This window comes from Episyrphus balteatus, chromosome 2, assembly GCF_945859705.1.
Source record: "Episyrphus balteatus chromosome 2, idEpiBalt1.1, whole genome shotgun sequence".
Taxonomy (NCBI): Eukaryota; Metazoa; Arthropoda; class Insecta; order Diptera; family Syrphidae; genus Episyrphus; species Episyrphus balteatus.
Genome location: NC_079135.1, coordinates 48,686,112 through 48,754,600, shown reverse-complemented (window position 1 = coordinate 48,754,600; position 68,489 = coordinate 48,686,112). Strand labels below are relative to the sequence as shown.

General features: G+C 34.6%; 15 protein-coding genes across 16 annotated transcripts; 6 read left to right on the top strand and 9 right to left on the bottom strand.

The window, feature by feature from the left end:
* Positions 1–11,832: 11,832 nt before the first annotated feature.
* On the bottom strand, positions 11,833–12,216 carry LOC129912407 (larval cuticle protein 65Ag1-like). Its single transcript, XM_055990623.1, has 2 exons — positions 12,101–12,216; positions 11,833–12,031 (listed from the first exon to the last, which is right to left on the bottom strand). Exons 1-2 carry the CDS (start codon positions 12,214–12,216, stop codon positions 11,833–11,835), a joined length of 315 nt encoding a protein of 104 aa, XP_055846598.1.
* Positions 12,217–17,394: 5,178 nt separating this feature from the next.
* LOC129909427 (larval cuticle protein 65Ag1-like) lies at positions 17,395–17,792 on the bottom strand. Its single transcript, XM_055986513.1, has 2 exons — positions 17,665–17,792; positions 17,395–17,593 (listed from the first exon to the last, which is right to left on the bottom strand). The coding sequence occupies exons 1-2, from the start codon at positions 17,790–17,792 to the stop codon at positions 17,395–17,397; spliced, it is 327 nt and encodes a 108-aa protein (XP_055842488.1).
* A 2,851-nt stretch (positions 17,793–20,643) lies between these two features.
* Positions 20,644–21,041, bottom strand: LOC129909426 (larval cuticle protein 65Ag1-like). The gene is made up of 2 exons (XM_055986512.1): positions 20,911–21,041; positions 20,644–20,842 (listed from the first exon to the last, which is right to left on the bottom strand). The coding sequence occupies exons 1-2, from the start codon at positions 21,039–21,041 to the stop codon at positions 20,644–20,646; spliced, it is 330 nt and encodes a 109-aa protein (XP_055842487.1).
* Positions 21,042–22,776: 1,735 nt separating this feature from the next.
* On the top strand, positions 22,777–23,253 carry LOC129912406 (larval cuticle protein 65Ag1-like). Its single transcript, XM_055990622.1, has 2 exons — positions 22,777–22,951; positions 23,024–23,253. The coding sequence occupies exons 1-2, from the start codon at positions 22,827–22,829 to the stop codon at positions 23,220–23,222; spliced, it is 324 nt and encodes a 107-aa protein (XP_055846597.1). The 5' UTR covers positions 22,777–22,826; the 3' UTR covers positions 23,223–23,253.
* Positions 23,254–25,830: 2,577 nt separating this feature from the next.
* On the top strand, positions 25,831–26,405 carry LOC129909425 (larval cuticle protein 65Ag1-like). The gene is made up of 2 exons (XM_055986511.1): positions 25,831–26,134; positions 26,207–26,405. Exons 1-2 carry the CDS (start codon positions 26,010–26,012, stop codon positions 26,403–26,405), a joined length of 324 nt encoding a protein of 107 aa, XP_055842486.1. The 5' UTR covers positions 25,831–26,009.
* Positions 26,406–29,375: 2,970 nt separating this feature from the next.
* On the bottom strand, positions 29,376–29,737 carry LOC129909424 (larval cuticle protein 65Ag1-like). Its single transcript, XM_055986510.1, has 2 exons — positions 29,637–29,737; positions 29,376–29,574 (listed from the first exon to the last, which is right to left on the bottom strand). The coding sequence occupies exons 1-2, from the start codon at positions 29,735–29,737 to the stop codon at positions 29,376–29,378; spliced, it is 300 nt and encodes a 99-aa protein (XP_055842485.1).
* A 912-nt stretch (positions 29,738–30,649) lies between these two features.
* On the bottom strand, positions 30,650–31,249 carry LOC129912405 (larval cuticle protein 65Ag1-like). Its single transcript, XM_055990621.1, has 2 exons — positions 30,949–31,249; positions 30,650–30,876 (listed from the first exon to the last, which is right to left on the bottom strand). The coding sequence occupies exons 1-2, from the start codon at positions 31,071–31,073 to the stop codon at positions 30,678–30,680; spliced, it is 324 nt and encodes a 107-aa protein (XP_055846596.1). The 5' UTR covers positions 31,074–31,249; the 3' UTR covers positions 30,650–30,677.
* Positions 31,250–33,445: 2,196 nt separating this feature from the next.
* On the bottom strand, positions 33,446–34,542 carry LOC129912404 (larval cuticle protein 65Ag1-like). The gene is made up of 3 exons (XM_055990620.1): positions 34,444–34,542; positions 33,804–33,961; positions 33,446–33,730 (listed from the first exon to the last, which is right to left on the bottom strand). The coding sequence occupies exons 2-3, from the start codon at positions 33,926–33,928 to the stop codon at positions 33,532–33,534; spliced, it is 324 nt and encodes a 107-aa protein (XP_055846595.1). The 5' UTR covers positions 33,929–33,961; positions 34,444–34,542; the 3' UTR covers positions 33,446–33,531.
* Positions 34,543–36,449: 1,907 nt separating this feature from the next.
* Positions 36,450–36,965, bottom strand: LOC129912403 (larval cuticle protein 65Ag1-like). Its single transcript, XM_055990619.1, has 2 exons — positions 36,808–36,965; positions 36,450–36,729 (listed from the first exon to the last, which is right to left on the bottom strand). The coding sequence occupies exons 1-2, from the start codon at positions 36,930–36,932 to the stop codon at positions 36,531–36,533; spliced, it is 324 nt and encodes a 107-aa protein (XP_055846594.1). The 5' UTR covers positions 36,933–36,965; the 3' UTR covers positions 36,450–36,530.
* An 857-nt stretch (positions 36,966–37,822) lies between these two features.
* On the top strand, positions 37,823–39,374 carry LOC129912397 (larval cuticle protein 65Ag1-like). 2 transcript variants are annotated; one of them, XM_055990613.1, is made up of 3 exons: positions 37,823–37,929; positions 38,865–39,023; positions 39,093–39,374. In XM_055990613.1, exons 2-3 carry the CDS (start codon positions 38,899–38,901, stop codon positions 39,289–39,291), a joined length of 324 nt encoding a protein of 107 aa, XP_055846588.1. In that variant the 5' UTR covers positions 37,823–37,929; positions 38,865–38,898; the 3' UTR covers positions 39,292–39,374. The 2 variants fall into 2 exon arrangements, with proteins under 2 accessions (XP_055846588.1, XP_055846587.1); XM_055990612.1 differs by lacking the exon at positions 37,823–37,929 and having other exon boundaries at positions 38,616–39,023.
* Positions 39,375–41,437: 2,063 nt separating this feature from the next.
* On the bottom strand, positions 41,438–41,953 carry LOC129912400 (larval cuticle protein 65Ag1-like). The gene is made up of 2 exons (XM_055990615.1): positions 41,775–41,953; positions 41,438–41,705 (listed from the first exon to the last, which is right to left on the bottom strand). Exons 1-2 carry the CDS (start codon positions 41,888–41,890, stop codon positions 41,507–41,509), a joined length of 315 nt encoding a protein of 104 aa, XP_055846590.1. The 5' UTR covers positions 41,891–41,953; the 3' UTR covers positions 41,438–41,506.
* A 4,504-nt stretch (positions 41,954–46,457) lies between these two features.
* LOC129912401 (flexible cuticle protein 12-like) lies at positions 46,458–47,074 on the top strand. Its single transcript, XM_055990617.1, has 2 exons — positions 46,458–46,761; positions 46,836–47,074. The coding sequence occupies exons 1-2, from the start codon at positions 46,634–46,636 to the stop codon at positions 47,002–47,004; spliced, it is 297 nt and encodes a 98-aa protein (XP_055846592.1). The 5' UTR covers positions 46,458–46,633; the 3' UTR covers positions 47,005–47,074.
* Positions 47,075–56,715: 9,641 nt separating this feature from the next.
* LOC129912402 (endocuticle structural glycoprotein SgAbd-5-like) lies at positions 56,716–57,083 on the top strand. Its single transcript, XM_055990618.1, has 2 exons — positions 56,716–56,846; positions 56,914–57,083. Exons 1-2 carry the CDS (start codon positions 56,719–56,721, stop codon positions 57,080–57,082), a joined length of 297 nt encoding a protein of 98 aa, XP_055846593.1. The 5' UTR covers positions 56,716–56,718; the 3' UTR covers position 57,083.
* A 5,221-nt stretch (positions 57,084–62,304) lies between these two features.
* LOC129912390 (cuticle protein CP14.6-like) lies at positions 62,305–63,160 on the top strand. Its single transcript, XM_055990604.1, has 2 exons — positions 62,305–62,764; positions 62,839–63,160. Exons 1-2 carry the CDS (start codon positions 62,628–62,630, stop codon positions 63,041–63,043), a joined length of 342 nt encoding a protein of 113 aa, XP_055846579.1. The 5' UTR covers positions 62,305–62,627; the 3' UTR covers positions 63,044–63,160.
* A 1,526-nt stretch (positions 63,161–64,686) lies between these two features.
* On the bottom strand, positions 64,687–65,167 carry LOC129912399 (flexible cuticle protein 12-like). The gene is made up of 2 exons (XM_055990614.1): positions 65,019–65,167; positions 64,687–64,946 (listed from the first exon to the last, which is right to left on the bottom strand). Exons 1-2 carry the CDS (start codon positions 65,141–65,143, stop codon positions 64,751–64,753), a joined length of 321 nt encoding a protein of 106 aa, XP_055846589.1. The 5' UTR covers positions 65,144–65,167; the 3' UTR covers positions 64,687–64,750.
* Between the last annotated feature and the right edge of the window lie 3,322 nt (positions 65,168–68,489).

Genomic DNA, 68,489 nt, shown 5'->3' with positions numbered 1-68,489 from the left:
GGACATGCTCGGGACATCTTCGGGACATGCTCGGGACATCTTCGGGACATCTTCGGGACATGCTCGGACATCTTCGGGACATGCTCGGGACATCTTCGGGACATCTTCGGGACATGCTCGGACATCTTCGGGACATGCTCGGGACATGCTCGGGACATCTTCGGGACAACTTCTGGACATCTTCGGGACATGCTCGGGACATCTTCGGGACATGCTCGGGACATCTTCGGGACATGCTCGGGACATGCTCGGGACATCTTCGGGACTTCTTCAGGACATGCTCGGGACATCTTCTGGACATGCTCGGGACACCTTCATGACATCTTCGGGACATCTTCGGGACATCTTCGGGACATCTTCGCGACATCTTCAGGACATCTTCGGGCCATGCTCGGGACATCTTCGGGACATGCTCGGGACATCTTCGGGACATGCTCGGGACATCTTCGGGACTTCTTCGGGGCATCTTCGGGACATCTTCGGGACATGCTCGTTACATCTTCGGGACATCTACGGGACATCTTCGGTACCTCTTTGGGACATCTTCGGGACACCTTCGGGACATGCTCGGGACATCTTCGGCACATCTTCGGGACATCTTCGGGACATCTTCGGGACACCTTCGGGACATGCTCGGGACATCTTCGGGACATGCTCGGGACATCTTCGGGACATCTTCGGGACATGCTCGGGACATCTTCGGGACATGCTCGGGACATCTTCGGGACATCTTCGGTACCTCTTCGGGACATCTTCGGGACATCTTCGGGACATCTTCGGGACACCTTCGGGACATGCTCGGCACAGCTTCGGGACATCTTCGGGACATCTTCGGGACATCTTCGGGACATCTTCGGGACAACTTCGGGACTTGCTCGGGACATCTTCGGAACATGCTCGGGACATGCTCGGGAAATCTTCGGGACATGCTCGGGACATCTTCAGGACATGCTCGGGACATCTTCGGGACATACTCGGGACATCTTCGGGACATCTTCGGGACATCTTCGGGACATCTTCGGGACATGCTCGGGACATCTTCGGGACATCTTCGGGACATGCTCGGGACATCTTCGGGACATGCTCGGGACATCTTCGGGACATCTTCGGGACATCTTCGGGACATGCTCGGACATCTTCGGGACATGCTCGGGACATCTTCGGGACATCTTCGGGACATGCTCGGACATCTTCGGGACATGCTCGGGACATGCTCGGGACATCTTCGGGACATGCTCGGGACATCTTCGGGACATCTTCGGTACCTCTTCGGGACATCTTCGGGACATCTTCGGGACATCTTCGGGACACCTTCGGGACATGCTCGGCACAGCTTCGGGACATCTTCGGGACATCTTCGGGACATGCTCGGGACATCTTCGGGACATGCTCGGGACATCTTCGGGACATCTTCGGTACCTCTTCGGGACATCTTCGGGACATCTTCGGGACATCTTCGGGACACCTTCGGGACATGCTCGGCACAGCTTCGGGACATCTTCGGGACATCTTCGGGACATCTTCGGGACATCTTCGGGACAACTTCGGGACTTGCTCGGGACATCTTCGGAACATGCTCGGGACATGCTCGGGAAATCTTCGGGACATGCTCGGGACATCTTCAGGACATGCTCGGGACATCTTCGGGACATACTCGGGACATCTTCGGGACATCTTCGGGACATCTTCGGGACATCTTCGGGACATGCTCGGGACATCTTCGGGACATCTTCGGGACATGCTCGGGACATCTTCGGGACATGCTCGGGACATCTTCGGGACATCTTCGGGACATCTTCGGGACATGCTCGGACATCTTCGGGACATCTTCGGGACATGCTCGGGACATCTTCGGGACATCTTCGGGACATGCTCGGGACATCTTCGGGACATGCTCGGGACATCTTCGGGACATCTTCGCGACATCTTCAGGACATCTTCGGGCCATGCTCGGGACATCTTCGGGACATGCTCGGGACATCTTCGGGACATGCTCGGGACATCTTCGGGACTTCTTCGGGGCATCTTCGGGACATCTTCGGGACATGCTCGTTACATCTTCGGGACATCTACGGGACATCTTCGGTACCTCTTTGGGACATCTTCGGGACACCTTCGGGACATGCTCGGGACATCTTCGGCACATCTTCGGGACATCTTCGGGACATCTTCGGGACACCTTCGGGACATGCTCGGGACATCTTCGGGACATGCTCGGGACATCTTCGGGACATCTTCGGGACATGCTCGGGACATCTTCGGGACATGCTCGGGACATCTTCGGGACATCTTCGGTACCTCTTCGGGACATCTTCGGGACATCTTCGGGACATCTTCGGGACACCTTCGGGACATGCTCGGCACAGCTTCGGGACATCTTCGGGACATCTTCGGGACATCTTCGGGACATCTTCGGGACAACTTCGGGACTTGCTCGGGACATCTTCGGAACATGCTCGGGACATGCTCGGGAAATCTTCGGGACATGCTCGGGACATCTTCAGGACATGCTCGGGACATCTTCGGGACATACTCGGGACATCTTCGGGACATCTTCGGGACATCTTCGGGACATCTTCGGGACATGCTCGGGACATCTTCGGGACATCTTCGGGACATGCTCGGGACATCTTCGGGACATGCTCGGGACATCTTCGGGACATCTTCGGGACATCTTCGGGACATGCTCGGAACATCTTCGGGACATCTTCGGGACTTCTTCAGGACATGCTCGGGACATCTTCGGGACATGCTCGGGACACCTTCATGACATCTTCGGGACATCTTCGGGACATCTTCGGGACATCTTCGCGACATCTTCAGGACATCTTCGGGCCATGCTCGGGACATCTTCGGGACATGCTCGGGACATCTTCGGGACATGCTCGGGACATCTTCGGGACTTCTTCGGGGCATCTTCGGGACATCTTCGGGACATGCTCGTTACATCTTCGGGACATCTACGGGACATCTTCGGTACCTCTTTGGGACATCTTCGGGACACCTTCGGGACATGCTCGGGACATCTTCGGCACATCTTCGGGACATCTTCGGGACATCTTCGGGACACCTTCGGGACATGCTCGGGACATCTTCGGGACATGCTCGGGACATCTTCGGGACATCTTCGGGACATGCTCGGGACATCTTCGGGACATGCTCGGGACATCTTCGGGACATCTTCGGTACCTCTTCGGGACATCTTCGGGACATCTTCGGGACATCTTCGGGACATCTTCGGGACACCTTCGGGACATGCTCGGCACAGCTTCGGGACATCTTCGGGACATCTTCGGGACAACTTCGGGACTTGCTCGGGACATCTTCGGAACATGCTCGGGACATGCTCGGGAAATCTTCGATACATGCTCGGGACATCTTCGGGACATGCTCGGGACATCTTCGGGACATACTCGGGACATCTTCGGGAAATCTTCGGGACATGCTCGGGACATCTTCGGACATGCTCGGGACATCTTCGGGACATCTTCGGGACATGCTCGGGACATCTTCGGGACATGCTCGGGACATCTTCGGGACATCTTCGGGAAATGCTCGGGACATAATGGGACATGATCGGGACATCTTCGGGACATGCTCGGGACACCTTGGGGACATCTTCGGGAAATCTTCGGGACATGCTCGGGATATCTTCGGGACATGCTCGGACATCTTCGGGACATGCTCGGGACATCTTCGGGACATCTTCGGGACATGCTCGGAACATCTTCGGGACATCTTCGGGACTTCTTCAGGACATGCTCGGACATCTTCGGGACATGCTCGGGACATCTTCGGGACATCTTCGGGACATGCTCGGAACATCTGCGGGACATCTTCGGTACCTCTTCGGGACATATTCGGGACACCTTCGGGACATGCTCGGGACATCTTCGGGACATCTTCGGGACATCTTCGGGACATCTTCGGGACTTCTTCGGGACATCTTCGGGACACCTTCGGGACATGCTCGAGACATCTTCGGGACATGCTCGGGACATCTTCGGGACATCTTCGGGACATGTTCGGGACATCTTCGGGACATGCTCAGGACACCTTGGGGACATCTTCGGGAAATCTTCAGGACATGCTCGGGACATCTTCGGGACATGCTCGGACATCTTCGGGACATCTTCGGGACATGCTCGGAACATCTTCGGGACATCTTCGGGACTTCTTCAGGACATGCTCGGGACATCTTTGGGACATCTTCAGGACATCTTCGGGACATCTTCGGGACATCTTCATTACATCTTCGGGCCATGCTCGGGACATCTTCGGGACATGCTCGGGACATCTTCGGGACATGCTCGGGACATCTTCGAGACATCTTTGGGACATCTTCGGGATATCTTCGGGACATGCTCGGGACATCTTCGGGACATCTACGGGACATCTTCGGTACCTCTTCGGGACATCTTCGGGACACCTTCGGGACATGCTCGGGACATCTTCGTGACATCTTCGGGACATGCTCGGGACATCTTCGGGACATCTTCGGGACATCTTCGGGAAATGCTCGGGACATCTTCGGGACATGATCGGGACATCTTCGGGACATGCTCGGGACATCTTCGGGACATGCTCGGGACATCTTCGGGACATCTTCGGGACATGCTCGGGACATCTTCGGGACATGCTCGGGACATCTTCGGGACATGCTCGGGACATCTTCGGGACATCTTCGGGACACGTTCGGGATATCTTCGGGACATGCTCGGGACACCTTGGGGACATCTTCGGGACTTCTTCGGGACATGCTTGGGACATCTTCGGCACATCTTCGGGACATGCTCGGACATCTTCGGGACATGCTCGGGACATCTTCGGGACATGCTCGGACATCTTCGGGACATGCTCGGGACATCTTCGGGACATCTTCGGGACATGCTCGGAACATCTTCGGGACATCTTCGGGACTTCTTCAGGACATGCTCGGACATCTTCGGGACATGCTCGGGACATCTTCGGGACATCTTCGGGACATGCTCGGAACATCTGCGGGACATCTTCGGTACCTCTTCGGGACATATTCGGGACACCTTCGGGACATGCTCGGGACATCTTCGGGACATCTTCGGGACATCTTCGGGACATCTTCGGGACATCTTCGGGACATCTTCGGGACATCTTCAGGACATGCTCGGGACACCTTGGGGACATCTTCGGGAAATCTTCGGGACATGCTCGGGACATCTTCGGGACACGCTCGGACATCTTCGGGACATCTTCGGGACATCTTCGGGACATGCTCGGAACATCTTCGGGACATCTTCGGGACTTCTTCAGGACATGCTCGGGACATCTTTGGGACATGCTCGGGACACCTTCGGGACATCTTCGGGACATCTTCGGGACATGTTCGGGACATCTTCGGGACATGCTCGGGACACCTTGGGGACATCTTCGGGAAATCTTCGGGACATGCTCGGGACATCTTCGGGACATGCTCGGACATCTTCGGGACATCTTCGGGACATCTTCGGGACATCTTCGGGCCATGCTCGGGACATCTTCGGGACATGCTCGGGACATCTTCGGGACATGCTCGGGACATCTTCGGGACATCTTCGGGACATCTTCGGGATATCTTCGGGACATGCTCGGACATCTTCGGGACATGATCGGGACATCTTCGGGACATGTTCGGGACATCTTCGGGACATGCTCGGGACATCTTCGGGAGATCTTCGGGACATGCTCGGGACATCTTCGGGACATCTTCGGGATTCCTTCGGGACATCTTCGGGAAATGCTCGGGACATCTTCGGGACATGATCGGGACATCTTCGGGACATGCTCGGGACATCTTCGGGACATGCTCGGGACATCTTCGGGACATCTTCGGGACACGTTCGGGATATCTTCGGGACATGCTCGGGACACCTTGGGGACATCTTCGGGACTTCTTCGGGACATGCTCGGGACATCTTCGGGACATCTTCGGGACATGCTCGGACATCTTCGGGACATGCTCGGGACATCTTCGGGACATCTTCGGGACATGCTCGGGACACCTTCGGGACATGCTCGGGACATCTTCGGGACATCTTCGGGACATCTTCGGGACATCTTCGGGACATGCTCGGAACACCTTCGGGACATCTTCGGGACATCTTCGGGACTTCTTCAGGACATGCTCGGGACATCTTCGGGACATGCTCGGGACACCTTCGGGACATCTTCGGGACATCTTCGGGACATCTTCGGGACATCTTCGGGACATCTTCAGGACATCTTCGGGCCATGCTCGGGACATCTTAGGGACATGCTCGGGACATCTTCGGGGCATCTTCGGGACATCTTCGGGACATCTTCGGGACATCTTCGGGACATCTTCGGGACTTCTTCGGGACATGCTCGGGACATCTTCGGCACATCTTCGGGACATGCTCGGACATCTTCGGGACATGATCGGGACATCTTCGGGACATGCTCGGGACATCTTCGGGACATGCTCGGGACATCTTCGGGACATCTTCGGGACACGTTCGGGATATCTTCGGGACATGCTCGGGACACCTTGGGGACATCTTCGGGACTTCTTCGGGACATGCTCGGGACATCTTCGGGACATCTTCGGGACATGCTCGGACATCTTCGGGACATGCTCGGGACATCTTCGGGACATCTTCGGGACATGCTCGGGACACCTTCGGGACATGCTCGGGACATCTTCGGGACATCTTCGGGACATCTTCGGGACATCTTCGGGACATGCTCGGAACACCTTCGGGACATCTTCGGGACATCTTCGGGACTTCTTCAGGACATGCTCGGGACATCTTCGGGACATGCTCGGGACACCTTCGGGACATCTTCGGGACATCTTCGGGACATCTTCGGGACATTTTCGGGACATCTTCGGGACATCTTCAGGACATCTTCGGGCCATGCTCGGGACATCTTAGGGACATGCTCGGGACATCTTCGGGGCATCTTCGGGACATCTTCGGGACATCTTCGGGACATGCTCGGGACGTCTTCGGGAGATCTTCGGGACATCTTCGGGACTTCTTCGGGACATGCTCGGGACATCTTTGGGACATCTTCGGGACATGCTGTGGACATCTTCGGGACATGCTCGGGACATCTTCGGAAGATCTTCGGGACATCTTCGGGACTTCTTCGAGACATCTTCGGGACATCTGCGGGACATCTTCGGGACATCTTCGGGACATGCTCGGGACATCTTCGGGACATCTTTGGGACATCTTCGGGACATGCTCGGGACATGCTCGGGACATCTTCGGGACATCTTCGGGACATCTTCAGGACTTCTTCGGGACATGCTCATGACATCTTTGGGACATCTTCGGGACATCTGCGGGACATCTTCGGGACATGCTCGGGACATCTTCTGGACTTCCTCAAGACATCTTCGGGACATCTTCGGGACATGCTAGGGACATCTTCGGGACATGCTCGGGACATCTTCGGGACATCTTCGGGACATGCTCGGGACATCTTCGGGACATGCTCGGGACATCTTCCGGAAATCTTCGGGACATGCTCGGGACATCTTTGGAACACGCTCGGGACATCTTCGGGACATCTTCGGGACATCTTCGGGACATGCTCGGGACATCTTCAGGACATCTTCGGGACATCTTCGGGACATCTTTGGGACATGTTAGGGACATCTTCGGGACATGCTCGGGACATCTTCGGTACATCTTTGGGACATGCTATGGACATCTTCGGGACAACTTCGGGACATGCTCGGGACATCTTCGGGACATGCTCGGGACATCTTCGGGACATCTTAGGGACATGCTCGGGCCATCTTCGGGACATCGTCTGGACATCTTCGGGACATGCTCGGGACATCTTCGGGACATCTTTGGGGAAATGCTCGGGACATGCTCGGGATATGCTCGGGACATGCTCGGGACATCTTCGGGACATCTTCGAGACATCTTCGGGACATCTTCGGGACATCTTCGGGACATGCTCGGGACATCTTCGGGACTTCTTCGGGACATCTTCGGGACATGATCGGGGCATCTTCGGGACATGCTCGGGACATCTTCGGGACATGCTCGGGACATGCTCGGGACATCTTCGGGACATCTTCGGGACTTCTTCGGGACATCTTCGGGACATGATCGGGGCATCTTCGGGACATGCTCGGGACATCTTCGGGACATGCTCGGGACATGCTCGGGACATCTTCGGGACAACTTCTGGACATCTTCGGGACATGCTCGGGACATCTTCGGGACATGCTCGGGACATCTTCGGGACATGCTCGGGACATGCTCGGGACATCTTCGGGACTTCTTCGGGACATCTTCGGGACATGCTCGGGACATCTTCGGGACATGCTCGGGACATCTTCGGGACATCTTCGAGACATCTTCGGGACATCTTCGAGACATCTTCGGGACATGCTCGGGACATCTTCGGGACATCTTCGAGACATCTTCGGGACATCTTAGAGACATCTTCGGGACATCTTCGGGACATCTTCGGGAAATGCTCGGGACATCTTCGGGACATGCTCGGGACATCTTCGGGACATGCTCGGGACATGCTCGGGACATCTTCGGGACTTCTTCGGGACATCTTCGGGACATGCTCGGGACATCTTCGGGACATGCTCGGGACATGCTCGGGACATGCTCGGGACATCTTCGGGACATCTTCGAGACATCTTCGGGACATCTTCGGGACATCTTCGGGACATGCTCGGGACATCTTCGGGATATCTTCGAGACATCTTCGGGACATCTTCGAGACATCTTCAGGACATGCGCGGGACATCTTCGGGACATCTTAGAGACATCTTCGGGACATCTTCGGGACATCTTCGGGACATCTTCGGGAAATGCTCGGGACATCTTCGGGACATGCTCGGGACATCTTCGGGACATGCTCGGGACATGCTCGGGACATGCTCGGGACATCTTCGGGACATCTTCGAGACATCTTTGGGACATCTTCGGGACATCTTCGGGACATGCTCGGGACATCTTCGGGACATCTTCGAGACATCTTCGGGACATCTTCGAGACATCTTCGGGACATGCTCGGGACATCTTCCGGACATCTTAGAGACATCTTCGGGACATCTTCGGGACATCATCGGGAAATGCTCGGGACATCTTCGGGACATGATCGGGACATCTTCGGGACATGCTCGGGACATCTTCGGGACTTCTTCGGGACATCTTCGGGACATGCTCGGGACATCTTCGGGACATGCTCGGGACATGCTCGGGACATGCTCGGGACATCTTCGGGACATCTTCGAGACATCTTTGGGACATCTTCGGGACATCTTCGGGACATGCTCGGGACATCTTCGGGACATCTTCGAGACATCTTCGGGACATCTTCGAGACATCTTCGGGACATGCTCGGGACATCTTCGGGACATCTTAGAGACATCTTCGGGACATCTTCGGGACATCATCGGGAAATGCTCGGGACATCTTCGGGACATGATCGGGACATCTTCGGGACATGCTCGGGACATCTTCGGGACATCTTCGGGACATCTTCGGGACATGCTCGGGACATCTTCGGGACATGCTCGGGACATCTTCGGGACATGCTCGGGACACCTTGGGGACATTCGGGACATGCTCGGGACATCTTCGGGACATCTTCGGGACATGCTCGGACATCTTCGGGACATGCTCGGGACATCTTCGGGACATCTTCGAGACATCTTCGGGACATCTTCGAGACATCTTCGGGACATGCTCGGGACATCTTCGGGACATCTTAGAGACATCTTCGGGACATCTTCGGGACATCATCGGGAAATGCTCGGGACATCTTCGGGACATGATCGGGACATCTTCGGGACATGCTCGGGACATCTTCGGGACATCTTCGGGACATCTTCGGGACATGCTCGGGATATCTTCGGGACATGCTCGGGACACCTTGGGGACATCTTCGGGACATGCTCGGGACATCTTCGGGACATGCTCGGACATCTTCGGGACATGCTCGGAACATCTTCGGGACATCTTCGGGACATGCTCGGGACATCTTCGGGACATGCTCGGGACATCTTCGGGACATCTTCGGGACATCTTCGGGACATCTTCGGGACATTTTCGGGACACCTTCGGGACATCTTCGGGAAATCTTCGGGACATCTTCGGGACATCTTCCGGACATCTTCGGGAAATGCTCGGGACATCTTCGGGACATGCTCGGGACATCTTCGGGACATCTTCGTGACATCTTCGGGACATCTTCGTGACATCTTCGGGACATCTTCGGGACATGCTCGGGACATCTTCGGGACATCTTCGGGACATCTTCGGGACATCTTCGGGACATTTGCGGGACATCTTCGGGACATGCTCGGGACATCTTCGGGACATCTTTGGGACATCTTCGGGACATCTTCGGGACATGCTCTGTACATCTTAGGGACATCTTCGGGACATGCTCGGGACATCATCGGGACATCTTCGCTACACGCTCGTGACGTGTTCGGGACATGTTCGGGACACGTTCGGGACATGTTCGGGACACGTTCGGGACACGTTCGGGAAACGTTCGCGACACGTTTGGGACACGTTCGGGACACATTCGGGGCACGTTCGGTACACGTTCAGGACTTATTTGGGACACGTTCCGGACACGTTCAGGTCACGTTCGGGACACATTAGGGACACGTTCTTGCGGTTTTGCATTATTTTTCTAAAGCTTTTTGGTGTTTCTTACAGTTGTTAGCTATTCATACTCATTCATAGATGCTTAAATTTTTATTTTCGAATCTTGATTAAATTTTGCTACTTGGCTACTCATGTTACCTTTATCCAGTACACACATACAAATTCTTTTTTGCAGATGATTATAAAGAAGGGTAACCTTTAGTGGGCTAGTGCTACTTCGATAATCATAGGTATCGCTATTTTGAGAACACTGTTGTTTGAATCGAAAGTAGGTGAAGTTTTTAAATTGAATCTGTGGTTATATGGCATTATAAAAATGCCTTCAAGTTTTAAATCCATTATCGTTGTTGTTAAACAAACCAAAGAGACAGTTTAACTCAGCTAAATTCTGTTGATAATTTTTATGAGACCTAAAATTTAGTTCGATCTGCGTAACTAGGCTCTACCAAATTACACTGGTCAACAATGTTTTTGGCACAAAAGCCAAAATATACTTTTTTGGGATGCTGAACTCGTGTCCAAAGTCAGAAAAGTTTGATTGGCCTCCTTTCTTCAGATATTACAATTATAAAATTGCAAAAACTGTCATTTTGACTGTTTTCAAGGTTATGTTTTTGTGTGAGGTAATTCATTCTAACTGTGCCAATTTTCTTCTTCCAAAAACTCTTTAAATCAGTGTTTTAAACTTTAGTTTATGTTAAGTTTGTTTTTGGCCTATTTACTTAAACTTAAGATATCTCGAGAAGTAAAAGAGACATAGAAAAGATTTAAACAGTTTTTGAAATATGTATTTAATTACCTCACACAAAAATATTAAACTCAAAAACAACCAAAATTACTTTTTTTCTGATTTCAGATTCAAGTTCAGCACTCCAAAAACATTCAGAAAAGTATATTTTGGTTTTTGTGGGAAAAAAAGTTCAATTTTGTTGACCAGTGTCAAACTAAGAAATTTCACGAGATCTTACAACGGAAAGATTATGTTTCTATTTTAAATAAAACATTTAAACATCACCCATTACCTATTACCCATTAAAAGAATGAAAAAAAAAAAAGAACAAATTTCTTAAAAAAGATTCATTTATTGTACTAAGACTAGATAACAGGTCTAATTTTTGATTACTCCCTCATTGACTAATATGAAGATTACAAATAATAGACATACTGATCACAAAAAGCCAATAAAAGATTAAGCTTTTGGTTCAACAGGCAAATGAGCACCTTGTGGTTGGAAACCGTTCCTATCGGCGATGTATGTGACAGTGTAGACGACACCATCTTCACCGACGTAACTGTATTGACCCTTGACTGAGATAGCTTCATCTTCAGCTCCAAGGTTTTCAATATGACCTTCTTCGCTGGCAGACTTTCCATCGCTGGTTTCAACACTGTTTTTGAGACAGAACAATAAAACTTTAATAATATTCCACAAAGACCAAAAGTTTAAGATTACTTACGCGTATTTATAGCTTTCGGGTCCTACATCGGCATCCTGACGGGTGACAACAGCATCCTGTGGTGGAGCGGCCAAAGCCAAACCGAGAAGAGCAACGAAAACAATAACGAATTTCATGTTGAGTTTGTTTTTGTGGTTGGATGCTAGCTAGAGTAAACCAAAGACTTGAATGACTTGCAATGGGCCATTCCTCATCATTTTATATTCGGCAAGAATAAAATAGACAATAATGCAAATTGCTAATAAGGAATTAATTATTTTATGTTTGTTCGCTGATCTAACCGGTTAACATAACCTTACTCGTATTCGTATCATAAGCATGCAACGCATATCAAATTTTTGCGAATAGAAACATCTTCTATTTTTTAAAGTCGCAAATTTTATACATTTATACATGCATGTGCGTTAAGATAATTCATTTAAGATTAATCAAAATGCTTGTTTTATATTTTATTACTTATTTATGTATATTATGTATATCAGAAGTCTTTGAAGTCTAACTGACACTCCTATAAAACTAGGTTGTATGGTTTTAAAATTTCTTAAGTTTCTTTTTATGAGTAATGTTATGTTAATTTTTTTTATTTTAATATTAGATATTATTATGTTGTCGTATCGTCTTGCATTTAAAAAATGTAATCAGAGAGTCAAAGGCAACAGGATACAACTTATTTCAGTTATTTAACGCTATTAAAAGCGCTTGAATATATACATTTTGGACTCGACTGCCATGCGTGTTATTGTAATCACTGTGGTGCAATTCCACGGTATTTGACCACTAGGTAATATTCAAAAAACGAAATAGAAAGTATAAGAAACTAAATGATGGCAATTAAATACTTATGTTTTTAATTTTAATAATTTCATATTAGTTTTATTTTCTTATATATAAAAATGAGTTCGCTAAGTGTGTGTGGCCGATAAACTCGAGTTTGGCTGGTCCGATTTTGGTAATTTTTTGTTTGTTTGAAAGGTATTAATATGTAGATGGTTTGTATAAAAAAAAAAATAATACCTTTTCTCCCACTTTCACATAGCTGTCAATTTAAACGAGTGAAAAAACACTCTTGCTTTTTAAAAAGTTTAACTAAGCTTTATTTGTAAAAAAATATATTAAGACAGGCTTTCAAAATAATAATTATCGTTTATAGTCTGTGATGCCTGTCAACGTTTGAATTTGCTTGAAGCAGACACTCATTGGGACTCAACGCTTCCTGGTGCATCTGTTTTGTCTTCGCCACATCATATTGTTCTCAGTAAATATAATCACATCTTATCCTTCAAATCCACTCGAACTTTAGATTAGGATTAGATGTGATTAGGATTAAATACACCGAATGCGCTGTGTGACATTAAATCCACATTTGGATTACACAAATGAAAAAATGTATAATCAAGTTGTGATCTTTATTTAGGGCACGTGTTTTGTTTGATGATTGCGAATAAAGCATTAGCACAATTAGGATTGGTTGCTCCAAATCGTGAAGAGCAAGATGTTCTTGATCAAGAAATACTACGCGGAAGGCAATACAATTGCGTTGAATTAAGAATATTTGTGCAAATTAATTCCCGAAGTATGACACTATTATGCAAGGTTTCATCAATCAGAGTTGTGGTTTGTATTTCTTAGATGCACCCGATGGAACGGGAAAAACATTTTTGATATCATTACTTTTAGCATAAATACGATCTGAAAATAAAATAGCATTGGCTCTGGAAATTGCAGCCATGTTATTAGATGGTGGCCGTACAGCACACTCGGTTCTTAAATTGCCTTTGAATATGCAGGTTAATGAAACACCTACAGTACCTTGCCATATTATTAGGGCCAAGCGAAAAAATACAATTTTTTGGTTCATGTTGCTGAATTTTCAAAGTTTTTGTCGAAATATCTTGAATTTTATTTGTCCCATTCACTTGAACTTATCATGTAGATACGGATTGACTTAAAAAAAGTCAAAGAATTCATACTTTTTGATACAAAATAACGTACAATAGGAGATAAGCTCTAAAAGACGTTTCCTATGGAATTCACGCCCGGATAATTACCAGACCGGTCCAATACTTAATTTTTTTGTACCGAGGAATAACGTGACATGCTTAACTTTAATGGCAAGGATCGCATTTCGCATAAACATAGAAGCTCTGATCGTCTGGATAGTACGTAATTTTCTTAGATTTGGAGTAGTTTTTTTTCGTATAAGACCAGACAAGTACGTTTATCAAATAAAAAAACATCCTCTGATCATTATTGGCTGTGCTGCTATTTCAGGGAAAGGAAAACGCCATAGCTCCAGACCAAAACAAAAGTAGCTTGGGAACGTTTTGATTTTACGATTTCAAAATAGGCTCGAGACTCGAAGCATCTATATCTATGCAAGACTGGGTCCTTGCCATAAAGTTAAGAATGTCACGTTATTCCTCGATATACAAATTCAAGTATTGGACCGGTCTGATAATTCTCCCGGCATGAATTCCATAGGAAACTTCTTTTGGAGCTTATCCCCTTATGTACGTTATTTTGTATCAAAAAGTATGAATTCTTTGACTTTTTTTTAAGGCAATCCGTATCTACATGATAAGGGCAGGTAAATGGGATAAAAAAAATTAAAGACATTTCGACAAAAACTTTAAAAATTCAGCAGCATGAACCAAAAAATTATATTTTTTCGCTTGCTTTCATTTGTGATAGGGTCAACCGATTTGTAGGCAAAACATTGTGCATTTATATAGTTTAAAATTGTTGCATTGATTTCAGAAACATTTTTATTTGTAACAGCCATTATTGCACGTTCACTCAGCCAAGTATGATTTTTGTAATTTGTCTTTATACTGGGAAAAACACTGAATCAATTCATTTTTTGAATTTACATTGAAAAAATTGTTTTGAAGTGTAATTCGGCCTTCCGAATTAAGTGCCGCTATTCCATTAACAATGTCCAATAACTGCATAAATTACAATAAATTGGTTAATATTCATTACAATAAACCAGTTTTTTCGGTTTAAATGTATTTTCAAACAGGTTCTATTTTTTTTTAAAGTACACTCAGCGAAGCGGGTGGGGGTTAGCTAGTTTTATATAAAATCTAGAATTTTTAAAAATGATGAGTTTTTAAGTAAAAGATGGGAAAAATTAACACTCTTAAAAAATTTTCAAAACAAGCATTATTTTTGCCTGTGGATGTTCATTTGTATCCAAAATTAAGGAAGTTTGTTCAACAAATCTCGAGTCAATTACCTATTTTGATTCTGACTCTAATAAATAACACTGGTTTACAAAATTAAACTTTTTTTTTGTTGCCGGAACCAAAATATACTTTTCTGAAGGTTTTCGGTGTGCTAAACTCGAATCTGAAGTCAAAAAAAAATTAATCAGCTCCCGTTTTTTAAATATTACCGTTAGAAAATGCAGTACTTCGGACCTTATTCTTTTATATAAGGAACATTTTTTGAGCATATTTAGTAACGGTTTTCATAAGTACTATTTACCACCTTTTTAAATCTGTTTAAATCTTTCCGATATCTTTTTTACTGCCCGAGATATCCTAAGTTGTTTGGTATTTTTACTTAAGTTTGAGATATCTCGGGCTATATAAAAGATATTGAAAAGATTTAAACAGGTGTCGAAAGATGGAAAACAGTTCTTATAGAAACCGTTACTAAATATGCTCAAACAATTTTCTTTATACAAAATAATAAGGTCCGAAGAATTCAAAAAAACGTATTTTTGCATTTTCTAACGGTAATATCTCAAAAAACGGGAGCTGATTAGTTGTTTCTGACTTCGGATTCGAGTTCAGCACACCAAAAACCTTCAGAAAAGTATTATTAAATATTTGATATTTGAACTTATTGATTTTTTCTATAATGTTTATAAATATATGTTGTTTAAGTACGTTTTTTTCCTACAATGTCACACCCATTACAAGTTTACAAGAATATGTCACACTCGATTAATTTTAAAATGGTTATAAAATACAATTTTTTATAAATTTCTCTCAAATATATACTGGAAACGTAATAAAATCTAAATATTGAATACGATATTCACGACTTTTCATCTACATTATGGCTTCTAGAAGTCACCGAAGCAGTTGATTAACAATAAGGCGTTCAGAATAACTATGGAATAAGTTCATTTGAAATGTATGAAATGTTCATTTGAAATGTATAAGTTCATTTGAAATGTATGTATGAAAGAAATTAAAAAAACAAAAATGATTTACGCACCAATAACTTTATATACCCTAACTTATTTTTTTTTTAATTGAATCTTTACAAAAAAAATTAGATTGCATACTTTTTTCTGAGCTCAAATTCCCTTTTTTTTACATTTGGCGGATCAATTTTAAATTCTTTCTCATAGTTTAATAATTTTAAGCTACTTAAACTCTTACAACAAGTTTATCGGACCTAGTCGTGCACTTTATTTAATGATTTTTTCTACACTGAATGAGGTATGTATCCGAATTAACAAAATAAAAAGGGAACTATATTACCTCAGACGAACAGGATGAAGAGGCAGTTAATCAGCTGGAAACTGTTGAAAACTAAACGCAATGTTATTTATTTAATCTATTAGAATCAACTTTAACGAGCTCCCGGGGCTTAACTTGGTAATGAAAAAAGCCAACAATGTTTTCCATCGCATGAGAAGAATAGAAGTAAGGAATAATCTCTAAGACAACCATGAACAAACTTAAAATTTTAAAGAAATTTTATCAAAATTCAACTAGTATTTTCAAAGACAAAAATTAAAAAAAAAAGCTTTTGACATTTTCTCGATATTTTTGAGGAAAAAAAAAATGTAAAAAAACATTTAAATTACAGGATTGATCTACAACTTTTTCTGATAAGAATTGTACTTTTATCTAAAATCGTTGAAAACACCGTTTTTTTTTGTCGCACTCTTGGCTCCCCTACCAACTTCCGGTCGTCTGCTGCGATTAAATCGATTTTCCCCTTATCCATTCTTATACCACTAATTCTTATTTTCCTCATCACACATTTTTTGGTAAAAATGTTTTTCTTTTTCAAAAATTATTTCTACTGGTCTAACAGTGAGAAGAACTACTTGCTGTTATTACGATTTATAACAATAGCAACTCTAAATAATTGATTTAAAGAAAATTTTGTACAAACGTTTTTTTTTTTTTTTTTGAAAAAAATATTTTATATTTCACTAAGACTAGACAACAAGTCTTATCATTGGTTGTTCTCTCAGATGCTGATATGAAGGTCACAATAAATAGACAGAAAAGGCAGGATATTTGATCACACGAATTCAATACAGCTTACAATTTAGGTTCAACTGGCAAATGAGCGCCTTGGGGTTGGAAACCGTTCTTGTCAGCAATGTAGGTGACTTGGTAGGTGACACCATCGTCACCGATGTAGCTGAATTGACCCTTAACTGAGATAGATTCATCTTCCTTGCCAAGGTTTTCAATGTGACCTTCTTCGCTAGCAGACTTGCCATCGCTGGTTTCAACACTATTTTTTGAAAGAGATACAATGAATGAATAACAATTGTTCAAAGCGACAAGAACTTAAAATATACTTACTTGTATTGGTAGCTTTCGGGTCCTACATCGGCATCCTGACGAGTGACTACAGCTTCCTTAGATGCTGATTGTGGTGGAGCGGCCAAAGCCAAACCGAAAAGTGCAACGAAAACAATTACGAATTTCATGTTGAGTTTTTGTTTGTGATTGGATGCTAACTGAAGAAAACCAAAGACTTGAGTGACTTGCAATGGGCCATCCCATCTTTTTATATTCGGTAACAATAAAAAAGATAAATGCAAATCGTTGATGAGAAATTAAAATAATATGATTGGAACCCCAATTGAACCGGTTAAGCATATTTTTTGCAAATAGTAACAAGTTTTATAAATGGATAGAAATGTAGTTCATTGACTGATCTAAATAATTATTATATCTACATATTTAAGATTTATGCATAGCAGAGGTTTGAACTTTGAAGTTTCAAGACTCTGAAATTCCTTATATTTAACCAAATCATTTTGTATGACCAACGTTTTTGCGATCTTCTCACAAAAACAAAACCACATATGTATATCTATTCCTATCCAATCAAAATTTTACAAGATTAAGGGCCGGTTTGTTCACAGTCGATAATCGTTTAATCAAGGATTATTCCATACAAAAATCCTTGATTAAAAGGTAATCGAGTGTGAAAAAATCGGCCCTAAATAACACCCATTTTCGCTTTACTCATTTAGTTCTGACCAATGAGAAAAATGTTAATCTCTTGTTTGTGTTTCCATAATTCCATATCGTTCCTTGCAATTGTTGCCAACCCAAAAATCACATGTCATAGCTTAACATAACTTTAGAATTCGTAACTCTTGTTTTTCGTAACTTCGGTTTCGCGTAACTTTGACGCTCGTAACTCTGTCGCCCGTAACTCTGGTATTCGTAACTTCGTCGGTTTCCCGTTGATTTCAATGAAAACATTTTTCTTCCTAAGCCACTATTTGATCAAACAAAAAAGTGTCAAGAATGGATCCCAAAGGTTTGTTAGAACTCTTATAAATGTAGTTCTATTAATGTTATCGCCAAGATAAAGGTCTTAAAATTTAGGAAAAATCATAAAGATTCAGGTTCTGTAATTCAAAAAGTTGAATCTTTAAAAAAAATTAAAATATGGATGCTGACTACAAGGTAACCATTTTTCAAAACCTAAAACCTTTAAGAAGGAAAAATGTGTCGAAGTTGCACTTAGTTGCACTTATTTCTTACAGATTCAATTAGATAAGGGTTTAACCTTTAGAAAACATTAAATTTTATCACAAATTGTATAACTTATCTCCTTACCAACACAGAAATTTACTTTTTTTACGATTAATTTATATTTATCTTTTTTATTTATAAAGTATAGGTAATACAACATTTAGATACAACATCTAGTAGACAGTTTCGTATCTCCTTATCAATATTCCATAAAAACTTTTTTTCTAAATGCACTTAAAAAAAAAGTACTTACTTAAGCACAGTCGCTAAGTTACAAAAAAAAATAATTTTATCTTTGGGCTGAAAAAATTGAACTCTAGACCGCTGCTGTTAGTCATCAATTTTAAAAATAAAAGAAAATGCTAAGCAAGTTATCTACTTTTAGTAGGATGTTGATTTTTTACATTTGGATCAGTTTAAAATTTCGTGTTTTGTCCGCCTAAAATGACTAAATACCCCTATGTGCAGCGTGTAAGTTGGGTCGAGACAAGAAAAAAATCGTATGGGAGGGGTGGTCTATTCCCCCTCGTTTAGCGGGAAGGGGCAATTAAAAAAAAATGTACTTAATTTGGAAAAAAAGTCAAGAGTTATACCTACAATATTGTGCCAATATTGTAAAGCCAAAAACCTAGGTTTTTCAAAAATTTTAAATCAAGCCATTTTATTGCATAGTTTTTGAAAAATTAATTTTCAAAATCAAAATTTTGAAAAAAAAAAATTAAAACCAATTCTTTTCAAAAGTTTATGTATTTAAGTACCTACTAATTCAATTTTTAATATTCGATGCTCTTATTTGTTTTTAAACAAAAACAGAAAACTGGATCCAAAAAAACTTGTCATTTTAGAGAAATTAACAAAAAAACAAAAATACTTTTTTCTAAAAGAAACCCCTTTATTTTTTGTTTTAACGTGACTGGACTTGTAGATAAATTAATTTATAAATCATTAACCATTCGTTCCTTAATGTGCATTTTGACCAAAAACAAGCTAAAACCAACCCTAGCTTATGGCACATGATTTTAGAGTAGTTTTGGATGCTGCATCTCATGGAACTAAGACAATCGAACTTCCCTGAAAAAAGTTTTGGCCTTAAAAACACTTTATAGGTTGAAAAATAAGAATCGTCATAACAAGTCAGTTCCGGGGATGGTTTTTTGAAAAAAAATTTCATATTTGTTATCTACTATTGATGGCCTTTCAAGCCATGTAGGTCTCATTGGTATCGATCGATGCTGGGTTTTTCTCCATATATTTTTGGGCATTCTCTATTGTTTTACATTTTTTTCGAATAATCATTTGAAACAAAATTGTTTTTTCCTTAAGTGCATACTTACGGAAATAAAATTTGGTAATACTTTGTAAGTAGTTCAGGTTTGTTTTTACTTAATCAGGAAGTAAATTATTAGGTATTGGTGTCAATTTTGACCTGTGTGCGAGTGGAGGTAGGTAAATTACAAACATACATATCTCTTAAGAACTGTCACAGACATAGACTAGATTTATTTGTTATTAAGACTAATACAAGATAAAACTTAAAACTTATCGCACTAATGTAGTATTAACAAATTGGGGCTACATAAAATATCTATGTCGTTGATGCTCTTTATAACCACATAAAAAATTTCAAGCACAAAAAAGGATTCAAAACAATTTTTTTTGTAAAAAAAATTTATTTTATTATTTCTTTAAAACTAGGCAACAACATTGGTAGTTCTCTTAGTGGCTGATTTGAATTTCGCAATAAATAGAACAATAAAAGTAGGATAAACAGATCACAAGAAGTCAAGTTTACAATTTTGGTTCAACTGGCAAATGAGCACCTTGGGGTTGGAAACCGTTCTTGTCGGCAATGTAGGTGACTTGGTAGGTGACACCATCGTCACCGATGTAGCTGAATTGACCCTTCACTGAGATGGATTCATCTTCCTTGCCAAGGTTTTCAATGTGACCTTCTTCGCTGGCAGACTTGCCATCGCTGGTTTCAACACTATTTTTTAAATAGAAAACAATAAATTAATAATAATTCAGAGTGAATAAAAACTAAAGATTACTTACGCGTATTGGTAGCTTTCGGGTCCTACATCGGCATCCTGACGGGTGACTACAGCTTCCTTTGATGCTGATTGTGATGGTGGAGCGGCTAAAGCCAAACCGAAAAGTGCAACGAAAACAATGACGAATTTCATGTTGAGTTTTTGTTTGTGGTTGGATGCTAGCTAGAGTAAACCAAAGACTTGAATGATTTGCATTTGGTAATCCATTTCTATTTATATTCCGCAATGGTTAAATGGTCAAATGCAAAAAGTCTATGAAAAATTCAGTATATTTTATTAAGAAGCATAGTGAACTAGTTAAGTTAACCTTACTCTTTTGCATGCACGCATAATTTTTGCGAGAAAAGAAACATCTTTTATTCAGTGCCAAATTTTAAGTAAATATATGCAAAATGATCATTTTAAATTGATCCAAATGCTTGTTATTTTATGATTCACTTATGTATATTAGGAATTTGAAATTTGACGACATTCCTTATCAAACTAGTTTATTTATTTTGAGAGCTTCTTTAAACATTAAGTGGGTTATGTTTTGTGTTTTTATATTTGTTTGTTGGGTTTTTATTTATTAAATTGAAAAAATGTTTTTTTTTTCTTGTTATTTTCACGTATTGGTACTTTTCATATCAAATTAATTTTTATTAGATTTCTTAAAAACAAACTTCATTTGAATTGGTTGGTTCACCTAAAAAAAAACACTGTGTCTGTTGCCCAACGTAAGCCCAGGATAGCCCAACTTTTTTTCTTTATTAAACCATTTTTTTTTTTTTTTTTCAAATGATATATTTCAGAAACCGTAAAAATTATATTTTTTTCCTGTGAAAAAATGGTAAGTTTAAAACCGTGGTTCGTTTAACCCAACATTTTTTTTTGTTAGCCCACCCTAGTTCAAAAATTATTTCAAATTAAACACCTCTTGTTTTTTTTTTCAGTGTAAAAATTGTACTTTTTCTCAATCAACCATGGTAATTCCAAAAAATTACGCATTTTTCGATGACTTCAAAATGGTCAGGTCATCCATCATAAATCTAAATTTTTTATTGTAATTGGTTTCCTGTCGAAAAAAATCAAAACCAACATTACAATGATGGAGAATTCCAAAAAAGTGGGTCTCGCAATTCCGTCCGTGCGTCTGTGCGTCTGTACCTCCATCTGTACATATTTCAACAGGCTAAACACGCGGATGGATTTTCTTCAAATTTGGTACAGATAATTTTTATGGAATTCTGAAAGTTGGTTTTTTTGTTTATTTTTATATCTCGCTTAGTGTACCTCCTAAACAAATTTTTCAATTTAAACCAAATAACTCGAAAAGGGCTCTAACAATTTTAATTAAACTTTGCAGAATGCAGACATAACATTCAAAGCTATGGCAATAAAACTGCATTTTTATTTTTTCCAAAAAAAGTCAAATCATTTTTTTTTTCATATAAAAAAAAATTGTCCTAAATGTCGGCTCTGCCCCAACCTCAACAAAATTTATATAGAGGCAGCTCGTAAAATCTATGAGTAAACTTACACAAAAGTACTTTGAACTGCAAGAGCAAGTACGTGCGACCCCAGTCGTGCATTTTATTTTAAATTCTGTTTCAAATATATTGCATTCTCAAAATGTCTAAACAAAGTTCAATGAAACTTTAAAATCATATTTGGATCAATTAAAGTGAATTATTTTAATCATACTCGTATATTTAAATAATAGTTTCAAAAGAAGAGATGTGTTTTTATTTGCAAAAATTATGCGTGCATATTAAATGCATACTAGGAGTTTATCTAGCTTAACAGGTTCCCATTTGCCAATTTGCATTTGACTATTGTATTCTTGGCGATTATAAAATGAAACGGATCACCAGTTGCAAGTCATTCAAGTCTTTTGTTATCTCAAGCTAACATCCAACCCCAATCAACAATCTCAAAATGAAATTCGTCATTGTTTTCGTCGCTCTTTTCGGTTTGGCTTTGGCTGCTCCACCACAAGAATACAAGGATGCTGTTGTCACCCGTCAGGATGCTGATGTAGGACCCGAAAGCTACCAATACGCGTAAGTAATCATAAACTTTATATTAATTTTAAATTAATATTATTAATTATTGTTTTCTTTTTTAAAAAATAGTGTTGAAAGCAGTGATGGCAAGTCTGCTAGTGAAGAAGGTCACATTGAAAACCTTGGCAAGGAAGACGAAGCTATCGCAGTCAAGGGTCAATACAGCTATGTCGGACCCGATGGTGTCACCTACACTGTCACCTACATTGCCGACAAGAACGGTTTCCAACCCCAAGGTGCTCATTTGCCAGTTGAACCAAAATTGTAAGCTGTATTGACTTTGTGTGATCTGTTTATCCTGCCTTTGTGTCTATTTATTGTGAATTTCATATCAGCCACTGAGAGAATTAAAAATGATAAGGCTTGTTATCTAGTCTTAGTGAAATAAAAAAAATCTACGGAAAAAACATTTTATTTTCTTTGAACTTTATACAGGGTGCAGATAAGCATTTTATATTAGATTCAGCTTATATTTATTTTCTTAAAAAAAGTCTTCAAATACCTCTAAGTTTGACCGTCTTGTATTCAAAAATATATTTTCAAAGTCTAAGTCGTTCTTTGGACTGTGGACGTACAAAGGAAAGGCAGGTTAAGATCAAAATCCCGAAAACTGAAAAACCAAAACCCGAAAATCTAGAATCCAGTAAGCCCAGAATCCCGAAACCCAATTGACCGAAAGGGATTCTGAATCAAGCTCTGAAATGAGTGCCTGTTTTTGCTGATGATAATGTCAGCTATAATTCACCTCTTATGTGTTTTGTTTCAAATTAGAGTTGGAAAATGGCAGAAGCCTTGCGTTTGAGAGCAAAATATTTTTCCATCAGCTCGATTCCTCTTTTGCAAGAGATTGCTTCATCCTTCAAGCCTTTTCACCATCTGATGGCAAAATCCTTGAAAAGCAATGGCATTTCTAAAAGAGCATCTTTTGCTGATATATTTTTTTGACCTTTTTGAAAATTTTCCAACTTTTGGCCATCTGCTACGGCATCGAATCTTTTCGACAATTTGGATACCCAAGCCAAATTTTGAACTTGACGCTGCAATATTTGGAGAACTTCTTCCTCATTTTGGTTTTGGACATCATCAGCAGCTGCCGCAGACCTCGATTTGTTGTCGTTGCTTTTGCCCTGTAGTTGGTACGCTAGTTTGTAATACCTTCAGAAAACTTAAACAAGCTCGGGTAGCAACAGTAAGGTCACCTCGAGGACCTCCTGGCTACCTGTTGTTGACCGTTCCGGAACTTATGTAATATGAAGGTGTCAATGCTGTAAGATTATGCTTCCCATCGATAGTGAAACAGGTTTTGCCTGTGCGAAATTATTTTTTACAAGGTTTTAAGAAGTGATTTTCGCTGTTCCTTAGAATGTTCCTTGTACGAACTTTGTTAAAGCATAGTACGCAGCTGAAACGGAACGAAAAATGTTGAGGTCTCGAAAGTTAACAGCGAATTTCTTAAAGAAAAAAAAAAAACCATCAGGTATTATAGCAAAGTAAAAGTAATAAAAATACAAATAAAAAAATTCAAGAAAAATCATCAAAAAATAAGTTTTAAAGCATAAAAACAAAACAAATTTATGTCGTTTTCTTTCACTCTATTAAGGAGTACTCTAAATTTTTACTCTTTTTTTTTTGGAGTGATAGAACATAATGAGAGTAAATTTTTTTTTTGTAATTGTGTGTGTGACAAGGCAAAAATGGATAATTTCCTTGAAAAAAATAGTGCTAACAGGCTTAGGGAAAAAATGTTATGAATTGAAAAAAAAAATTAATATTAATAAAATATAAAGCATAATAAGCGCTCGTTGATAACACACCCATAGTTTGATTATTGTAAAATAAAAATATCCGATCAACGCAGAAAAAAATGGGATTTTTTTATATGGGGCAGGATTTTTTTTATTGATGAAGAACACTGGCTGAAGAATTTTTTTATTCGGTTTTCAATTTCATTTTGGAAAAAGTGAAGAATTAACGAACAAAATGGAAGAAATATATAATACAATCGAAAATATATTCATAATGGTTGTTTTTGTTAATAACAAAAGAGTTTGAAAGAAAAACTTTTCGCATTTTTCACTTTTCAAACAAAATTTTAAAATGTCAAAATTCAAATTCATAAGTGTGTGTTCAAATCGGTGTAAGTAAATCTGACAAAAAATGTGGAGTAACTCCGGGGTATTCCGTAGTACTAAAATTACTCCGGAGTAAATTTTTTTTACACTTTTGTGGCGTCAAAGAACACAAAACCTTCAAAAGTGCAAAAAAAAAAGTACTAAAAGGGAACTCTCATTGGAGTGACAGAAAACGACATTAATTTCGTTCAAGATTTCGCTATCGAATCTTTGTATGGAAAATTTCGTTTCGCTTCAGCTGAATACTAGGAGCAAGAGATTTGTGCGAAATTGTCGATAAACTCTTTTTCTCGTGTAGACTTCTAATAAAGAATGTTATGTATTCATGGTGGTTACAAAAAGCTTTAAACTCAGCCAAGATGAATTGGAAATAAAGTTTAATTTTTTTTCAGAGTTTTGAAGGAATACTTTATTACCACAAAGTAAGGAAATTATGGCTGCCATGTGAGAACAAATGATAAGAAGCAAACAAAAACAGTTAACAAAATATAAACAAAAACGAATCTTTTTCAAAGTTAAAAGAAACTTTTAAATCGCATTGACTAGTTTTAAAACTGACAGTTTATTAGTTCCTAATATACATAAATAAATCATTAATATTGGTAACAAATATTTGGATCAATTTAAAATGAATCATCTCCACCCATTTGCACGTCTATTTAAATATAAATTTCAAAAGAAGAGATGTCTTTTTATTTGCAAAAATTATGCGTGCATATTAAATGCATACTAGGAGAAGGAGTTTATCTAGCTTAACAGGTTCAATTAGCTTGCAAATTGTGTTATTATGAATTCCTCATTGGCAATTTGCATTTGACTATTGTATTCTTGGCGATTATAAAATGAAACGGATCACCAGTTGCAAGTCATTCAAGTCTTTTGTTATCTCAAGCTAACATCCAACCCCAATCAACAATCTCAAAATGAAATTCGTCATTGTTTTCGTCGCTCTTTTCGGTTTGGCTTTGGCTGCTCCACCACAAGAATACAAGGATGCTGTTGTCACCCGTCAGGATGCTGATGTAGGACCCGAAAGCTACCAATACGCGTAAGTAATCATAAACTTTATATTAATTTTAAATTAATATTATTAATTTTTGTTTTCTTTTTTAAAAAATAGTGTTGAAAGCAGTGATGGCAAGTCTGCTAGTGAAGAAGGTCACATTGAAAACCTTGGCAAGGAAGACGAAGCTATCGCAGTCAAGGGTCAATACAGCTATGTCGGACCCGATGGTGTCACCTACACTGTCACCTACATTGCCGACAAGAATGGTTTCCAACCCCAAGGTGCTCATTTGCCAGTTGAACCAAAAGTTTAAACTATAAATTGACACTTTGTGATCAGTTAAGTCTACTTACTGTATGTCTTTTTATTGTGAAGTCTATAATCTTCAAAAAAGATAATAAGCGATTGTAAGACTTGTTGCCTAGTTTTAGTAAAATAAAAAATTCCATACGAATACAATTTTTTTCATTCAACTGTTTTGGGTAGGTAGGTAAGATTACATTAATTCAGTTTAGTTGACGTTCAAACAATTACAACAATTAAAATTAAAACACCAAAATTAAAATTTACAAAATTGTTACATCTATTTTGACGACAAAAAACTTTTTATAAAAATTCATTTTCTCAACTAAACTGAATTAATTTTAATCAAAAGCTCAAGAAACAAAAATTAATCTATTACAAACATGGTTTTGTGGAAATAAAATTCACAAAAATTAATAACATATGATTTAGCTCTGATTTTTCAATCGTCAGTTAGACTATTAGAAGAATAAAAACTGCCAAATGTCAATATAAATAAAATGCACGACTGGGGTCGCACGAACTTGCTCTTAGAGTTAAATTTGTTTAAATTTTTAAGACTTTTTATATAGAAATTTGGAAAAAAAAAATAAAATTCGTTTTTTAAAAAAAATAAAATAAAATCTGAAATTAAATTGCCCTCCAAAACAAGTATGCAGTTTTGATTGATATATTAACATGCATTTTTAGAAAAAAAATTTTCAAAATCGTTAGAGCCGTTTTTTTAAAAACTAATTTTTTATAAATGATTTTTTGGAAAAAAAGTTTTAAAATAAAATTGGTATGCCATTTTGTAGAAATCACTAATCAACATCTAAAAACAAAATTTCAAAAAAATTTAATCTCCCGTTTTCGAAAATTTGATTTTTAAAAAAAAAAATTTCAAAATTTTTTTAAAAAAACCAAAAATTATTTTTTTGGAAATTTTATTTTTGGTTTATATTTAAATTGTATAAATGCTTCTTCACAAAAAGTTTCGTTGAAATCGAATAAGCGGTTTCGGAGATAATCGGATTTGAAAAAAACGGTTCTATGGCAGGTACCGTTAATAATGATTTTCCAAAAAAAACTTTTTCATTGAAAGATAGACCTTAACTTAAAACTAACATTTGAATTTTTTAAACAAAATCGTTAGAGCCGTTTTCGAGATATTTTAATTTTACTAAAATCGGTATATGACAGGTACCGTTATTTTTGGTCCAAAAAAATTAATTCCAAAAACCCCTCTGGAGAGTCGCCAAATAACGCTACATACCAAGTTTGACATTATTCGGTTCATCCGTTTAGGCTGTAGCTCCTTATACAGACAGACAGACAGACAGACTGACAGACTGACAGACAGACAGACAGACAGACGGACTTCCGGGACCCACTTTTTTGGCATTGTCTACCATCGTAATGTCATGGAAAAATGTTATCTCAACTTTTTTTTTTTGTACGAATGCATAACTTGATATATAGTACCTATATCGCAAGTAAAAAAGCTTTTATTCCTAGGAATAAGCTCTAACTGAGGTTTATCTGAGTATTGAAAAATTGGCCCTTAAAATTTTTTTTTTTTTTATATTTACTGTACGAATATAAATGACAGTAAATCTAATTCATTACATGAAATGTTAAAGGAGGAGGTATTCAATTCGTCTTTTTTGGACTCAGTGAATCAAATTTGTTAATTCTTTTTGTATTGGAAAGCTGGTGCCTGCAGTTATTTCAATTTCGTTCAGTTCTGGCTATATAAACTATGATAAAACCCATGGAAGTCTATTTTGTTTTGTTTTTTTTTTTTTTTGTTAAAAATGATTATGATTTAAGGCGTTAGTATTTAACGTGTTGAATAAATAAATACAAAGATTTTCAAAATTTTGAGTTTGAAAATTAATTCTGCAAAAATAAATTTATAAAAATAATTTTTGTTAATATAAAACTAAAAGTTCATTTAAAAATGCTAAAGGACATTATGGATAACGTTGGCATTGCTCTTTAAAGTTTTGTTTTTTATTTTAAGTCATTTTTTTAAAATGAAAACTTCTTTAGTATCGTAGTGATTTAAAACAAGATGTAACGAAAAAGCGACAGTAAAAAATAAATCATTATATCTTTTTATTTTAATAGATCCTAGATGAATGCAATTTTACTGTAGATAGGTTATAAACAGGACTATACTTGTAGAACATTTCAATTAATTTCATATTCACAATCCTTAGATATCGGTGAAAAGATGTTCTTTTTCTACAGACGTTATATCTTTTGATCTAGAATATATAATGATTTAACATTTAATACGCATGCTGATAATATTACCTTTCATTTGATATATCACACATAACGGCACGTGCTCTACAAGTTACACAAACTTAATTTGAAAAATTTGAGAAAAAGTTTAGTAGTACCGTAATCTCAGTTTGAAATTTAAAAAATTGTAATTTTTTTTTTTTAGCTGTCGTCACAAATATGATTGAAATATTATATTAAAGCTTTCAGATGATATAAAATTTATTATAGGCTGTGATATAGAAAAATCGACTTTAACATAATGGAAGAGAAAAATATTGATATTTATGAAAATTGATTGGGTATAAAAAATTCTAGCTCTTTTTGTAGATGTCGTACATACATATTTGATGTAAATATTTTGAGCTGAAACTATAGATATAAACAGATGTTGTAAAATTTATTATAGGTTGTCATACAAAAAAATGGATTTAGGTGATGATATAAAAAAGTTAGATTTTTTCGATTTTTTTTTTTTAATGTTTCACTTCTAACACGTGTGAATTGCACAAATGATTTTTTTACAAAGTTGTCCCTCTTAACTTAAGGCATCCATCTGTAAGATGGAATTCAAAACAGTTGAATGAAAACAATTGTAATCGTATAAATTTTTTTTTTAGGCAACAAGTCTTACTATTGCTTATTATCTCTTTAGGAGACTTTACAATAAAAAGACACAGTAGGTAGATTTAACTGATCACAATGTCAATTATAGTGATTCTGGGGCAACTGGCAAATGAGCGGCTGGGGTTTGGAAACCGTTCTCGTCGGCAGTGGTGGTGACTTTATAGGTGACACCATTGGGTCCAACATAGCTGTATTGACCCTTGTTTGAGATAGCTTCATCTTCTGATCCAATGTTCTTCAATTGACCTTCTTCCAAGTGAGCTTGTCTATCGCTTTCAACACTGTTTTTTAAAAAGAAAACAATAAAATAATTCAAAATGAATGAAAACTTATGATTACTTACACGGATGGGTAGGTTTCGGGTCCTACATAAGCTTCCTCACGAGTGATAACAGCAGCCAAAGCCAAACCGAAAAGAGCGACGAAAACAATGACGAATTTCATTTTGAGATTTTTGATTGGGGTTGGATGTTAGCTTGAGATAACAAAAGACTTGAATGACTTGCAACTGGTGATCTGTTTCATTTTATAATCGCCAAGAATACAATAGTCAAATGCAAATTGCCAATGAGAAATTCATAATAACACAATTTGCAATCTAATTGAACCCGTTAATCTAGATTCACTCGTAGTATGCATTTAATATGCACGCATAATTTTTGCAAATAAAAAGAAATTTCTTCTTTTGAAAATTATTTTTAATTGATCCAAATATTTGTTACAATATTAATGATTTATTAATGCATGTTAGGGACTAATGAACTATCGGTTTAGTTTAAAACTAGTCTATGCGTTTTAAAAGCTTCTTTGAACTTTGAAAAAGATTTGTTTTTTTTTTTGTTTATTGTTTTTTTTTTTGCTTCTTATGGCAGCCATAATTTTTTCACTATGTATTAATAGAGCATTCCTTCAAAACTCTGAAAAAAAAATTATAACTTTATTTCCAAATTCATCTTGTCTGAATTTAAAGCTTTTTGTGTCCACTTCTCAATTCAACATATCAGAGACCTATTTAACCATTGAACGTATTCTTCGAACGTTCGAAACATATTCGAAATATTGCTTTAAAAAATTCTAGATTACATCACGTATATGGAATAAATACCTTATTGGACGTCTACGTTTATTTCAAATAAATAAAGAAGATGGACAGAAATTTCTGTAGAAGGCTTAATTAATTTGTGCATCTATTTCTATTCGTTGTATAGATGGCAACAAGATTTGAATTTACTTACGGGTCGTTCTGTATAAAGTTCAGAGGAAAAAAATGTTTTTCGGTAGATTTTTTTTTTTATTTCACTAAGACTAGACTACAACCCTTTTGTCATTGGTAATTCTCTCAGAGAAAAAGCAAGAGTAACAGATCACACAAAGTCAACACAGCTTACAATTTAGGTTCAACTGGTAAATGAGCACCTTGGGGTTGGAAACCGTTCTTGTCGGCAATGTAGGTGACAGTGTAGGTGACACCATCGGGTCCGACATAGCTGTATTGACCCTTGACTGCGATAGCTTCGTCTTCCTTGCCAAGGTTTTCAATGTGACCTTCTTCACTAGCAGACTTGCCATCACTGCTTTCAACACTATTTTTTAAAAAAGAAAACAATAATTAATAATATTAATTTAAAATTAATATAAAGTTTATGATTACTTACGCGTATTGGTAGCTTTCGGGTCCTACATCAGCATCCTGACGGGTGACAACAGCATCCTTGTATTCTTGTGGTGGAGCAGCCAAAGCCAAACCGAAAAGAGCGACGAAAACAATGACGAATTTCATTTTGAGATTGTTGATTGGGGTTGGATGTTAGCTTGAGATAACAAAAGACTTGAATGACTTGCAACTGGTGATCCGTTTCATTTTATAATCGCCAAGAATACAATAGTCAAATGCAAATTGGCAATGGGGAATTCATAATAACACAATTTGCAAGCTAATTGAACCTGTTAAGCTAGATAAACTCCTTCTCCTAGTATGCATTTAATATGCACGCATAATTTTTGCAAATAAAAAGACATCTCTTCTTTTGAAATTTATATTTAAATAGACGTGCAAATGGGTGGAGATAATTCATTTTAAATTGATCCAAATATTTGTTACCAATATTAATGATTTATTTATGTATATTAGGAACTAATAAACTGTCAGTTTAGTTTTAAAACTAGTCTTTGCGATTTAAAAGTTTCGTTTAACTTTGAAAAAGATTCGTGTAGACAAGACAAGTGTAGACTTATTAATTCTATTGTACAATTATTTACTGTTTTTTTATGGATATGGGCCTGTATTCGATGGAGTGAATTTCGGGTGGGACTTCGCTTCATTAGACTAGCACGTTTAAAAATAAACTGGGCAAAATTTTTAAGAAGAATCTCATTTCTCAAATTTTTTTATGTTTTTTGCGATTTTCGTGTTCAATACATTTGTCCGATAATATATTTGAATTTTGTTTGCTTAGTAGGTAGTAGTGCCTAATTTGTACTAAATTATTTAAATGTCTTACATTTTTTCGAAACAACTGGCAAATATTTTTGTTATAGTTAATAATAATTAAAATAATCTTGTCTTAAAACAACATAAATATTTAAGCAAGCTTGGTAACTAAACAATCTTTGAGAACCAATTGAAGAAAATCTAAAGTATAACTGAATGTTTTTAATTTTGTAAACCGCTGATACATAACCGAAGGCTGAAGGAATCAGAGACAAATTTTTTTAAAGTCCTAAAACTAGTAAGCATCTGAAAATTGATATTATTTCAATTTTCCCTTGAAATATTAATATTCGCATACATTTTAAAGCAACATTTAAAAATAAATTAATTTTCAAATGCAATTTTGTTTATAAAACTTTGTTATTCCTATGCCAAAGGATAAAAGTACTTTTAATTTAAGAGTTACTACCGTAATTAAATACAAAAGATTTTTATTATAGCTTTTACAAATGATTTTGGGCTAGTTTTAACTTTAAAGGCAGATTATTTAATGGACGTGCAATGTAATTTTAAGAACAGTTGGGTCTTAATTGGCTTAACTAAATCACATACATACCGTTTTCGTTTGGTATAATTTTTAAATTTTCCAACTCTCATTTGACACAAAAAAGATAATAGGTGAACCAGCGGACATTTTTCAGAGCTTGCTTATTAAAAATTTTCTGAAGCAATTGGACTTGACATGATATATGTATATTCACTTTTGCTTGAAACCATTGGCATTTGTGAGAAGAGAAAAATTTTCATACTTCGATATGAATTGATAGAGCCTTGTAGACATGGGGAACAGCTAACTATTAATACAGGGTCTCAAGATCAATTCACAAAAAAGTGAAAGGAAAAAGCAAGATGCAATTATTGTAATTACTGACATAAGACAGAAAATTGTCTATTTTAGGATCCCTTTCGGGTCTTTGGGTTTTCGACATTCTGGGTTTTTGGGATTTCGGGTTTAATGGATTCTGGATTTTCGGGATTTTGGATTTTCGGGTTTCAGTTTTCGGGATTTTGACCCCAACCTAGCATTTTTCGCATTGCCCTTCCTCTACACGACCAAAGAACGACTTAGATTTTGACAATATATTTTTGAATACAAGACGGTCAAACTTAGAGAGATTTGAAAATTTTAAGACTTTTTTGTCAAGAAAATAAATATAAGCTGAATGTAGGGTAGAGTTGCCTATTTTCGGCAGTCTCCAGTTTCCGGCCACCTTTCGAAAAATCGTTATAACTAGTGATTTCGAAGGGGTTTATTCCAAAATTTTGCTCTTATGCTGTTCTCTTATTTGTTAGAACTAGTGATTTCGAAGGGGTTTATTCCAAATTTTCGCTCGTATGCTGTTCTAACAAATAAGAGAACAGCATAAGAGCAAAATTTTGGAATAAACCCCTTCGAAATCACTAGTTATATAAAAGGCTAGCTAAGAGTTCCTAGGAACAAGTCGTCCACAGAGCAAGAGTTAGTCAGGCGTTTCTCCAGGCGACCTTACTGTTGCCGCCCGAGCTTGTTTAAGCATTCCCTATTACAATACATGATACTTAAGAATACCCCTTAAATGTATTTTATCTACTTATGGGACACCCTGTATAAAGTTCAAAGAAAAAAATGTTTTTTCGTATTTTTTTTTTTTTATTTCACTAAGACTAGACAACAAGCCTTATCATTGGTAATTCTCTCAGTGACTGATATGAAGTTCACAATAAATAGATACAAAAGGCAGGGTAAACAGATCACAAGAAGTCAAGTTTACAATTTTGGTTCAACTGGCAAATGAGCGCCTTGGGGTTGGAAACCGTTCTTGTCGGCAATGTAGGTGACTTGGTAGGTGACACCGTCATCACCGATGTAGCTGAATTGACCCTTGACTGAGATAGCTTCGTCTTCCTTGCCAAGGTTTTCAATGTGACCTTCTTCGCTAGCAGACTTGCCATCGCTGGTTTCAACACTATTTATTAAAAAGAAAACAAAAAATTAATAATAATAATTTAAAGTAAATGAAAACTATAATGATTACTTACTTGTATTGGTAGCTTTCGGGTCCTACTTCAGAATCCTGACGAGTGACAATAGCATCTCCGGATGCGGATGGTGGAGCAGCCAAAGCCAAACCGAAAAGAGCAACGAAAACAATGACGAATTTCATGTTGAGTTTGTGTTTTTTGTGGTTGGATGCTAGCTAGAGAAAACCAAAGACTTGAGTGACTTGCAATGGGCTATTCCTCATGTTTTTATATTCGGTAACAATAAAATAGTCAAATGCAAATTCTCAATGAGGAATTCATAAATATGCTATATTTGGAAGTTTATTGAACCGGTTAAGCTAGCCTTAACTCGTGTAGCCAAATGCGCATATATGCACGCATAATTTTTGCAAATAAAGATACAACATTTTGTAAATTCGCAAAAAAAATATGAATAAAATGTGTGTTATATTTTTTTTTGTATTAATTTATTTACATAGATTAAGGTTTTGTTATTCGAATGATACTTATTTAAGTTATGAATTTCAAGTATAGAGAGGAAAATGGTAGATTTTTGTTTAATACGGTCAAATAGATGATGCGGAGCTTTTAATATTTTGTTTTATTAAAAATAAGTACAATGTGTAGTGCAATTAATTTGTGGTGAAAAAAAATTATAGGTACATACAGAACATACATGTGTTATTTAGTCTTGTCTACCAATCATTGGCTCCTTGAACTTTTCTCCATAAAATTTAGATTTTCGATTTATCGGAATTTGACTCTTATAAATTTGAAGACTCCTTTAAAATCAAAGTATTTTACAGCAAAAATCCACCAAAGATGTGAACAGAGACAACCAATTTGCATTCATTTTCATTTAAAATATAATTAAACGCCCGTAAATGAGCGTGAAAGTGAAAACCAGAATATACATACAACTGCGTATACAAGGGGGGGTCACGGGGTCATTAATATTTTGTAAAATCCTAAATAAGTTATATAAAATAATATTACCGTTTAAAATTACCAAAATTTTTAAAGGTACCTTTAAACAAGCATTATGTTTTACGCCAAAGATAGTTTTCTAAATCGGAAATTATCCTTAACATGGGTTAAACTGCATTGAATTTTAATATATTATAAAAAAATGTATCCCCCAGTGTAATAAAATTTGCATAAGATTTAAAAAAATGTTTTTTTTTCGAAATGCTATTTTTTCAACTTTGTGATTCGTTTGCCTTAGGAAGACTTTCAAATAAAAAGTTACCACATTTATTTAATAAAGAAGATTTTCATGGTATGTATCTTAAAAATGATTTTGGGCTAGCGGAAAATCGAAGTAGGTATACAGTTTAATTTTTAGAACAGGATGGTCTTAGCAATTGGGCTCAAGGCTAAGGCTAAACTAGAGCAAACGAATCACATACCTTTTTTTTGTTTAGTAACTCTCCGATACTGTTCGGTTCTAAATGTAAATCTAAATGTAAGTAAAAATTAAATTTAAAATCTCATACCACAAATTTTTTTTCGGTTTTTTTTGACCATTTTGGAAAGCGGCTATTTTTGGAAAAATAAGGAATACTTATTAGTAAATATTTTTTGATCCACGCTGGCCTAATGTAAAAATATTTTATTAAATAATAAAAATATTTTGGACACCAAGTGCCGTTATACTTTTCGAATAGATTTTAGCCCGGAAAACTTGAAAATTATATCTAAAAAATGTTTATCGATAGGTTTTCGAGATATGATTTTTCAACATTTTTATGTCGTAATTTTTCGAAGCAATCTTAGTATTCGGGCTATATCTTGAGTAATAAATGTCCAATTTGAACCGAAGAACCGGGAACTAAGAGCTGAATTCTGAATAAATACGCAAGAAATATTAGAATAACTTTTTAGGGTCGTCGTAGATGTCCAATGAACCAAAATGTGAAAAAAAAACATTTTTTAAAGGATGTTTTTGACAAAAAAATTTTATAACGACAAACAAAATTCGACTTTTTTGTGTTACTTTAAAGAAAATTTAAATTTTGTAATACCGTGAATGAAACGCCTGGGACCGAACTTTTATTTGCAATCAAGGTATCGCCCTTTAATGGCTCTATATGAATTTATGTGGTTATATACTCGACACAAAAATCGGAAAAAATGCATTTTTCAACTCCCCATAAACCATAGAATGCCGTGAAATAAACCTGCCAGACTTTCGAATTCTTCATCAGGGCGCTATTACCTACACACACATATGACCCATTTTCGGTTATACAAAAACTCCCAAAATCTGCTTGGGCTCTCGGTCTAAAAGTAGTGTAAAAAAATATAATAAAATCTGTTTTTATAATTAATTAAACACCGATTTAAATGAACTTTTACGCAAAACCTAGTACGCAATTTGATTTCTGGCATAAAATGGAAGTTTTATAAAAAAAAATCGAAAATCGTTAGAGCCGTTTTTAAAAAAAATTATTTTTTTATATATAAAAATTTTCCAACATTTTTCATTCCATTCATTCAATAACAGTTAACTGATTGTTTATTACAAGATTGAAAAATTGGCTTTTAGACAAGTAAAGCCAAAAACCATATTGTCACACTCAATAACATTAAACATTAAATTGAATAAATAAACAAAACATTTTCGTAAATTAGTTTTTTTTATTTCATTAAGACTAGACAACAAGTCTTATCATTGGTATTTCTCTCAGTGGCTGACATGAAGTTCACAATAAAAAGACAGATCAAGGCAGGTTTAAAAGATCACAAGGAGTCAATTACACCTTACAATTTTGGTTCAACTGGCAAATGAGCGCCTTGGGGTTGGAAACCATTCTTGTCGGCAATGTAGGTGACTTGGTAGGTGACACCATCATCACCGATGTAGCTGAATTGACCCTTGACTGAGATAGCTTCGTCTTCCTTTCCAAGGTCCTCAATGTGACCTTCTTCGCTTACAGACTTGCCATCGCTTGTTTCAACACTATTTTTTTTCAAAGAAAACAATAAATTAATAATAATAATTCAAAGTAGGTAAATGAAAACTATAATGATTACTTACTTGTATTGGTAGCTTTCGGGTCCTACTTCAGAATCCTGACGGGTGACAATAGCATCTCCGGATGCGGATGGTGGAGCGGCCAAAGCCAAACCGAAAAGAGCAACGAAAACAATGACGAATTTCATGTTGAGTTTGTGTTTTTTGTGGTTGGATGCTAGCTAAAGAAAACCAAAGACTTGAGTGATTTGAAATTGGCGATTCCCCATCATTTTATAATCAGCGAAACTATAATAGACAAATGCAAATTACCAATGAAAAATTAATAACTTGCTATATTTGGAAGTTAATTGAACCGGTTCAGCTAGCTTAACTTGTAAACCATATGCATATTATATGCACGCATAATTTTTGCAAATAAAGATACAACATTTTTTTCAGTGATAAATTTTATACCTACTGGGCGTGAAGATAATTCATTTTTGATATTGATCAAAATATTTATAATTTTTATGATTGATTAATGTATATCAGGTTTTATATGGTTGGCATGTAAATGATGAAGTGCTTCTGTTATGACTGTTTGGAGTTTCACAAAAGTGTGTATCCGTTTACCCCTAAAATTTCCCTTAGCAAGTGGTAAATTGCAGCTTTTAATATTTTTATCTGTGTTTATTGGTACCTAAATTAAAATTTACTGCAACTTTCCTTCCTACATTTCTATCATATCAATGATGTGTAGATTTAAATAATTTTAATTTGCTCTCAGCCTAGCCGATAAGTGGACAAATTTATGAAATTTGATTTTTCGGAAAAAAAAAACAAAATTCAAATTTTCTTAAAAAATCGAAAATTGATTTTTTTTTTTAATTTTGATTTATGTTCAAGCAATATGAATGCTTTTTCATATACAAAAATTAGTTTACATTGAACCATTTAATTCTGAGATGTTCAGAAATTTTAAAAACGGTCCTATGGATGTTACCGTTAATAATGATTGAAAAAAATATTGAAATATAGACCTTAGCTAAAAACAAATAATTGAATTTTTTTATCGAAATCGTAGTAACAGTTTTAGAGAAAATCAAACTTTTCCAAAATCGGTAAATAGAAAAGATAAAAATAAATTGACTACAACGATCTATTTATTTCAATAATAAGGTCACATAAATAAATAATGTAAAAGTGCGTAGATTTATATTTTTTAAATCCAAAATTTTTTGACTTTAAGACAAGATAAAAGCTTTTGTTTGGACGTGATGGAAAAAAACTTAAAAAAATCTTTAATTTAAGGTTACTTTCAGGACCTAATGATTTTCAACAAAAAAAATAAAAATATCCTTTTTCATCAAAAGATCGATAGAGTAATTTTTTGGACTTCCTCATCATCATGGGTTTGATAAAAGTCTTTAATTTTATTTTAAATAAAACGAAAATCCCAAAAAATTATTTTAACAAAAACTATGTTAGTAAAGGTTAAGTAAAATGGGTTTGATTCATAATGAAGTTTTTTTTTTCCAGAATCAAGTATATTCATATCCAAGCCAAAACAAAATTTGTGGAATATACATTTAAACAACGCTCTTCAATTTTTGACTTCCAATTTTAATTTTTTTTTTCAATGCGCCTTTCGACACCATTGGGGAAATTGAGTACAAAAACTAAAAAGTGTAAATTTTAAATGTTGTCTAGTGTGATTTAAACAAATTTTTCTAAATGACTAAACATTCGTACTTCATACTTAAAAAAACACAAAACGCTGTCATATCAAAAGCACTGCAACATTTACTTGCCAAAAATACAAAACCTGATAAATATAAATCAATCAATAAAATTATAAATATTTTGTTCAATATCGAAAATGAATTATATTCACGCCCATTATAAAATTTGTCACTGACCAAAAGATATTTTTGCATGAGCAAAAATTATGCGTGCATTTATAATTATGAATATTTTACACTAGTAAGGCTAGCTTAACCGGTTCAATCAACTTCCAAATCTAGCGTATTATGAATTCTTCATTGAGAATTTGCATTTTTAACTATTTTATTGTTACCGAATATAAAAACATGAGGAATTGCCCATTTCAAATCACTCAAGTCTTTGGTTTTCTCTAGCTAGCATCCAATCACAAAAAAACACAAACTCAACATGAAATTCGTCATTGTTTTCGTTGCTCTTTTCGGTTTGGCTTTGGCCGCTCCACCACAAGATTCCAAGGATGCTGTTGTCACCCGTCAGGATGCTGATGTAGGACCCGAAAGCTACCAATACAAGTAAGTAATCTTTAATTTCTGGTCACTTTGAATTATTTATTAATTGTTTGTTTATTTTTTAAAAACTAGTGTTGAAACCAGTGATGGCAAATCTGCTAGCGAAGAAGGTCACATTGAAAATCTTGGCAAGGAAGATGAAGCTATCTCAGTTAAGGGTCAATTCAGCTACATCGGTGAAGATGGTGTCACCTACCAAGTCAACTACATTGCCGACAAGAACGGTTTCCAACCCCAAGGTGCTCATTTGCCAGTTGAACCAAAATTGTAAGCTGTAATTCACTCCTTGTGATATATTAAACCTGCCTTTACCTGTCTTTTTATTGTGAACTTCATATCTGCCACTGAGAGAAATACCAAGGATAAGACTTGTTGTCTAGTCCTAGTAAAATAAAAAAAACCTTAATTACAAAAAAAAATTTATTTATTCATTCATTGACTGTGTATTGAGTGCGAAAATTGGGTATTAGGTGTATCTTTTATAAAAATAGTGTATCTAATACGATAAAAGTAGGAGGTTTTTATTTTTGGCCATCAACACACATAAGGGTGCAGGAACAAATTGACTCAGTTATTTCGAGATTTCATGCAGGGTGTCCAACAGTCACTGCCACAGACGAAATCCATGGAATACTAATATTAGTTCAAGTAAAAAAGCTAATGAGATAATTTTCTCGTTTTCGGATCGTTTTCGAGGTTTTTGAAGATAGATTTCTTTAAATCTTCTATTTCTTCCTATTTTTGCCAAACTTTAACTTATTTTGAAAATTAAATATTTAAAACCGAATTAAAATTCGTTTATCTAAAAGTTTGCCCTAATTTTGTATCAATGAGGATTTTAATAACTTTGTTGGGCCTTACTCCTTTTTCCTTTTTTAATTTGACATCATTTAATTCAGAAAAATTAGTTATTGACAACAGTTATTTCTTCTCAATATAAAATACAAAATTATTTTTCTTAAAATAAACTAGTATTTTACAACAAAAATATATTTCAATTTAGTATACATAGGTAAAATAGTATCTATATAAAATCAACATGGTACAAAAGGTACCCTTACGAAATTTCTTGATAATGTTGTAGGAATTGCGAATAAAATAAGTGTATACATTTTTTGCGTGTGAAAACAAAAATGATGGGCCACCCTAATGAAATTTTGTAAGAACTTTGAATTTGGGATAGAAGGCAGGAATAAAGAGTTTTCATAAAAAAAATTTAGGTGAAAGAGTTTTTTTTTTAGAAGAGACAGTAAAAGCTGTAATTGGTCCCAAAAAGCCAATGATTCATTTTAATTTTGGTTTCTATGGCAAATTGAACGTTTATACTTAAGTTCTTAGATGTTTTAAATGAATCATTGTCTTTTTGGGACCAATTACACATTTTTTATGTTTTCATTAAAAAAAACCCTTTTTTTCTTATAAACACTTTAGATTCTTGTTTCTTATCTCAAAAGTAACATAATTGCTGAATTTCAAAAGGTTGTACCCTTTTATTACTATTATTGTTACTTACTTTTTCCAATACACCCACATTTTCTATACACCTTAAAAAAAACACCCATTCACATGAAATGTTCTTAAAGGCTGCTTAAATTCTTGATTTTTGGTTTAAATGAAAGACTTGTACCAATTTTCATTGATGTAACAATTTTGTCCCAGTTTTTGTGGTACTAATTCCGAATTTAATCATTTCTAAAAAAAAAGACACGGCTTTCATTCAAGATAATTTTGTAGACTCTGTTGATTCTTAGTTCTTATACGATTTTTAGAGGGGGTAGTATCTAAAATTAGCAGACAAAATGTGTTTCGTTTTAAAATTTGGCAAACAAATTCATATTTAACCATTAGTTTCTTATAGCAATATTATGAAAGTGAATAAAAATTCATTTTCATTTATTTCATAAGAAATGGTGTAAATTAGAATCCATCAAACTGTTAGAGATAAAAAATAAACTTTGGCTCAAATTTTAAATCAGAATAATTTAAATGGTGTATTTTATTAATAGATTTATTGTGTAATTTTCAATTTCAAAGGAATAATTTTCCCCAAAAACCAGATCATTTAATATACCACTAGCGCCATTTATACACCAAAAATCGGTATATTTTTTTAACCACCGGAGTTTATTATATACGAGCAAATGGTGTATTTTTTATATTAAAAATGTATATCACGAAAGTGCAAAAAATACACCAAATATTTTGGTGTATTTTAGACTTTTGTGCTACTTGAGTTAGGTATAGGTTAAAGTAACATCATCTATTAGCTTTAATAGCTATCCTTTAAATATTTACACAAAATCCCCTTTTGGCCTTTCTAGGTTGAATGAAAAAAATTATTTTCGTAAAATAAGTTCATTTTATTCACTAAGACTAGTCAACAAATCTCATCATTGAAAAATCTCTCGAAAGCTGATAAGAAATTCACAATAAATAGATAGAGATAGGCAGGTTTAATACATAGATCACAAGGAGTCAGTTAAAGCTTAAACTTTTGGTTCAACTGGCAAATGAGCACCTTGGGGTTGGAAACCGTTCTTGTCGGCAATGTAGGTGACTTGGTAGGTGACACCATCTTCACCGATGTAACTGAATTGACCCTTGACTGAGATAGCCTCATCTTCGGCTCCAAGGTTCTCAATATGACCTTCTTCGCTGGCAGACTTGCCATCACTGGTTTCAACACTATGTTTTTGAAAAAGATACAAACAATAAATAGCTATTCAAAGTGACCAAAAGTTAAAGATTACTTACGCGTATTGGTAGCTTTGAGGTCCTACTTCAGAATCCTGACGGGTGACAACAGCATCCTGGGGTGGAGCGGCTAAAGCCAAACCGAAAAGAGCAACGAAAACAATGACGAATTTCATTTTGAGATTGTTAGTTGGGTGCTTGTTGTGAGCTGGAGAAAACCAAAAACTTAAGTGACTAGCAATAATCGATCCCTCATCATTTTATAATCGGCAATAATAGAAAATCAATTAAAAATTTTTAAATGATAAATGTATATTTTGGGAAGCTCATTGAACCGGTATTTCTATGCACGCATAATTTTTGCAAATAAATAAAAATATTTTTTGATGACAAAATTATACATGCATGAATTTATAATGAGGCTGATTTGAATAAATTTTATAATTTTACCAAAATATTAATACAAGATTGTTATTAATGTAACGAAAAATTTGCATAAAAAAAAAAAAAAAAATGCACGAATGAGTGTTACATTGTATGTTTTTGTTGGTTTAATTCAAAGATTTGAATCAGTAGTCTTTTAAATTGGAGCAAATTTTTTTTTCGATTTTCTATATTAAATTTAAATAAAACTACACAACAATTTATCAAATTTTAGTTTTGCTTTGAATTAATGAGGAATCAAATACAGGAGATCTGAAATAAGTTGTGATGTCAACAAAGTTTGGATAAAGTGTTAAAGTGCGGTTTATTCTGAGTATAAAAATCTCATTTCCGTTTTGTTGCATCACGTACATTTTTCGTGAACATTTTTCTATATGATGAAACATGCAAATTTCTTTTGGCATTAATTCAAAGGTTTACCTTTTCTTCGCCTTTTAACTGTATTTAAAAGATTTTATTTGAGGTTCTTATTTTGTTGTTCAGTTTCGTTGAGTTATTTTCCCGAAATTAAGAACTCAAGAATATGGATTGTTTTTTTTTTTTATTTTAATAAACACAATATTTAGTAAAAAGTAAGTTTTTTTTATGTGATACACATATGAACCTAGTTAATTTAAGTTATTAAGAAAGCTAATGGTTTCAGTGGTATGGCCTGTAGCTTTAAGTAGTCAAAGACAGACAGACAGATTAGTTCAATTTATTGATCTCTGATATAAATGTTGCGTATACACCACAGTGACTCTCCTTTATATGATAAAATCTAACATTTTAAGTATGTTTTTTTAGATTGAGACATTATTTAATTAGATTGAGTACTAATTAAATAACAAAGGTTCATTCTTTATTATTCACTTTAGTTTTAAATAGGGGTTGGGGTCAAAATTCTGCCGGGGTCAAAATTCTTTTGTCAAAATTCTGCTTTACAAAATTCTGCTTTCAAAATTCTGCTTTTCAAAATTCTGTTTTTCAAAATTCTGTTTTTCAAAATTCTGCTTTTCATAATTCTGCTTTTCATAATTCTGCTTTTCAAAATTCTGCAAAAAATTAAAAAAGGGTTTGGAAAATGTTAAAAAGCGCGCGCTTTTTAACATTTTCCAAACCCTTTTTTAATTTTTTGCAGAATTCTGTAAAATCATCTTTTTGAAAAATTATCTGCTTATTTGATTACTTACCTACATAATTTGTCATTTTTTAAATGCGAATTAATTTTTGTTCTATAAATGAATAAATTTGAAAATATTAAGAAAAGGTTTTTAATATTAAACATTTCCGAAAATAACTAAAAATTTATTAATTTATCAAATAAGGATGAATATTCAAAAATTTGAATAAGAAAAGGAATATACAACATCGGTTCCAATTAATATACATATTTTATTTGAAAGAAAGTCAGTATATGCATTTCAAAAAATATTTGCGAAACTTAAATAAAAAAATTTAGGAAAGTACCAATGTTGAATTACATTAATGAGGTGTATTTTTCTTTAGCCAGCGCATATGCTATAAAAATAAAAACAGAATTAGCAGAATTTTTTTGTTCAAATATAATGCTGGCAGAATTTTGAAAAGCAGAATTTTAAAAAGCAGAATTTTGAAAAACAGAATAGAAAAAAAGCAGAATTTTGAAAAACAGAATTTTCGCTGAAAAAGCAGAATTTTGTAGCCAGAATTTTGACCCGATCCCTTTAAAAAGAAGCAAAAAAAAAAATCGAACTCGAGATAACAATCCGACATGACATTACGATGATAGAGAATGCTAAAAAAGTATGTCCCACAATTCTGTCTGTCTGTGTGTCTGTTTCTATCTCAAGCTGCAGCCTAAACTTCTAATCCAATTTACTTCAAATTTAGTAGTTAAAAGAGAGGGAATCTTAAGAGGAGAAATTAAAATTTTGTTTTGGACCAAAATTAACGCTACTTGGAAAAGGTTATTTTTCTCAAAAACGGCTAAAATGATTTTTATTTAAAAAAAAATACGTGCACTATGGCAACTAAAGTCCTACCTTTGAAATAAAAAAAAAACTTTGAACCATTATTAATGCTACCTGCCATAGAACTATTTACTTGATTTCTGACTTTCACATAAACGATTTTTGTATAGGAGCCCCTAAGTAGCCGTAATATCAAAATATCTAAAAATGTTCAAAATTTTCAATTTTGGATTCTTAAATTTTGTTTGAAAAACAAACTGATTGATATTTTTTTTTGAAATTTTGTCTTTATGTGTGAAATAATATTTTCTTAAAAGCATAGCAATTTTTTTGAAATTTTTTGTTAAGAAAAAACTAATTTTTAAAAAACGGGTCCTACAATTTTCGAAAAAAAAAAAAATTAATAAATTCTTTCTTAAACAAGTAACTAAACTGCATACTGAGTTTGAAAACTTAAATAATTCCAAAGGGTGTTTTCATTGTTTTAAAAACAATTTTTAATAATTTTTTGCAGTTCTTATACAATCATTGACAGAATTGAATTAATTTTTTTTTAGTAACACCAGCTTACAGCCAAAATAGCCACAACTATTTTGCTAACGTTGTTATAATGTTTTTTTTTTTCAAACAAAATTTTGCTATTTGTAACTTATATTGAAAGCTTTATACATAATACATACACTTGAATAAAGGCACTAATATTACAAAAGATAAAAGCGATTGGTGCTGTGGTTTGGTAACATAACAGATTTTCGGTTTTGTGTTTTCAATGAGTAACTTATTACAAACAATATTGTAATAACAAAACACTGTGTTTGTTTTTTTTGCGTCACTAGAATAAAGGCAGGCTTTTAAATCTTGTAAAAATGATGAAAAAGCGTGGACAAATTTAGTTTTAGTATAGAAAAGTGAAACTTTGCAATAATTTGTGTATTTTAACTAAATCTGCGCTAAGAGCTATCATTAGGTATCACAGAAAATGCAAAAAACCATGCACAGTCGTGAATGGTGTTGGTAAATACGCTAAATTTGTATGAGAATATTTTCAAATTGACGTAAACTAGTGATTTAATGTAAAAGTAAAGCATGGGGTACCTAAACAAAGAGCCAAGAGAAAAATAATTCAAAAACTAGCTGCAAGTTCTATAAACGTTGGCGCTAAAATCAAACGAAAAACTATGGGTAAACAAACGTCATGAGCATTCCATAAGGTAAATGCCCGAAATCACATCGCAATAAAAATAAAACTGATTCATATTGGATGAAGACGAAAGTTCACTGGACTAGCCTTCATACTCATCGAATGTAAATGTTATGGAAAACTATAATTTCTTACTTTTTAAGATGTTACCAAGAATTTTATGTAATTTCTCCACCTAAGTCCGTGATTGTGAACTGTCAAAATGCATTTCCAGTGCAAACTTTGATTTTCTCCTTTTTCGTGGTTAATAAAATAATAACACCGTTTTTCATAATTTTTACTCGATTTGATAGCCTGCCTTCATTCTAGTGAATCACTGTGTTTTGTGAAGAGTTGCGAAAAAAACGCAACTTGTAGCCACACGGTTACTGTTTTGGCTTTTCGTTTTTGCAATATTGTTTGTTATAAATTGCTTTTTGAAATACCAAAACCTAGAATCTTGTAAGTTACCTTACCAAAGCTCCAATCGCTTTTTGTGCCTTTATTCAAGTGAATCGCAGTTTATGTATGTAATAATGTTATTTGTGGCATTTTAACTTTTCAATTTTCCCTAAACAAAATTCCAAATGATTTTTTTGTTGAACAATAATCATTTAATCTAACAAAGCTTTCCAAAGTCGTTGTTTTCCTTAGATGCTATTATTTTTATGTGAAAAAAAAAAATAAAATAAAAATATTGGAATGCAAAAAAGCTACTCACAAAATTACCTTACAGGAATAATAAGTAGGCATAGTAAAAAACGTTAAATATTATTATACACAAGCCTACAAAAGAAGACGCCAGTTCATTGACACTCAAACCCCAAACTGATTAACATTTTTTTCCAAAATTTCATTTTAACTCATTTTTAATCGCACCGCATATCGAATTTCTCAAGAAAAAAAACGACCTTGCAGGTGCATCTTATTCATGGAAATTAAATCTCTTTATGAATTAATTTTTTACGATCTTGGTTTATTTTTACACAATTTTGTAAAACAATCTGCGAGGTATGCGTAGGTATAGCTTCATGTAGCGCCACTGGACGTCTTCACCAAGGAGATACTCAGATACTTACTTGTATCTACTTTAACTGTGTCATAGTAGAGCCTACCTACCATTACCTTTAACCGAAACTGGTTTACATCAGAAATGTAATTAATTGAAATACCTAATTATTGTGGCTTCGCAAGATTTTCAGCAACAGGAAAATCAGTCGAACTTTTGTATATAAAATCCAATGCAATCGTTAGTCCTACATTCAGTTCTTCTCTGTGCATTCTTCGTGTAAGGATCTTTCCATCTGAGACTTCTCATTTCTTCATTATCACCGACTTCAACTTAAACCTTTTTAACATCCAAAATGAAATTTGTTGTTGCATTCGCTGTTTTGATTGCTGTGTGCGCAGCCGCGCCTGCTGAGAGCGACAAACCGGCAGTCATCCTAAGAGATATTCGCACCAACAATGGAATCGACAACTACAAATTTGAGTAAGTTTGATAGATTAGACGACTTCTTGATCAAGCTATTGGGAATGAATTTATAAAATTTCACGCAATTTCAGCTATGAGACCAGCAATGGAATTCAACGTCAAGAAATTGGTGAACTCAAACAGATTGAAGACAATGCTGCAATCGTTGTGCGTGGTTCAGCTTCATGGATTTCACCTGAGGGCACAGTTGTTGAGTTGAAATATACTGCCGATGAAAATGGGTATCATCCCATTGTTTAAAGACTGACTAGAAGAATCCCAGTTTTATCTAACTGTTTTTTATGACTTTTAAGTTAACTTGAATTTTCTTGTTTTATTATTGTTTCAATTTTGTTTTTTTTTTTTTTAACTTTCTTTTATGTAAATATTTTCGTTTGTTTTGACGTAATTTTTTAATAATATAAATTAAATGTAATTACCTATATCTTTTGAATAAAATAAATATAAACAAAAACTATGTTTGCGTATTCTTTTACATGCCTACTTACGTTAAGAAATCGAAATCCAGGCTTTCGATGTAAATTTGAAGTGAAGAAAGAAAACCGTTTTCAAAACAATAATTTTTGAAAAAGCAATTGCATTTTTTGTTATCAAAAAATTTTTGTTTTCTTTTTTTTTTTTTTTTAATTTACTTTATATTATTTTTACTGGTTTAGTTTAATATTTTTTGTTCTGATTCCATCAAAATATTCATACAAACGTTTAAAAAAAATGCACAACTTTGTGTTACGAAATTTCTGTTACAGTTCAAGTTGCTAAAAATTAAAAAAAAAATTTACAAGCATAAAACACTTTCCAGTCAAGAAAATAGTTCGACGTAGTGAAAGCCTCCTTTAACAAACTTCAGTTATATGTAGCGCATCACAGGAGACTCAAATGAATCAAAAAAGGGCTCTCCAATTTATCGAAAAACAGAAAAATTCAAAACTCATAAAAATATAGTTAAAAATGCTGAACTCTAAAAAAAACTACGAATTATAAAAAAAAGGAAATTCGAGCTATTAGTCCGATCAATTTAGACATCCGAGGTTACATTAATTCCCAGCAAGCTGAAATTTGGTAGGATTGTTGAAAACACCATCATAAATTAAATCTAAAAAGTCCTCATCGATCCGAGACCTGGAAAAAAATTTACTTGGGGTCAAAGGTCACAAAAACTGGTTTTTCACGATTTTCACCAAAATGGTAAGTCTTATCAAAAAATTTTCCATGCAAGAATTGTACACCAGATTATTCCCCTTAGACGAGAATATTTTTAAGAAAGTTGGACACCTAGGTTTCTATAGAGTTATTTTATACCACAGGTGTTTAAAATTTTTCATAAAATACTCTTTTCACATTTTGCATCAAAAAACAGATTTCAAATTTTTTTTAAGGAAAATGTGCAATAGCTATGAATATAATAGCTCTGACCACAAGTAAATTTTTTTCCAGGTTTTGGATCAATGAGGACTTTTGAGATTTAATTTATGATGGTGTTTCCAACAATCCTACCAAATTTCAGCTTGCTGGGAATTAATGTAACCTCACCCCCTTATTTTAGTCTAATTTGACCGGACTATATGAAAATTTGACTGTAAATCATTAATTGTTAAAATTTTTGGTAGGTAAAAGTGTAGTTTTATTAATGTATTTTAGTATTTTAACGCATGTTTTTTATTATTATTTTATTATCCTGATGATGAGACAAAAAGGCCCTCGAAATATATAGATTATATAAAAATAAAAAAAAATGTGTTTTTAATGGACTTTCAGAAGTAAAACAAAAACTTAAAATAACTAATTTGATATGCATATCATTTTCTAGCAAAATAGCAAGTAACAACCAAAATCACAAAAAAAAAAATATCAATATCCATTTTCCAAAATATTGAACTCGATTATGACCACTTAGCAGAGCAAAAATTAATAACGCAGCCGCTCAGCAAATCTTTTTATTTTGTTGCTGTTTCTCTCTTAAAAATTTGTACAAAAAAAAAAGGAGACAAAAAATATTAAATTCCAGCGAATTTTAGATAACAAAAAAATACCTTTTTTTATTAAAAAAAAACCGAATTATGGATCGAAACTTCGATTTATGGTTTTCCCATGGATTCCATAACCAGAACTGGATGAAATTGAAATTTGACCACATTGCAAGCACCAGCTCTCGAATACAAAATTGGTTTACTCTGCCAGACCCAGAAAAAACGTTCTTCTTTTTAGAAGTCGGTTGAAAGATAGAAAAATGGAACACTCTTCAATTTTCGAAAGTTATAAATCACCAATTGGTGCCATGAAAATAGTGAATTCTTGTATGGATTTGAAGATAAGGTAAAGATTTTAAAAAAATTGAAAAACTACACTTCAGATTAGGGATGGGCTTAACTGCTACTTTTGGATAACTGTTACTACCTGTTATTGCTACTTTCCTATAGCAGGTATAAATACCAGTTACTGAAATAACAGTTAGTAATACAATTTTCACTAAAGAACGAGAGTGCAATCTCATTATTTTGAGAATGATATTTAATAAGAGCAGAAAATTATCTGTAATTGTGGCAATTTAAGTAGTTATAAAATGCGTATCTTATGCAAAATATAACTAAAACCTGAAGTTATTTTTTGAAGTTATACTTCTTATGGGAGGGTGGGTATGAAAATTTACTTTTTGACAAGAATGTCAAAGGGATTATGACGCGATCACACTGGGTAGCAGGGCTGTCGTTTCACCTTTAGAGTAGGCAGTACTTTAGTATTTAAAAATGCAGTACGCCGCAGTACGGTAACATGTTTCATGTGGCAAGTTGTATGTGGCAAGTTGCATGTGGCAAGTTGCATGTGGCAAGTTGTATGTGGCAAGTTGTATGTGGCAAGTTGCATGTGGCAAGCTGCATGTGGCAAGTTGCGTCTGGCAAGTTGCATGTGGCAAGTTGCGTGTGGCAAGTTGCGTGTGGCAAGTTGCATGTGGCAAGTTACATGTGGCAAGTTGCATGTGGCAAGTTGTATGTGATAATTTCCATGTGGCAAGTTGCCAGAGTTGCAAAAAGCTCACATTTCAGCTCAGCTCAAATTTGAGCTAGGTACCATAGCTTAGCTCATTTGAGCTGAGCAGGAAGTGAGCTTAGCTGAAAGTGAGAGCCACAACTTCCAACGCCTATATCTAGAAATTTTTAAGAAAATGAAAAAAATTTGTTTGATGCCAAAAGGTAGCGGGGACTCTAACCTACATTTGGGTACAACTCTCATCCCTGTAGGTCCGCGCGTTCTCAAACCGGGAGAACTTAAAAGTAAAAAAAAAATAGGCACGATTCAGAAAAAATAGGCATGATGTGGCGGTTTAACATGGAAGGCGATTTTTAAAAAATTTGACAATGTGCAAAGCGTAGGCCCATGACACAAGCTATCATTTGACATCACTCCCGAAAATTGCTCTCAAGCGGTTTAGCTTCCAGGAGCGTTCAAAGATTCGGGGATTTTTCGAAAAAAAATTTTACCCCAACTTTCAAACGCGATTTTCTCGGAATTTTGAAAAAAAATCGAAAAACCGGATTACACCACTATCGGGTAGCTGAGAATATAAGCTTTCATATGGCACCACTCCCCTGTCTTTAGATCAAAGCGTTCCAACACCTATATCGCGGAATTTTGGAGAAAATGAAAATAAAATTTTTGATGCCAAAAGGTAGCGGGGACTCTAACCTACATTTGGGTACAACTCCCATCCCTGTAGGTCCACGCGTTCTCAAACTGGGAGAACTTAAAAGTAAAAAAAAAAATAGGCACGATTCTGAAAAAATAGGCATGAAGTGGCGGTTTAACATGGAAGGCGATTTTTAAAAAATTTGACAATGTGCAAAGCGTAGGCCCATGACACAAGCTATCATTTGACATCACTCCCGAAAATTGCTCTCAAGCGGTTTAGCTTCCAGGAGCGTTCAAAGATTCGGGGATTTTTCGAAAAAAAATTTTACCCCAACTTTCAAACGCGATTTTCTCGGAATTTTGAAAAAAAAATCGAAAAACCGGATTATACCACTATCGGGTAGCTGAGAATATAAGCTTTCATATGGCACCACTCCCCTGTCTCTAGATCAAAGCGTTCCAACGCCTATATCGCGGAATTTTGAAGAAAATGAAAATAAAATTTTTGATGCCAAAAGGTAGCGGGGACTCTAACCTACATTTGGGTACAACTCCCATCCCTGTAGGTCCAAGCGTTCTCAAACTGGGAGAACTTAAAAGTAAAAAAAAAAATATGCACGATTCTGAAAAAATAGGCATGATGTGGCGGTTTAACATGGAAGGCGATTTTTTAAAAATCTGACAATGTGCAAAGCGTAGGCCTGACACAAGCTATCATTTGGCATCACTCCCAAAAATTTTTCTCAAGCGGTTTAGCTTCCAGGAGCTTTCAAAGATTCGGGGATTTTTCGAACAAAAATTTTATCCAAACTTTCAAACGCGATTTTCTCGGAATTTTGAAAAAAAAATCGAAAAACCGGATTATACCACTATCGGGTAGCTGAGAATATAAGCTTTCATATGGCACCACACCCCTGTCTCTAGATCAAAGCGTTCCAACGCCTATATCGCGGAATTTTGAAGAAAATGAAAATAAAATTTTTGATGCCAAAAGGTAGCGGGGACTCTAACCTACATTTGGGTACAACTCCCATTCCTGTAGGTCCACGCGTTCTCAAACCGGGAGAACTTAAAAGTAAAAAAAATAGGCACGATTTTGAACAAAAGGCATGATGTGGCGGTTTAACATGGAAGGCGATTTTTTTAAAATCTGGGGGTACATTCTGTAAAAAACGAAACGAAAACGATCGTTCGTTTTTGAAAAACGAAAGAAAATTTGCGACAGATACAGAACAAATTCTTTCGTTTTTCAAGTTGTATGAATCAAACCTTTCGCACACACGAAAACGTTTGTTCGTTTTCGCCATACAGAATCTCGCCCCTGATAATGTGCAAAGCGTAGGCCCATGACACAAGCTATCATTTGGCATCACTCCCAAAATTTGCTCTCAAGCGGTTTAGCTACCAGGAGCGTTCAAAGATACGCTGATTTTTCGAAATTAAAAATTTACCCCAACTTTCAAACGCGATTTTCTCGGAATTTTGAAAAAAGTCGAAAAACCGGATTGTACCGGAATTTTTTTTTTATGATAAAAAAAGAAATATTTAACTAAAAAAATATAAACATATTTATTATTAAAAAAAAAATAAAAAAAAAAGAAAATGAAAAATTATCTGTTTTATTTATAAAAATATCCATGTGTTAAAATAATTCCATTAATAACTAGAACCAAACATCTTAAGCTATGGTGTTTTATAAAAGTTTAAAATATCTTCAAAGGAGAATGGGCAAGTTTGTATGAAACGTGGACGTTACGCGGCCAGGAATGAATCAGTTATTTTTTGATGTAATTAAGGTTTACATATATTGTGCAGAAGTTTTATCCCTGTGATGTATTTCAATAACAGATAAAATGCATTTTTGCATTTAACACTTTATATATGTCTCAATGTTATAACACGATTGTGTATTTTAAGTGCAAAATATTATTTTCTGTCATTTTCCCTGAGTCTGAAGACCTTTATCTTGAATATCCAACCACTAGAACCCACACTATAAGCATTTTTAAACAACAAATTCAAGCCTATTTTTAGAGTTTTTTTGTTCAATTTTTTGTTACTTTGAATTGTTTGAAAACTTTCGAACCTGAAATGGTTGTCTTAAAAATCTTATATTATGAGTTCTATTGGTCGGATTTTCAAGATTAATGTCTTCATGCTCAGGGAAAATGACAGAGCATCATATTTTAAATTCCATATAAAAATATAAATCAGTTTTTCCTTCATACATTGAACAATGCATTAACAATACTAATACTGCATTATCTTGCATTCTTAACGCAATACAGCGAAACGTCCATAGTAAAAGTTTTTCCTGGGCTATTATTCTTTCATTTGATACCAATTTTATTGATGGCCGCTCAACGTCCAAAATGCCCATTCTCCTTTCATTATACTTTCCAAATAAAAATCAATGTATCCTCTCACCCATCACAGCTCACTTTACCTTAGCTCACCCAACAGCTCAGCTCAGCTCACCGACAGTTCAGCTCACCTAACAGCTCAGCTCAACCATCAGCTCAGCTCCAGAGATGAGTATTTACTTCATATGTAGCAGATCTACTTCATTAATTTATTTTGATGTATCTGCTACGTAGCAACCTATTTCTACTTCGTTTAAAAAATTTTTTCTAACGAACAAAATTTCATTTAAGATGTGTCATCTTGTTTCATTTTTTGTTAAAAAAAATGCATTGTTAGTGCTCTTTAGGCACTGCAAGAATTTCACATCATATACATCCAAATCAAAGACCCATCCAAGATATCAATTATTTTATGTCACCGCCCAGATCCACATAATGGCTGTGGGTCCGGTTATGCATTTTGCATAAAATAAATCAGACATCGGCTTTTAAAAAACAATTTTAGGTTATTATATGGCAGATGGCACATCTTTGCTCATGGAACTAAGTCAATGAAAATAATTTTGTAATAAAAAACACTTTATAATTTGAAATTACAAATCATTATAGCAATCACGGGGATGGCTTTTTGAGAAAAAAAATCATATTTGTTATTTACGAGTGATGCGCTTTCAAGCCATGCAGGCATAAACAAAAAATACCAAGACTGGAAAATTTCGTACGTCTTTCCCCCCAAAACCCTTTTGTGGACAGTGCTGTCTGTGAATATATGTGAAAGCCACCACGTTGATAAATGACGTTAACACGCACACATTTATAGATTCACGACATTCACCACACATCGGAAACGAACACAACGATAGGTTCACGACATTCACCACACCGCGCAGCTTGTAGGCAAACGTCAGTTGACCGCCGAGTTTCCAGTCTTGGTATTTTTTGTTTATGCATGCAGGTCTCATTTAAATCGGTGCTGGGTTTTTTTTTTTTTTTTTTAATATATTTATTTTTGGGCATTCTCCTTTGTTTTATATGTGTTTTTTTTTTTTCATTATCTGCTACATATTTTCCAAATCTACTTCGTTTTTTTGGGCAGTATGTTTCACTTTTCGGGCTAAGCATTCTCATCCCTGCTCAGCTCACTTTCAGCTCAGCTCAAATGAGCTGGAGCTATGGTACATAGCTCCAGCTGAGCTGAGCTGAGCTGAGCTGTGAGCTGAGCTGTGAGCTGAGCTCAGCTCACTTTTGAGCTTTGTAGCAACCCTGCAAGTTTCATATTGCTACTACTAGTGCTGAAGCACACACAATTTCTCATAAAATTACCATACCGCACATTTTATGCGCAATTCATTTACTTTCGTTAAGCGTATACCGTACGTTCTGAACCGCACAACATGTGTAAATTTCACAGAATAAATTGAAAACTACATGGACGCAAGGAGGATGAAAGAATTAATTTATTGTTCACTTGATAAAAATGTAAAAAAACGAAGTGTGGATTAATTAATTTAATAATAGAAATTAAAAATATCAAATGAAATTATTTACATATACTGAATGAGAAGTATAACTTCAGTCGCGTGTACATAAGTACACACACTCTTTTTTTTTTTCTGTAATTATAATGAAACCATTAATTATGGATGTCCAAAATTACAGAAATATTTCTTACAGTAACAGGTATTGGGGAAAACGACGAAATTTTGGTATTAATTTTACATTTTCTCATTTTTCGTATGTAAAATTATACCAAAAATAACAGGTATAGAAATATTTCTTACAGTAACAGGTATTGGGGAAAACGACGAAATTTTGGTATTAATTTTACATTTTCTCATTTTTCGTTTGTGTTTTTAACAGATTATTTGCCCGAACTAAAAGTATCAAAGATATGAATTTTATCAAAAGTAACAGGTATTATAAATTCCTTGATAATTTTGAGTAAGGAGATAATTTTGATCCCAATAACAATTATTATAGGAGCGTTTGTGTTTTTAACAGATTATTTGCCTGAACTGAAAGTATCAAAGATGAATTTTATCAAAAGTAACAGATATTATAAATTCCTTGATAATTTTGAGTAAGGAGATAATTTTGATCCCAATAACAGGTATTATAGGAGCGTTTGTGTTTTTAACAGATTATTCGCCTGAACTGAAAGTATCAAAGATGAATTTTATCAAAAGTAACAGGTATTATAAATTCCTTGATAATTTTGACTAAGCAGATAATTTTGATCCGAGTAACAGGTATTACAGATTATTACCGATAAAAATAATTTTTTGTGTAGGATAAGAGAAAGTTGTTTAGATAATTAGTAGGTATTTTTCATTGTATTAACCTTCTTATTACCGAAAATTTTCTTGGATTGCAAAAAAAAATAATATAATTTAAATTTATTTAAGATACTGAAAATATTAACTGTTATTTCAGTAACAGGTATTTTCCCTGATGAGTAGCAAGTTGTTATTGCTACTTTCCAATACCTGTTATTCAATACCTGTTACTGAAATATCGGCCCATTCCTACTTCAGATATTTGTGTCAGATCAACATAAATAAGGTACGTTACTTTTCAGGGATGGTCAGATTGGGTTTTGTTGGAATCAGCGTTAAAAAATACCTTGAAATCATATGGGTTATGTTGGTGTACATACTATAAGAATCTAAAGTGTTCTTATTATTTTTTTTAAATCTGCACCTAACTTTAGATTAACCTATAAAATTAGGACTTGCGGACATGAGATTTTTTTAGACTTTTGACATAAGTTATAGAATATCCAAACAAACATAGAAACCAGCCTATTACCACTAGTTCCAAGGATTGTACGAGGATGTTTTTTAGTGCATATCCCAAAATTTCCCCTTTTTTTCAAAAATTACCATTTTGTCATGGATATGAATTATTTTTGCATTACATTGTTTCGATTCTTAATGATAATGGACAAAAAACTTTCATGCTAAATTTGGTTCCTCTACCATAACTTTTAAGAGTTTTTCGGTAGTAAGATTGCAACTGTTCTAATAATATATGTTGACAGATGAAAAACAGATATAACTTTTTTCAGAGACGTCAGATTGCATTCATTTTAATTTTTTTGGAATCAGCATTAAAAAATTCCTTGAAATCATGTTTCATATGTATATATAATACCATCGTCTATTTTTGCTAATTTTGAAAATTTCCTTTTCGCGCTTTGACCTTCAAAATCGCGACTTGCGATTACATGAGATTTTTCTAGACTTTTGAGATATGTTATGGAATGCCAAAATAAAGGTATTGAGCAAAATAAAAATTTCTATTTCGGAATGAATCCGAGGTTTACCCCTTTTTTCACCTTATTTGACTGTATTATAACATTTAAAATGAAATATGTATCAAATAAAATGTTTTTAAAACATTTTTATACACAGTACTTTATGTATTGATCTAGATAATAACTTAATTAAAATTTCCAAAAGCTTTTAGCTACTTTAAAAAACAAATAAGTTTAAAAATAAAAAAATTAATCTAGTTTTAAACATATAACTTTGAATTTGAATGTCCCACAAGCCACAAAATAATATTAAAAAGGCCCGGAATGGCAATAAACGCCTCTTCATCTGAGTAACGAATCTTCTTCCATACAGTTATAAGAATTTGTGCAGGAGAGTTTTTATTACTGGTTCGACTGTTTTGGTACTTTTTTATGACAATATTTTGAGAGTACATAGAATATAAAATGAAAAAGTTATTTACCCTTTCACTTGAAATATTAAATAACTTTGACATTTCTCCATAATAAACTGATCCACTTAAAAAAATTTTAATTTTTCTCTCGGAGAAAGGAATTCAGATTTATGACTGATTCTGAAGCGGTTCAGGTATAAATATACGCCGAAGCACTTCACACTGCATTCAGTTCTAATTGTTACATTACCTGTGATAGGTTGCAGTCCGAGCTTATCTCTAATTGCAAAAATTCAATATGAAATTCCTTATTGTTTTTGCTGCTTTAATTACTGTATGCATTGCTGCCCCAGCTGGTAACGATGTTGCAGCAACATCTGTGCGTGATATTAGGGAAAATAATGGAATTGACAAATACGATTTCGAGTAAAGATTTTTCATGTCCAAGGATTTAAACAGTTTAATTTAAATTTGTTTCTTTGTTATCTTACAGCTTCGAGACTAGTGGAGGTATTCAACGTCAGGAACATGGTGTTTTGCAAAAATTCGGTGAAAACTCTGCTGTTGTTGTGAATGGAATTGCATCGTGGACCTCACCCGAGGGAATTGTCATTGTAATGAAATTCACTGCTGATGAAAATGGATACCATCCAATTGTTTAAAAAATTATTATACTTTATTTTTAATTTGATGAAACATTATTAAAAAATTCAAACAAAATGCTAGTTTAGTTTTTGTGCATATTTTGAACTTACATATCAAAGTGATACATGTCAAAGCAATGCCTCATTCACAACATTCCGAGACGGTGAAATAAGGGCGTTGCGATTTTAAAATTTTCAAATAAAAATATAAATATTTTAAAGTAAAAATAAAGATAGTTGTGTAAATAGTAACGCTCTCATCTCGTTGTCTAGCAATATTGTCAATCAACAAGTTGCCGTAAATCAACAAAAAATCACGTTAGTAGAGTAAGGTCGGTTAATATGGACCATCAATCATCTTTTTTCTAATTAAACCGACGAATTTAAGGTTTTACCATGGATATTTATTGAAAAGAAAATAATAGTTAATTCTTATGAAATTCACTTTATAAAACAAATTACAAAAAATAAATATTGAGGAAACTGAAAAAAACGTTAGAAATAAATGTGGCGGGTAATTTGGGCCACCTAGGTTTTTCCCCAAAGGAAGGTGAAAACTAATTTAAAGTTAACTTATTTTCCAGTATCGGAGTTTTCAATGTTGTATTACACTGTGCTACAAAATAAAAAAAAAAAATACACCCGAGAAATAACATAGTGTAGGCTGTTCGTATGGTCGAATAATGCATAAAAATATTTTTGTTATATTTTTGGAACCCTCCATTTTTTTTGTATTTACAAAAAACCATTTTTACAGACCTTACGATGTAATCTATCAATATTTCAGTCATTTTTCTAACAACTCTCAATATGTTATATGTTTATGGAAAGAGGATTTCCAGACCTTTTGAATAATGTATATAAGTCTATTGTTTAAACAAATTAAGTGTAGGTTTTTATCCCACAAATCTTGAAAAAGTGATTTTTCCCAATTTTTTCAACTTTACCCAATTTTTTTTGCAAAATAAAACAAACAAAAAAATAAAGTAAGGTTATATTCTGAAATAATATACATTTAGGCACAAATTGGCGTATTTTTTTATTGAATTTGACCAAAACTGCGGAATCTATGCTATTTTTTCGTAAATAGAAAATGTGGCTTTTCATGATGTGAATTGCAAGGTGCACAATAGGGTGTTCATTATTTTAAAATAATTAGAATTTCTATGCTCCTAGGATCTTATATGGTTGGAAATAAACTAAAAAAATATTTTCCAAGTTTAAAGTCTCTAACTTAATTCTAACCCGTGCCGCCAAGCGGTTGAAGTTTCTTATGGGAATAACATGGGGTTTCTTGGACCTTGTTCCATCAATTTTAAATTCCAGCCAAACCATTCGTTCAAAAAATTTAAAACTTTACAGACTCAAATTTAATAAATGTAAATGAGATTTAGCTTGGTAAAAAAAGTCATTTTTTCAGACTTTTTCAAAAATAATGTTGTTTGTTTTATTTTGCAAAAAAAATTGGGTAAAGTTGAAAAAATTGGGAAAAAATCACTTTTTCAAGATTTGTGGGATAAAAACCTACACTTAATTTGTTTAAACAATAGACTTATATACATCATTCAAAAGGTCTAGAAATCCTCTTTAAAAAAACATATAACATTTGAGAGTTGTTAGAAAAACGACTGAAATATTGATAGATTACATCGTAAGGTCTGTAAAAATGGGTTTTTGTAAATAAAAAAAAAATGGAGGGTTCCAAAAACATAACAAAAATATTTTTTATGCATTATTCGACCATACGAACAGCCTACACTATGTTATTTCTCGGGTGTATTTTCAGTGTCGCACCGTGTTTTCTTTAGGGCTGATTCTGCTATTGCGATAGCTGCTTTTAATCACTCTGCTCTTCCACTAAGCAGAGAACAGTTGCGATTGCTCTTCAATATACATAGCTGCTCACTGCTCTGTTTTCAACCTTACAAAAATGAATTAACAAAATTAGAACAAAAAACGCATGATATCGATGATTTTATTAAAGAAAATCCCGCATACAAGTGAACATGACAACATGGTAAACACTATGTACGTGTCTTTATAAGGCAAACGCAATGTAGTGTCAATTATTTATTCTTTTACTCTTTAATATTATCTTTTGTTTATTTGTGCTGCATTTGCAAAAACATATCAAACAACTTCGAAGAGCACAAAAATCATAGACAGAACAGGGCGAACATGTTCTTTGTTCTAAATGATTTTACTGCCTTTTTAAGCGAAAATGCTCTCTGCTCTTTTTAACTTCGAGGTTTTTTTATCACAAAATATTCTCTGGTCTTTGAAAATGATCTGCTCTTTTGTCTGCTTTTTTGCTGAGAAATTAGCGTTCTTTTTTTTTAAAGGTAATCTGTAGGTACATTTTTTCTCTAACAAACGTTTAAAATCCAGTCTAGAAAACAAAACAAAAAAAAAAATTTTTTTTACTTTGTGTAGGTAGGTAGGTATAGAAACCTTGAAATTTCCAAGCTTAAATAACTTTAACTAGAAATAATACAATGAGTAAGTACAAAAGTGACGCAGAAGTGCATTTCAATTTAAATCATTTTTGTGAAACTAATTGGACTTGCTTTTGTAAATTGTTCAACAAAATCGTTAAAATATATAAAATTTAAGATTTATTAAAAAAAAAGTTATAAAAAATCAATCAAATTACTGGAAATATTTGAATATGATCAAAAAAACTTCCATAAAATTACGAGTAAATCGAAATAGATGTCATGTCAGTATAGTATAACTTATCAATAAATTGTTATCGAATGATAAGTATAACAAAGTTTGAAGTTTTTTGACCCGCCAAAAGAATGTTGTTAATATTTGTTTTTAAATAATTTAATTTATTTAAATTTTAAAAAATATATATAAATAACATTATCTACATTAAATCTAACGCAATATACCTATGTATTAATAATGATACTTCAAATTATTTATTTTCGTAGTATCGAAACCAAACAAGTATTTTTATTTTAATTAATTCAAACTTGAGTGACATTTTTATTTTTAGGGTAGGGGAATCATGGATAATATTAACTAAACTTTATTCTGTCTACAGTGACTGTTATAAAAATAAAATCAACCATCTTTTGTATGTAATTATATTTTTTTAAATTTGTGAAGATCATTTAAAATCATCAGATATGTCATTTGGCCCTTGAAGGCGGTATTTTGAAGCAAAGCACAGTGGTGCCTTATCTTCCTTTTTTGGTCTCAAAAATTTTATTTGCATGGCTATTTATTTAAAAAAAAATGATACAACTTATACTTATTATCTAGCATACGGAAAAATTGCCTAAATGGAGGCCATAATAATCATTTAAATATAATTTTCTTTTAAACATTTTGTTAAAAATTGTATTTTTGTATTATTTCATATCTTTTTTCTTAATCTAGCAGACATTGGCCAGTATATGCATACAAAATAATAAGTATTAATAAGGTTTGATATGCACAAAATGAGGATGATAAGGTTCATACTTTACAATGTTACAAGGTTGTCAAAAAGTTTTTGAAGTGAAAACTTCGTAGTGATTTGAAACAAGATGAAACGAAAACGCGACACAACTTCAACTTGTTATAACTTTTTTGTTTTAATAGAAAGATAAATGAAATTTGTACTGTAGATAGATAATTAAATAAATTATAATTGTACAAAATTTCAATTAATTTCATATTCAAAATTCGGAGATAACGGTAAAAAAATGTTCTTTTCCAACACACGTTATATCTTTTGATCTAGTGCACATACAAATTTGATTTAACTTTAATACGCATGCTGATAACATAACCTTTTATTTGATATATCGTACATAACGTTACGTGCTCTACAAGTTACACAAAAACACCTGTGGAGATCTGTTGGCGATGACCAGCTACCAGTGTAGGAAGTACCGTAATCTCAGTCTGGAAATTCGACATGGTTGACTTTAAAAATTTCTAACTTCTCTTGTAGATATCTTTGAAATAAGATTTATACATCATTATACAAGGTGAAACAATAAGCTTTCACACGGTATACAATTTGTATAGGTTGTCAAACAAAAAAATTGATTTAATAGCATAAGAACATAAAAACAAATGTTTTTTTTTGCTTTTTGGATGAAATTTCATCAAGTTTAAAAAATTCTAGCTCTTTTTGTAGATGTCTCATACACCTGATCGATATATATATTTTGAGCTAGAACAATAAGCTTTCAGATGATATAAAATTGGTATAGGTTGTTAGGGGAAAAAATGGATTTAATAGCGTGAGTAGATAAAAATACGTGTTTTTTTCGCTTTTTTTTTGATGGAAATTGATCGAGTTCCAAAAATTCTAGCTCTTTTTGTAGATGTCTCATAGACCTGATCGATATATATATTTTGAGCTCTTACAATAAGCTTTCAGATGGTATAACATTTTATATTGGTTGTTAGGGAATCAAGGACCCAATCTTGCATAAATATAGAAGCTCTGATCGTCTGGAAAGTAAGAAATGTTCTTAGATTTTGGGTAGTTTTTTTCTTTTTTATAAGACCAGACGAACACAGCTATTCAAAGTACATTATTCCAATAAAAAAACATCCTCTGGTCATTATTGGCTGTTGTACTATCTCAGGGAAAGGATGAAGTTCTTTTTATATTGTGGAAAACGCCATAACTCCGGACCAACACAAAAAGGAGCTTGGGAACGTTTTGATTCTACGATTTCGGAATAGGCTCGAGGCTCTAAGCTTCTATATTTATGCAAGATTGGGTTCTTGCCATTAAGTTAAGAATGTCACGTTATTCCTCGGTACAAGAAATTAAGTATTGGACCGGTCTGGTAATTATCCGGGCGTGAATTCCACAGGGTACGTTTTTTGGAGCTTATCCCCTTTTGTACGTTATTTTTATCAAAAAGTATGAATTTCTAAACTTTTTTCAAGTCAATCCGTATCTACGAGATATGTGCAAGTAAATAGGACAAAAAAATTCAAGATATTTCGACAAAAACTTTAAAAACTGAGCAAAAACTGAACCGAAAAATTGTATTTTTTTTCGCTTGGGCCTAATATTATGGCAAGGTACTGTATACACACTTTTTGATATCAATTTAGAGAAACTCATAATTTTCTGTCAATTTTTATTTTGAAACAAGTGAGAAATATTTGGAATTATTTGAGGAGGTTAATTCATTATAATGAATACAAATTGCAACACTCCATTCCATACTATGTACCTATATTTATTAAAAAAAAAAATAATAATCAAAAATTTTACATACGATTTTATAAACAAGTTTAAATTTGTTTGAGAACACCTAATTATTCTCTGCCACAATATTGATTAGTTTAAAAATAATGTTAACGGATCAAGTAGGATGGTAAATTAGTACTAAGTGCGCATCCCATTTATTCCAAAGCTTATTCAAGTGCTTTCAGTTGTTGTCATCTAACTTATCCGGTTCAATATTATAACAGTACATTTGATTTCAAATTGGGATAACCACAGGAATTAAAATTCTTCAATTTTTGTATAAAACAAACTGAAAAATTGCTTCAAAATCATTCAGTAATCAGTTATCACAACGTTTACTTGCTCAAAATGAAATTCACAATTGTTTTTGTTGCACTTTTCTCTGTGGCTTATGCTGCTACTTCACCATTAGTCGATGAGTCAAAGGGTGTTGGAGTTATTCGTTACGAAAACACCAACATTGGTGTTGGTGAATACAACTATGTGTGAGTATTCTATTAAAATGATTCGGATATGTGAAATAAAATATTTTTGACTGTATTTGTATTTAAATTTAAAGCCTTGAAACCGCTGATGGCAAATATGTAGAAGAAGAAGGAACTTTGAAGGATCTTGGCAAGGATGGAGGTAGTACGTACGCTGTCCATGGAAAATACAGCTACGTTGGACCCGATGGTGTCACTTATTTGGTCACCTATGTTGCCGATGAAAATGGTTACCAACCCAGCGGTGACCATTTGCCACAACTTCCCCCACAAAAATAAATTATGACTGATTACTGACTTATTCGAAAACTTGACTTATTTAAAGCTGTCAGTGGATTTAAGCAATTCGTTTACTTGCAATTGATTGCTAAGAATAAAAAATGAAAAATGACTTTATAGTGATGCATTTTTTTTTACTGTATGATGACTTGAGATTTATTATGGTGGCCATGATAAAGGCCATATTTGTTGCAATTAATTGAGAAAAAAGTGTAAAAAGGACAATTGGTGCTTATACGGCAAACCAAAAAAAACTCAAATGATTTTGAAAAAATAGTGGAATAAAGAAAAAAAAAATTGGGCTAGCCTGGGCTAACGTTGCCAAACGAACCACAGTGCAAAACTAAAAATTCTTACACTGAAAAAAGAATAATTTTTTGTGATTTTTGAGGTGAAAAAAATTAAGTTATTATTTTAGAACTAAAGGTGGGCTAGCAAACACATGAGACATGTGCCATGAGACATGACCCATGAGACACGTCCCATGAAACATGTCCGATGAGACATGTCCTATGAGACATGTCTCATTAGAGACATGTCCCATGAGACATGTCTTATTAGAGACATGTCTCATGAGACATTTCCCATGAGACATGTCTCATGAGACATGTTTCATGGGACACGTCTCATGTTAAGAAATGTCTCATGGGACATCTCTCATGGCACATGCCTCATGGGACATGTCTCATAGGACATTTCTCATGTCACATTTCTCATGGGACATTTCTCATGGGAAATGTCTCATTAATTTTATTAACTCATATACAATTTGTTGGAATTAATAAATTAAATTTAAATTAAATCTAAATTAAATCTAAACTAAATTAATAAATTAAATTAAATTAATAATTTTGAAAAAAAGATCTTAAACTTTACTTATTTATTTTGTATGGTATCGTGAAGCAGTTATGTAATTGTAATAGAAGCAAACTAACTAATGTTTAATTAAAAAAATACATTTTCATTTCTAATACAAGAAAAAAATGAGGAGCAAATTTGTTTGTATGAACATGTTTTAATTCGTAACGACTAATTTGTTTTTTCTTATTTTTGAAATTCAAATGTAATTTTTTTTTTTTTAATTTAAACTTAGTGGGAATGCTACTGTTAAATGCAGGTTTTTACTTCAGAAATACATAAAATTTCATTTCTTCATTCATTCGATCATTCGTTTGTCGGTCTCATTTAATAAATTTAATCGAAATCGACACCGTTATATGGAAGATATCCGTTCTAGCGGAGATGTTGAAAAATTAAAAAAATAGCCGCTTGACTTTGATAACTGATGTTAACAAAAAATGGGCTTGCTTCTTTGTTGTTAAAATTAGTTTTTTTTTTTTTTTTTTGTTCACAGAATTTACATTTTTTTTTGCAAATTAGTTTTTTGAGCTGTAATTCGTAGAAGAGAATGTTCTTTCTTATGAAAAAAGTAAAAATATTTCTAGTTTGGGTAGCACAGTGCCATGATATTACATTTAAAAGTTTTGCAAACAGTTTCAAAGTGTTTATAACAAAAAAGAAATACAACTAAAATACTTCAATTGGCTTAAAACACTTCAACATTTATTGTTTTGGTTTAAACCAAAAGTTTAAGTCTTAAAAAACTATTTAACAAATCATGAGAATACCAATCGATAAAAAAAAAATGATCAATCAATAAACTTCAACGGCCGCGCACTATGTTCTTGTTGTGATGGCAAGATCAATTTACTTTGGGCCAACTGGTAAATGAGCACCTTGTGGTTGGAAACCGTTCTTATCGGCGATGTAGTTGACGGTGTAAGTGACACCATCGGGTCCGACGTAGCTGTATTGTCCACGGACAACAAGGGATTCATCTTCCTTGCCAACATTCTCCAAAGATCCATCTTCGCTGAAAGTCTTGCCATCGCTGGTCTCAAGACTGAAATAAGAAAAAAAGTAAAATTTAGAAAATACTAGATTAGTTTAGCACTAAGGATTTCGAAACACTTACGCCCAATGGTATCCTTCAACTCCAATGTTGTCGTTGTCATAACGGACGATTTGAGCGTTATCCAAAGGCACTGAAGCGCACATGGCTACGGCGAAAAAGGCAGAGAAAATAATAACGAATTTCATCTTGGGATTGAGAATTTAGTTGTCGTTGAGATAACTGAATGATATCAATTTGAAATTATCAATCCATTTTATACTACCTATTGTCAAAAATTCTAAACCAGTTAAATGAAAGTTGCCAAAATGCAAATAACGTGCATATGAATATAAAAGGTGAACTTTAACACAAGAAGAAATTATTGTCTAAGAAATTATGGATCCAAATGTTATAGTGGATTGTTTCATAATTTTTTTTTTTCTGAAAATGTAATTTTTTTTATTGTTGCGTTAGCTCCTTAAGTAAAATGATTAGAATTAAATATACGAGCATTTTTACTGTAGGTATCAATTAGTTAATTAATCAAAAATAAAGAAAATGAAGTCATGTTAAGAAACAGTTCAGAATTTAAAAGTAAATTTTAGAAAACTACTGTATTGAACATCGGTAGTGCGGATGAAAAAAAATATTTACAGTAAAATATTACCGTAAAATATGGATATGGATAAGCCTAAAATGGCTGATATCTTCACTTATGACTATTCTAACAATAAATATATAAATACAATAATGAGCAAAATCAAATTCTTTTGAATTTAAATAGTGGAAATAATTAAGAGATTATCAATTAGAAATTTTAATTTTTAAAGGTTTTTCAAGTCACATATTTCCCTTAAAAATAATCGTACTTGAATTTAAAAAAAAAGAGGTTGTCTGTAAAGCCGATTTACGGACTATGATTTTACGTGATAACGTCGTCAGAAAACAGGTTGTGTGCTTTTGTTTAAAAGGAGTCAATTGAAGCGTTTACTTATTTCAAACAATCATAATTTGCAAGAAAAAGCTAAAAAAAATACCTTTTTTATTTTTTCATTATATTAATTTTTTTATTTTAAAAGCTTACAAAAAAAATTATGCAATTTAAAAGCCAAGTATTTCTATAAAAAAAATTATACCATGTGAAAGCTTATTGTTTCACCTTTCATATGACGCTGCAATCATATTCTTGAGGTGCCTACAAGAGGAGTAAGAGTTTTTTAAAGTCAACCATATCGAAATTCCAGACTGAGATTACAGTACTTCCCACACTGGTGGCTGTTCATGATCAACAGATCCCCACTGGTGTTTTGAGGTTTTTCGCAAGTTTCTTGATTTAACATTGTGTAGCTTGTAGTTAGTGTACCGTTATGTGTGATATACCAAATGAAATGTAATTGTATCAGAATGCTCATAAAAATCAAATTTCTATCTACTCTAGCTCAAAATTAATAATCTGTTGAATTTGAAAATTTTATTTTACCGTTATCTCAAAATTGTGTTTACAAAACTGATTGAAATTTTGTACACATATAGTCCTGGTTATGGTCTATCATTGTTTCATATACTTTATTTCTCTAACTTCTCTAAGAAAAAAAGATAAAAATCAAAAACGATGAAAATCGGTTAAAAACGGTAAAAAAAAACTGTTTTTTAAAAACTTGTTTCTTCCGTTATTTAGTCAAAAATCAATCAATCACTTCAATCACTTTGCACAAGTATGCGTATATTTAAGCCCTACATGTCCTATAAGTTTGAAATTTTTTGAACGCTCCAAAAAAATGCTTAAAATCAAAAACTACCCAAAAATAGCCCCAAAAAAACAAGGTGTTTTTAAAAAATTCATATTTCGAAACGCAGAGAGTTGGAACAAAAATCCGTACTAAACGCTTAATTTTTTTTCTCTCATCTTTCACCTGGCACCTTTAAAATTTTCAAAAAAAATTTTCCCTACCCAAAATCATCATTTTGTCATAGCCCCAACACGTGTACAACGTTCAAACAAAACGTTATAGCTTAGTTTCAAAATATTTTAGAATTTTTTCTTAAATGCAGTTATTCTTATCTATCTATAGCGAAAAAACCCACTCTCTACAACTTTGCGTTTAGATTTTAGCCCAAATTTCATCTTTACGTTTTACCCCTGTTTACCCCTATTAAATGACGGAATTTTTAAAAATCCTTCATTTGGATAAGGCTTTAGGTTATTATCTTTCAAATAAGCTATAGAAGATTTATGTATCTTTAATTTTGAATTGAAATTTTTGCCGCACTGCGAAAATGCGAGAGAGTAACGTGGTTCATCGATTTATGTATAAGACGTTATCACGTCAAAAAAAAAAAGAATTTTAAAGCTCAAACTGTCTAGTTTCGAAATCTAACAATGTCAACATTTTGGAATTTGTTTGAATTTTTTAGCTGCGTTCCTTTGGAAATATTTATCTACTTTTTAGTACTTAAAGCTGCTTTGAACTACTTTTTCAGTATAGCAAAGTAGATCAAAGTAGTAGCATTATCATCAGTACATGAAGCTGAACCCTAAAGCCTAGTACGCTGCTGATGCGAAACGAAAAATGTTCAAGTCTCCAAAGTCGACAACGAAAATGCTAACGAAAAAATATCAACGAATATTCTGTCAAAGTCAAAATAAAAAAATTCAAAATTAATTTATAATCAAGAGAAATCAACAAAAAATAATTAGCAGTTTTTTTTTTTTATATCACAATTAAAAAAGTGTACACCTCAATCAAAATTTTTGAGTTATTGCCATTTTTTAAGAAAACGGCTCTAACGATTTCGATTAAATTTGGTGTACATAATGATCTTAGCTATGTATTTGAATCAAATTGCGTTTTTAGTTTTTCTCAAAAAAATTCGAATAGCCCAAAAAGTTTTGTTATGGTTATTTTTCTGATTTTTTAACCAAATCGTTAAAATTCCATTGGTTAACAAATATTAATGCACTTTTTATTAGAAGATCAAGTACGTGAAATCCAGTCGTGCATTTTGTTTTTCATTTATTCAAACATTTTCATCATTTTTCATGTGTTTTTTTTTTTCTTGATTTTTGAAATTAATTTAAACAAATTAAAAAAAAAACATAAATAACCGTGCCTCATTTTTGTTGGAATTTTATTCAAGATTTCATAACTTTCCTTAATTTTCTTATGCAATCAGCGGTCTTTCAGATACTGATGGCAATGCCATTGATGATTAAAGATGGGTTGGGGTCGAAATTCTGTATGTTGCAAAATTCTGTATTCAAAATACTGTATGCCAAAATACTGTATGTCAAAATTCTGTGTGTGCAAAATTCTGGTTGGTCAAAATACTGTATTTGTCGTACAGAATTTTGACAAGCAGAATTATGACCCGCTCCCGATAAAAAATTTGCTAGTCCCCAACAAAAACAAACAATAAAGTTATCCGATCCATGTAGTGGTTAAGTTGGAAAATTTTTTTTATTGGCTCCTAGATACAAAACAAGAAGGTATCCGGAAAAATTTACAAAAAAACATTTTTTTCTGTAAATATTTATTAGGGTTGAGCGGAACA

Bases quoted from the DNA above. Each gene is read 5' to 3' on its own strand.
- LOC129912407 (XM_055990623.1), bottom strand. From the start codon at position 12,216: ATGAAATTCGTTATTGTTTTCGTTGCTCTTCTCGGTTTGGCTTTGGCC. The intron at 12,032-12,100 runs GTAAGTAATCTT...TCTCAAAAACAG, and splicing joins CCCGAAAGCTATAAATACGC to TGTTGAAACCAGCGATGGAA.
- LOC129909427 (XM_055986513.1), bottom strand. From the start codon at position 17,792: ATGAAATTCGTAATTGTTTTCGTTGCACTTTTCGGTTTGGCTTTGGCC. The intron at 17,594-17,664 runs GTAAGTATATTT...TTCAAAAAATAG, and splicing joins CCCGAAAGCTACCAATACAA to TGTTGAAACCAGCGATGGCA.
- LOC129909426 (XM_055986512.1), bottom strand. From the start codon at position 21,041: ATGAAATTCGTCATTGTTTTCGTTGCACTTTTCGGTTTGGCTTTAGCC. The intron at 20,843-20,910 runs GTAAGTAATCTT...TTTAAAAAATAG, and splicing joins CCCGAAAGCTACCAATACGC to TGTTGAAACCAGCGATGGCA.
- LOC129912406 (XM_055990622.1), top strand. From the start codon at position 22,827: ATGAAATTCGTCATTGTTTTCGTCGCTCTTTTCGGTTTGGCTTTGGCT. The intron at 22,952-23,023 runs GTAAGTAATCAT...TTTAAAAAATAG, and splicing joins CCCGAAAGCTACCAATACGC to TGTTGAAAGCAGTGATGGCA.
- LOC129909425 (XM_055986511.1), top strand. From the start codon at position 26,010: ATGAAATTCGTCATTGTTTTCGTCGCTCTTTTCGGTTTGGCTTTGGCT. The intron at 26,135-26,206 runs GTAAGTAATCAT...TTTAAAAAATAG, and splicing joins CCCGAAAGCTACCAATACGC to TGTTGAAAGCAGTGATGGCA.
- LOC129909424 (XM_055986510.1), bottom strand. From the start codon at position 29,737: ATGAAATTCGTCATTGTTTTCGTCGCTCTTTTCGGTTTGGCTTTGGCT. The intron at 29,575-29,636 runs GTAAGTAATCAT...TTTAAAAAACAG, and splicing joins CCCGAAACCTACCCATCCGT to TGTTGAAAGCGATAGACAAG.
- LOC129912405 (XM_055990621.1), bottom strand. From the start codon at position 31,073: ATGAAATTCGTCATTGTTTTCGTCGCTCTTTTCGGTTTGGCTTTGGCT. The intron at 30,877-30,948 runs GTAAGTAATCAT...TTTAAAAAATAG, and splicing joins CCCGAAAGCTACCAATACGC to TGTTGAAAGCAGTGATGGCA.
- LOC129912404 (XM_055990620.1), bottom strand. From the start codon at position 33,928: ATGAAATTCGTCATTGTTTTCGTTGCTCTTTTCGGTTTGGCTTTGGCT. The intron at 33,731-33,803 runs GTAAGTAATCAT...TTTAATAAATAG, and splicing joins CCCGAAAGCTACCAATACAA to TGTTGAAACCAGCGATGGCA.
- LOC129912403 (XM_055990619.1), bottom strand. From the start codon at position 36,932: ATGAAATTCGTCATTGTTTTCGTTGCTCTTTTCGGTTTGGCTTTGGCC. The intron at 36,730-36,807 runs GTAAGTAATCAT...GAAAAAAAATAG, and splicing joins CCCGAAAGCTACCAATACAA to TGTTGAAACAAGCGATGGCA.
- LOC129912397 (XM_055990613.1), top strand. From the start codon at position 38,899: ATGAAATTCGTCATTGTTTTCGTTGCTCTTTTCGGTTTGGCTTTGGCC. The intron at 39,024-39,092 runs GTAAGTAATCTT...TTTAAAAACTAG, and splicing joins CCCGAAAGCTACCAATACAA to TGTTGAAACCAGTGATGGCA.
- LOC129912400 (XM_055990615.1), bottom strand. From the start codon at position 41,890: ATGAAATTCGTCATTGTTTTCGTTGCTCTTTTCGGTTTGGCTTTAGCC. The intron at 41,706-41,774 runs GTAAGTAATCTT...TCAAAAACATAG, and splicing joins CCTCAAAGCTACCAATACGC to TGTTGAAACCAGTGATGGCA.
- LOC129912401 (XM_055990617.1), top strand. From the start codon at position 46,634: ATGAAATTTGTTGTTGCATTCGCTGTTTTGATTGCTGTGTGCGCAGCC. The intron at 46,762-46,835 runs GTAAGTTTGATA...ACGCAATTTCAG, and splicing joins ATCGACAACTACAAATTTGA to CTATGAGACCAGCAATGGAA.
- LOC129912402 (XM_055990618.1), top strand. From the start codon at position 56,719: ATGAAATTCCTTATTGTTTTTGCTGCTTTAATTACTGTATGCATTGCT. The intron at 56,847-56,913 runs GTAAAGATTTTT...GTTATCTTACAG, and splicing joins ATTGACAAATACGATTTCGA to CTTCGAGACTAGTGGAGGTA.
- LOC129912390 (XM_055990604.1), top strand. From the start codon at position 62,628: ATGAAATTCACAATTGTTTTTGTTGCACTTTTCTCTGTGGCTTATGCT. The intron at 62,765-62,838 runs GTGAGTATTCTA...TTAAATTTAAAG, and splicing joins GTTGGTGAATACAACTATGT to CCTTGAAACCGCTGATGGCA.
- LOC129912399 (XM_055990614.1), bottom strand. From the start codon at position 65,143: ATGAAATTCGTTATTATTTTCTCTGCCTTTTTCGCCGTAGCCATGTGC. The intron at 64,947-65,018 runs GTAAGTGTTTCG...TTCTTATTTCAG, and splicing joins GTTGAAGGATACCATTGGGC to TCTTGAGACCAGCGATGGCA.